General features: G+C 35.2%; 4 protein-coding genes across 4 annotated transcripts; 2 read left to right on the top strand and 2 right to left on the bottom strand.

The window, feature by feature from the left end:
- Positions 1–13,610: 13,610 nt before the first annotated feature.
- LOC112015527 (flavonol sulfotransferase-like) lies at positions 13,611–23,985 on the top strand. The gene is made up of 6 exons (XM_065774877.1): positions 13,611–13,679; positions 15,332–15,620; positions 16,475–16,569; positions 16,708–16,777; positions 20,961–21,267; positions 23,955–23,985. Exons 1-6 carry the CDS (start codon positions 13,611–13,613, stop codon positions 23,983–23,985), a joined length of 861 nt encoding a protein of 286 aa, XP_065630949.1.
- Positions 23,986–33,657: 9,672 nt separating this feature from the next.
- LOC112002889 (wall-associated receptor kinase 1) lies at positions 33,658–35,042 on the bottom strand. The gene has a single exon (XM_065774900.1). It carries the CDS (start codon positions 35,040–35,042, stop codon positions 33,822–33,824), a length of 1,221 nt encoding a protein of 406 aa, XP_065630972.1. The 3' UTR covers positions 33,658–33,821.
- Positions 35,043–37,137: 2,095 nt separating this feature from the next.
- On the top strand, positions 37,138–38,665 carry LOC136068155 (protein kinase STUNTED-like). The gene is made up of 3 exons (XM_065774901.1): positions 37,138–37,443; positions 37,561–37,710; positions 38,107–38,665. Exons 1-3 carry the CDS (start codon positions 37,210–37,212, stop codon positions 38,362–38,364), a joined length of 642 nt encoding a protein of 213 aa, XP_065630973.1. The 5' UTR covers positions 37,138–37,209; the 3' UTR covers positions 38,365–38,665.
- Positions 38,666–38,885: 220 nt separating this feature from the next.
- On the bottom strand, positions 38,886–42,501 carry LOC112013231 (uncharacterized). The gene is made up of 3 exons (XM_024045617.2): positions 42,217–42,501; positions 40,112–40,481; positions 38,886–39,978 (listed from the first exon to the last, which is right to left on the bottom strand). Exons 1-3 carry the CDS (start codon positions 42,286–42,288, stop codon positions 39,104–39,106), a joined length of 1,317 nt encoding a protein of 438 aa, XP_023901385.2. The 5' UTR covers positions 42,289–42,501; the 3' UTR covers positions 38,886–39,103.
- Between the last annotated feature and the right edge of the window lie 29,588 nt (positions 42,502–72,089).

Genomic DNA, 72,089 nt, shown 5'->3' with positions numbered 1-72,089 from the left:
TTTGATTTGATTTTAAGTATCAAGGGCAATTTTGTAATTTCGTAATACTTGGAATAGGCTATGCCAACTGTCCATTAGATCTTCTTTTGGGTTTTATTTAAGTTTGGTTATTTAGTTGGGTTTAGTAGTAAAAGCCTACAGAGTCCAAGTCCAGGTCTTATTAGGGTTTTAAGAAATTCTAGTTCAATTTGGATTATGTATTAGTCTTCTATTTAAAGAGTTGCAATACTTTCTATTAAGTTGATTATTAATGAATGTTTTTAGAATTTAAGAGCTATGAAGCTTTCTTTTATGGTTTGTGTGATGCAACTTTCTCTGAGGTGTGATGCCAAGGAACCCTAGGTGTGATGCTTAGAAAGTCTAGGTGTGATTCCTAGAATTTATCTATTTTTTTAAAATTAAATTTTACTATTCACGGTTACTATTTACATCACTATTCACAACAATCCATATCTTGATTTTTCACCTTTATTTTCATTCCCAAACCCTATTAATCCTTGTCCTCTTTGAAAATCCCATAATCCCTATTATTTTCTATCTTATTCCCCACCAAAACCTAACCCTAATTCTTCAAAACCCAACCTAGAACAGATTTTCCCTAGTGTTCTAAATCAGATTTTGTTGTTCCCCCTTCTCCTACGTCAATATGCTTAGACAAGTTCTAATTGATATAAGTCCTGTTGGAAACTTCTTAAGCAAGGTAGGTGAGTTGGATTTTAGTACTTTTATGATGACTCCATTTGTGCTTAATCTTAATTCAAAAGATATTTAGTGAACTCTTTATATTTATATCCCTAACTAGCATGAACTATTTCACATCTCCAGTTCTTGAAAAAACCTCCTCTTATTCGCGTATCTTTGATGCAATATGCCTTTTCAATTTTAACTTGAAACACATTTAGAGCCAATTAAAAACCATTAATTAAAGGTGAAAATTCTTTCTATTCATGAGCATTTAGTGGCAGAAGACATTAACTTGTCCCGTTTGTCTACTTTATTGCCCCTTTGGTTTACCAGGAATAAAGTGGCTTATCTCCTATTTTCCCATTTTGGTTTGACATGGCGTAACTTAATATTGATGTAATCGAAAATCATGAAAGTTGGATTCATATTGGTTCTATGATAATTACTGAAATATGGTAACATGGTTTTCTTATGTTCATTTTTTTCTTTTCCAATTCTTTAGTGGATGCCAGTTAAGGACTGTGCAGCCCAACCTTTTAACCAAAAACAAGAGCTCTTCAATTATGTTGCCAAAATATGCTTATCAAAGTCAGAAAAGAACTATGTTGTTTCTTCTCCACTGGCTACAACTACAGGCTCTGGCAAAACAAGCTACCTCTACTTCAATAATCAAGATATGAAACACCTTGTCACTTCATAATCAAATGTAGAAAGTCAGATTTTATGTGCACAACACTATGATAGAAATTATTGAAGGGTTAGCTATACTGTATAGAATGTCATACTTATTGTACATTTATTTACTGTGTTATACGTCAAAATGTGGATTTCTTTATGACGATGCATGAAAATTGTCAGTGAGTTGTTGGCTCAAAATCACTATAATGGGCACCTGCAAAACAAGAACACAAGGACCAAGGTACTGGCTAAAAACCCTCTGAAGGTCAAGTTAGTGAATGAGAAATCTCTAAGAATTCTATAGTGAGAGAGCAATGAATTTTCTGCGTACCTGAGAAAAGAGGAGGTTTGGTGCTTATATAGTGGCAAGTAGTGGACTAAGATTCCTCAGAAGTTGGGATCTTTACTTGTAGGGAAGATCTAGTATTAGGGTTTCCAAAATTTTAGGATGTCTTTCCATATGAGGAAGATATGGGTACGTAATAGGATCTTTGTGCGTGATACGCAAGATTTTTCCATAAATGAGTATGAGTGTGGATCAAGTAAGGCTACATGGGAACCTTCAGCTTTCCTCTCCATCAATTTATGGTCTCCATTGCTCAAGGATCTTTCGTTAGTTTGTGGGGGAGACGTGCGCGTCAACTTCATGGTTGTACTGTCCACCTTACCATTTTTCTGAGGACTTTGTCGGTTACTATGAGGCTAACAGCAAGGCCAACAGTTCTAAAGGTGCCAACAGCCTTCATAGAGTATTTTGCTTTTGGGTCTCAATTTCCTTGTCAAAAATACCCTTATCAGCTGCCTCTTACTTCTTGGTTCCGTCGATTGTGGCTGATGGGCCTCAGAGTGATAAAAGTCATTATAAGCATTAATTTAATGTTTTATTGAAAAGTATGTCATTAATGGCATAGATAGCTTTTGGGTTAAATGCTAGGTGACACGTGGCACTTATTGGTTGGCCTTATTTCTCATCAGAAGCATCGTTTCGTATACTGTGCCACTTCACTCTATAAATATTTCTTCCTTCCATAGTCATTTTCTTTACTTTATTTTCACTTTATGAAAGCTCAAGCTCAGAGTTACTCTGTCACCGCATCACTCCGCCGTTTCCAAGCAATCTGTCATTTTGAGCCATCGTCTACTATCTTTGTAAGTTTCTTTTCCTTACCTAATTTTCTTACTCTTTACTTGGTCGTCATTTATTTAGAGACTTGTCGAATAGGTTCTTGGAATACCTTCGTTGCTTGTAGGAGAATAGATGTCAGGTGATAGAGAAGCGACGAGTGAACAATCATCATCGGTCCATAAGGGTGTGGGCTACGACGAGGTCTATTTGTCAAGACACGAGCCCATGGAGAATTACCTGGTCTCTAGAAAAGGAACCGTTTGCTCATTTCCCTGCCAAGGAGGAAAATGAGGAGTATGAAGAGGATGAGGAAGAAGGAGAAGATAGTAGCGGCCACAGGCTCTTCATCCTTCCTCTGATATGGACGGTGAATGACTTTTACCTGAGCATGTCCATAAGGTCTTCAACACACTTCATGACCATCACCAAATCCCCGAGAACATTCCCCTTCGGTTGTTAAGGAAGTTCGAGAGGTGCTACTCAGGAAAGACGGCAGACGTCAACATGTATAATACCATGTTAACCGCGGGACTTAGATTGCCCCTAACGGAGCTGCACCGTCAGCTTTCTAGTTATTTGGGCTTGTCTGTGAGCCAACTTGCCCCCAAAGCATGGAGAATCTTCATCGGTGCTGAGGTGATATAGGGTCTGTTAAGTGGTGGAAACCGTCAATGAGTTTTTTTATTATTATTATAAGCCTCAACATATTTCCTCATTGAAGAGTATTTACCACTTCCTAGCCAGGAAGTCGTCGCTTAGATTAGTGTCTAATATTCCTAACTCCAATAGGAATTGGAAGAATAGGTACTTTTTGTCAAGGGGATGGACTGGGTGTGTAGATCTAAGGAATGGGATAGCATGCCCAACGGGTTTAACAATACTTATGGTATTGTTAGGAAGTCTAGTGAGTCGTCAGTATTTATCTTTCATTACCTCATCCATTTTAATTATGTATCTAACTTTCTGCTTTTTGCCATTTCAACTCAAGTCCTTCCACAGATAATCGACGAGCAGGAGAGTTTCCTTTGACGGGTTTGGGTGATCCCTCTGGAGTAGAGGAAATGGAAGGACCTTATGGCTCTTGATACCCTCCACACTTTCTACAAAGGTCTAGTGCCAACACTCGAAGCCCAACAACTAGACACTTTTTCACACCAACGTAGGTTTCCCTCTCTGTCCATCTATTTTTTGGTCAATTACCTTTATTTTGCTCCTCTTTATCTAATTTCATCGGTCACCTTTTGTAGAGATGGAAGCTGGTCAATAAAGGATGATGGTGAGGAAGTCAGCTACTACACGTAAGCAGCAAGGGGAGACGTCGGTGTTGGCCCCCAAGGTGGCCTCCTCCAAAGTGGCCCCTAAAAGAAAAAGCAATGTGAAGGATGACCATCTATCCAAGAAGGCAACAGGCTCATCTGTTGGAGCTGATTATAAGGATCAAAAATAGAAATCTCCTTCGCCTTTTCGTCATGGGGCTAGAAAGGGTCTGATGACAAGGAAGGGCCCCGTCATCCCCAGCTCTGTCTAGAGGCTGGTCACCCACAAGGACTATGCTGTCGAGATGGTCAACTCGATTATCAAGGAGACAGATATGAACGCGTGTGGTGAGCACACCATAGAGAATCTGGGGGCTTCTAGCCTTTATGAGTTGTTGAGGGTATGTATCCATCAGTCTTACTATTCCATATTTCCTCTCTTCATTTTAATTGTCACTCTTTCATTGTAGGCAGTGGTGTGGATGAGGGTCATTCAAGATAGGTGTGTGGCCAACGAAGGGGTGATCCGTCAGTTTCGTAAGCGGCAAGAGATTGAAAACAAGGATCGAGACCAGTATAAGGAGGTTGTCCATACTCTCAACACAGAGCTGATGGCCAAGCTCGCCCTGCTGGAGAAGGAGACCCGTCATTGCAAGGAGTTAGAGAAAACAAACATCAACTTGATGAAAGAGCTGGCCACCTTTTACAAGTAGATGGAAAAGGGTAAGGTTGGGCTATGGCAGTGTTTTAGACCTTGCAGCCATATTTTGATGAGTATAATGGCTACTATGGTGACTGGTTTAATGACTACTTGAAACAAGTGACAGTTGTTTACCTAGACTTGGACTTGTCCTAGGTGGTCAAAGATGACACAGTCCTGTCAATCCCCGGAGGTGCCAATGTTGCTAGCGGTGAAATTGATGACTCTATCAACACTATTGAGGAGGAGGTGAAAGACCCTGATGCCAAGGTCGTTGTCTAATCTATCCTTGAAAGTTTGGCCACACCTGAGGGTCCGTTTGCTACTGATGGCCCGTCTACTGTGGATTATCCCTTTCCCAATGCTCCTTCATCTTGATTTTATCTTTTTTATGTTTCCTTAACATCTTTCTTTTTGCAAGTTTAATCTTAAGAAAATGGCAAACCGTAGACGCCCCTTCTTTTAGGCCTAATAAAAAAAATTTACCCCTGTTGGGTTTACTTACATCTAATGCTTTCTTATCCATTGCTTTTACTTGGGATTTGCTTCAAAGTAAAACCCTTAAAACAAGCTCGGGCATTCTGTGCTTTGGCAAGATACCTTTGCATTCTTTCATCTCGAGCTTCAAAGTCACCGTTGACTTGGCCCATGACCAGCCTAGAATCTGAGTACAATTCCACCATTTCTCCTCCTAGCTGCCTAACCATGTCTATCCCTGCTAGCAAGGCCTTGTATTCGACTTCATTATTGGTGGCCGAGAACCCTAGTCGTAATGACTTCTCCATTATCAGCTTCTCGGGGGTGATCAACACAACCCCTACTTCTGCCCCTTTTTGGTTGGAAGCTCCATTCGTGTAGACTTTTCAAGACGGGGCAACAGTGGCCGATGAGACCAATGTACCCATGACTGCACTTTCCTCCTTGGGGACACCCTCAGCGAACTCTACTATAAAGTCTGCTAAAACCTATCCTTTTATGGTAGTTCGGGGCATGTACTTAACATCATAGGCTCCCAACTTGGTCCCCCACTTAGCAATCCTGCTAGTGTAATTAGATTTCCTCAGTAGGGCTTGTAAGGGGAGCTGAGTAAGCATTACCACGGTGTGGGCTTGGAAGTAATGAGGAAGTTTCCTGATGGCATGCACAATGGCCAGTACTACTTTTTCTAAGGGAAGATAGCGCATTTCAACCTCCTACAAGGATTTGCTAACATAATAGACAGGCCTCTGAATTCTATCCTCATTCCTGACTAGGACGAAGCTAACAGTTTGCTTGGTGATTGCTAGGTATGCATACAGCACTTCCTCCTTATCGGGTTGGGAAAGTATCGGTGGATTGGACAAGTACCGTTTGAGGTCCTCAAAGGCTGCTACACACTCCTCGGTCCATTGAAAATCGTTCCACTTGTGTAGTAGTTGGAAGAAAGGACAACACCTATCCGCGAACTGAGAGATGAATCAGTTTAAGGCATCTATCATCCCAGTCAACCTCTGCACCTTCTTGGGATTCCAAGGTGCGTGTAAGCTGTTAATAGCCGTGATCTGTTTTGGATTGATTTCGATTCCACGGTTGGTTATCATGTACCCTAGGAAATTACCCGAACTGACCCCAAAAAAACACTTGGATGTGTTGAGTCGTAGTTTATGTTTTCTCAATGTTGAGAAAGTTTCTCCCAGATCAGCCAGATGCTCTTTTACCTTTTTGCTTTTGACTACCATATCATCAATGTATGCTTCCATGTTCCTTCCAATCTGTCCTTCAAACATCTATGTTACCATCCTCTAATAGGTAGATTCTATGTTTTTGAGGCTGAAGGGCATCACCCGATAGATAGTTTCCATTAGGGCGCGAAAGGCAGTTTTCTTCTGGTTGGACGGTGACAGAGGTATCTGATGGTAGTCCTGAAAGGCGTCCAGGAAACTCATCCGAGGATGTCCCATCGTGGCATCCACCAGTTGGTCAATTCTAGGGATAGAAATAGGGTCTTTTGGGTAGGCTTTATTATAGACCAAAAATTTTGTAGCCCAAGCCCACTTAGAGTAATGGGTTGGTTCCTTCAAACTTGGCCCAAATCAATAAAATTTGTAAAAGGTGGGAAAGAACAACGACAATGAACTCTATCTGAGGACAACTATAAGGAAGAATCCAGTTTGTATTCAAAAATAAATGAGTTTCAAGTTTTACACAAAGGCTTCCAAGGAAGCAAAATTCGTATAGAAAATTATGCTGTTCCCTTTCTTCCCCAATGCGCTCCTCTCTATCTCTCTTTATCTTTCTTTTTCGATCTCCTCTTTTCCAGTGCTCCCTCCTCTCTTTATATACCTCTACCTCTATCACATCCTCACCATTCATTCCTACCTAACCTCCTTCCTTTTTTGACATATGTTACCTTTCACATCTGAAGAAGATGGTGGAGGGATCTGTCTGGCTGCGGCTCACACTGTTCAGGTCACTTCCTCATTAATGTGGTTGATAAAGTTGTTGCCCATCATTTAAGGCAGATGCAACAGGCTACGCCAAGCTAGAAGTTTCCTTACTGCCCATTGACCTTCATCGTCTTTAGATCCTAGATCCCACTTAGAACGCCACAGAGTGCCATGACTCATTTCGTCTCTTCCTCCAACGACTTCCTCCCTTGGACCCACGGCTTGCAATATTGCCACGTCATTGCTACGATCTCTCAACTTTATCCTCGGCCCTTGGGCTAAATGTTGTGACCATTCAGCTTCCTCCTTGGTCCTTGGGCTAGATGTTGCAACCATTCAACTTCCTCTTTGGACTTCGGGTACCCACAATTCTCTTGTTCATCTTTGTGAATAACCTGATTGCTAAGTGTCAAGTGAGTTGATGATGCATGCCTAGTCATACAACACATCACCCAAATTCTAAGAGGAAAAAAAAAAAAAAAAAGACAAAGACTTAGTTGACTAGATCAATTTTCAAATCACAAGAACATACTCAATCTCACATATATGTCCGATATAATGCGACATTTACAATTCAATGTCATAACTACAACACATTTTTCTGACAATCACATTGAAATTAATTTTTTTTTTTCATAAATTTAATTAACGAGCCTTACTATGAGTATGGTGAGAGAAGAAGGAGCATTACTCCTAATTCCTAAAGTATTTAATACACCTGTTAGAACTAGCCAACAATTTAGTTTGGGGTCAGAAGTAAGATTAAAAGACAAAGTTCATTAAAAAAAAATTGATCCTCAAATGTTAGTTAATATAAGTAAAAATAAATAAAAAATAAATAAAGATTAAACAAAATTTTTGGTATGATACAAATTTAACATAAAATGCCTTTATGTTTATTGTATAACATAAATATACAAATTAACATAAATTTATTGAAGTATTTTTTATATATTTAATATCACTTAAATAATACTCACTTAAACTTTTATATGTTTTTTTAATATATTCTTTTTGTCTTTTGAGATATAAAATTGTTGATTATTATTTTTATTCAAATTTTGTTAATATTTCCCTTTTCCTTTCAAAATATGATTAATCCAGTGTATCTTTTATGTAAGATTAAAACATATTAAACAAAGCGATAAATGAATAAAGGAGGGCTTAATTTGAGGGCATAAAGTAACTAGAAAAAATGTTTCATATTGTGGACCAAGAACCAACAGAAAACTACAAGAGTCTAGTAGATCAACAACTAACATCTTTTATGTTTTTGAAAGAAATGTCTGCATATAAAATTCCCCCTTCTCATGAGAACTATCAAATTTATCAAAAAAGCGTAAAAAAAATTTCCCAAATAATGAAAGGAAATAGAAAGAGAAAGATATCTAGGGGGACACCAGGTCCATCACTCCATGTGACAAACGTCCAAACAAACTTGACCGGCAAATAGTAAATCATGAAAGAATGATCCACAACTCCACCTTACAAGTTACAATACATGAGTACAATGACAAACGTCTTAAGTCAAACATAAGACAATCGTTGAAGTAAACATTAAGAAAAGTAAGTGAGCCAATATATAATAATAATAATAATAATAATAATAATAATAATAATAGTAATAATAATAACCGAAAAAATTAAGGAAGAAGAAAATAAAAGAGCTGGCTCAAAACTATTATAAAACCATGATATCAAAATTATTGTCTACTCATTGAATTCATAGTGAGATCTAGCTATTATGAATGTGAGAGGAGGGAAGCACCATTTCTGTTACAGAGGAGGGAGAACCATACATGTTTCCTATTTTTTCAAAAATCGTCATGTCACTGTTTCTTAATTACCTGTACTTGTACCCGTGCTGGTATCCATATCTATGCTTCCTAGTCAATTTATAATCTGTTCCTTGTTCATTTTAACTGTTCTGGAACCAATGTGAAAGACTTATTAATTTACTGCATGCTTCTTTTCATTTCATTTTAGTTCTCCAGAGTCCAGAGTAGATGGGCGCCGTACATGGAACAAATGGTCTTTGTATTCTTTGATGTGGCTAACTTTTGCATTGGCGTTTGGCTTGTGGGCATTTACTAATGCGTAATGTATCTCGGGTTCATCATTATACAATGACGAAGCTGTTATTTTTTGGACTCATCAGTTGGTAATAATATTGAATGATATGACCTTGTACATGATACCTATACCAACTATCGCAATGTCAAATATCTTTGGCGTGTGGGTTCCAGTTAGCTTAACTAGTAAAATCTCTGATGGTTGAATAAGAGATACGAGATTCAATCTCTGCCTACAGTAAAAACTTATTACTGTCTTAATCTAATGATAAAGAGCTATCATTAGGAGTGGACGCCATAGGTTGAGACTCACTCTCAAAAAAAAAAAAGTCTTTGGCATGGATAAGAAAAGAAAATTATGGTTTCCAATTAAATTGATCTAAATTAATAAAATTAATTGGTAAAATTAGTGTTGTGAAAGATATAGCCTCTTATTGTTGATACTCGATTTTAGTCAAGGGAGACCAAGCACACATGACGACTATAAGTATCTGTGTTCAAGTTTATCAAATAATTCTTCTTTTTAGCATAGAAAGAGAAAATTAATTACATATAGTTTGTTAGGTTCTGAAGATTTAAGGTTAAATGTTTAAAATCATATTTTGTATGTGTTGGCATATTGAGAACAAAACATGTCTAATTTATGTGTTAGGCAATGCTCAAAGGTGTAGGTTTCAAGCTTCAAGTTCGAGCTGACTACAGAAAAGGGAACTCACAATCTACCAAGCTCGAACTATCGAGAATCGCAGAAAAAGAAATTCTACAGAATTTTAAATTAGGCCCAAGCCCGCGAAAACATTTAGGATTTCATTCTAACTTGTCCACATATAAAAGGGAAATCCTATCTACGTTTTTCAGACTATAGGAAGACTTGTGTGTTAGTCTTTGTGAGATCTAATAAGTTTTGTACCTTCTAACTATACAAGAATCTACTGGAGCAAGATCTACAATCAAGTTGTGGTAGAACATAGTTGCTGCTATAAGATCAACTACTGATGGTGATGTAAAACCTTTGAGTAGGATCTCAAAGTCACAAGCGTGGGTGCTTATGTTGCAGTAAATCCAAGGAGAGAAGGAGTCTGTGGATTTTGAATTTACACGTGGTCGTGTCAGTAAGTGACTACTGGAGGTAGCAATAGATTTGAGGTTAAATCTAATTTTAAAAACTTAGATTCTCTTATAGTGGATTTGCTTTACCTTGAAGATAGCTAGGTCAAATACTCCCTAGGTTTTTACCTTGAAATGGTTCATTTCATTAGTTTTCCTAGGTCATCATATCGTAGTGTTATTTATTTTTTCACTATTATGCATGATATGATATATGCATGATATGGTATATGCTTGTTTAACCTAGATCTGAATAAGAAACCTAATAATCAACTAGGTTAATTAATTAGGTTAAAAAATCTGGTTTAAGGGGTCTAATTTAAGAAACATAGTCCTTACTAGAAATCCTTCTACATTTGAAAATATATAGAAAAAAAATACCATCATGTCTATCCCTAAATGAACATACATTTGAAAATGACTAGTGCATCTATCTAGGATCTAAAAGCTCGATATTGCAAATAACTAGAGCCTGTTTAGACCCCTAATTTTAATTATGGCTTGATTAATATTATGCTTAACACACTTGATGCGGAATATACGTGATTAGCAAATTAATTAATCGAAGCACTCATCAATTGCATGGATGAACAAATAAGTGCAAGCTAAAATGGAAAGGGCAGTGGATAAAAGAATAGCAAACCCAAGATAACACGACGATGTGTTATCAAAGAGGAAACAGAAAAACTTGGCAAAAAACCTCTCTGCAACCCTCCAAGTTGAAATAATACACTAGTGAATAAGTTGGAGTACAAGGATACCAAAAGGACCCTCAAAGTCTAATCTATCCAAAGTACTTGAGCCCTCCAAGCTCCAACTACTAATGGACTTCTTGGAGTCTTGTCTTCCCTAGCTTCTCGGATCCTGCAATACCACCCAATTGCACTGTCAAGCCACACCAGCTTATTTTGGCAAATATCAATGCTTCTCAAGTTCCGAAACACTCTCTACATTATGAATAGGTATGAGTTGTGTCTGGGTACAAATATCCTCTCAATGGTATAACAATGGGAGATGAGAGGAGAAGAGACTTAAGGATTTCTCTTTTGAGAATGTGTAGCTCTCTCTAACAAGGTAGGTGTGTTGTAAAAACATTTCTAGAGTTTTCTTCTAAATGACCTCCTTACAATTTTGTGAAAAATGATGGTATATATAGAATGAGTAAAGGGTATTAAAGTCACATTTAAAATCCCAATTGTCAGTGCATTTCACGAGTCATCTCATAAGTTGGCTAAGTCGTGAGATGAGTTACAAAATTCATTGACTCTTCAGCTTCTAGCATGTGCCCTTCATGTGACTTTTAACTGTCTTGATCAGTTTTTCACCAACTTAATATTAAACCCATTACAATTAAATCCCACAAAATACAAGGAAATAAGTTAATGAACATCTTTGTCATGAGATAAAGCCAACATAAATGTTATGTGAAAAACCATAACTTAACAAGATCTATCCCTAAAATTGTAACGTCATTGATAAAAATGTTTTCCATCTTCCTTTTGGCTACAATTGGCTCTTCTACAATTGTTTTCATGAAAAAGGCTAGTTGTTTTTAGGTACGTAGTTGCAAGGATGGACCTAAATTTCAAGTTACGAGACACCCCCCACCCCCCCCAGCCCCAAAAAAAGTCCAAATGAACAATAAAGAGTCAATTTCGTAGTGGAGGTTGTTTCGGTTTAATTAAATGAATAATATATTTTGATTCCAATTAATACCAATATATTATTTCAGAGTTATCACTACATATATATATACACACACACACATACATACATACATACATACATATATATATATATATATACATATATATAAAATAATTTTGATAAAACTCCCTTATTCAAATGTTAAAACATAAGCCTTCACACGCCTACTTTAGTCTACGTACTGTGGTTAGCATTCCTTTTGATTATGTTTTATCTCTTTTTCATTTATTATCATTATTTTTTTGCTTTCAATTTTATTTTCTACACGTTTTGCTTTCTTTAATTCTTGTTACTTTGCTTCAATTTATTGCCTTGACGGAAGACTCATCAATACTCACTACTTTGTTTCACGTGAGGGCAGCTATCTTTGTATTAAAAATTCATTTGAATTCAATTTTTTGACTTACATATCCTATAAGATTGAGCGGATACTCTGAGTGATAACAACTATTATTTTTTTTGTTGCTCACGATTTCCAATAGTAGGACTCCATAGCTAAACACATCAGTTTTTATTGAAATAACACCATTCATGGCATACTCTAGAGACATATAACCACTGAAATAATAATTGACCAATAAAATTTAGTGTATGAATAAGCACATATACGCATACACACAAATAGAATTAAAATTTGCTAACTTGAAATGCAATGAATCCTTACTATGTTCCAACAATTCTATTTGTTTTTTCTTCTAATCCTTTCAACCCAAATATTCTAGCCAAGCCAAAGTCAGAAATTTTTGGATTCATATTCTCATCAAGCAAAATATTGCTTGCTTTTAAGTCTCGGTGAATTACTCTTAGTCTTGAATATTTGTGAAGATAAAGAAGTTCTTGAGCAATGCCTTCAATGATGTTGAAGCATTTTTTCCAATTTAATAAAGACTTTTTAGTAGAATCTGACTCAAAGTAGAAAATAATTGTAAGCGAATGATAAGTAATAATTGATTGCATATAATAGAAAAACAAATATCCAATAAGAAAATTTTTCCTGTGATGAACTAACACCCTACCAAAGAGGAAGAAGTCTAAGCTTTTGTTGGGCATGTACTCATATATTAGAATTTTTTTCTTCTTGCTCAATGCAAAGCCCTAACAGTCTTACAAGATTTGTGTGTTGGAGTTTGGCAATAAGAATAGCTTCATTCTTGAACTCTACCAATCCCTATCCAAAACTTCTTGAGAGTCTCTTTATTGCCATTTTCTACCCATCATATAATTCACCCTGAAAATATATTTCAATAATAAAATCTCATTTACATTATCTTAAATCAGTTTCCAGCTTCATTATTTAATTTTCTATCAAGATTCTGCCTTGCCCTTGGCCAAAACTCTAATTCTTAAGTTCAAATTTTGTACCAGAAAAATAAATAAAGAGAGCATTGGATCAAGGTGGTTGAAAGCTCACTAAGTGTGTAAAACACTTGTGAATGTTTAGACCCCAAATTCAAAATTTTCAAAGCAATCTTACATTCAAACAATGTATGTGCAGAATACGAAATATAAGCAATACCCAAATATGCAAACTACTCTAAGCCATAATTTAATCACAACACAACAATAATTAAAAGTAAAGAGTAAGGGATAGAGAGAAGCAAACGCAAGATAACACAAGCACATGTTATCGAAGAGGAAATCAAAGAACTCAACGAAAAACCTCACCACCGCCCTCCAAGCGGTAAAATGATCCACTAGAAAATTAGTTGAGATATATAAATAGCAATAAACCTTTCAAGCCTAATCTACCCGATGCACCTAAGTCCTTCAAGCTTCTTCCTCCAACAGAGTTACACCTAACCTTGTTTTCTCTAACTTTCCAGATCCCGCAATTAACCCATTGCATCAACCAGAATGAATTGGTTCTATCTTGACTTGCTTCCCAAGCACCAAGAACCTTCTCATTGCTATGAACATGATGAGGTAAGGATTTGACTTAAGATCCTCTCAAGGGTTTGACTATGGAGAGAGTGAGAGCAGAGGAATTTGGAGAATCAAAAGTATAAAATTGTGGATGAATCAATCTTGTTGTTTTTTAAGGTTTATCTCTCAAAATTCTCTCTGGAAACCCTCTACATTTTGTGGGTATAAAAGTATTTATAGTAAGGTATGAGAAGGAATGTGAAAAGTCATTTTTAGCAAAACAGGGTGCACTAGCGAGTCACTTGCGATTGAGATGATTTGTGAGTTCCAGTCACCAAATAACAGAATGGCTAGACTAAATTTTTGTCATGTAGTGATCTAGCTATCCTGACTCTTCAACTTCCTGCATGCTCCACACGTGTACCATATTCTGGTGAGTCACCACTCTCAAGTCAATCGCGAGATCCAATCGTGAGTTGCCTCTTGACTGCACACACTCCTCTAATTCTTCACTCTCTCACACACAACCCTTACATTATTCCCACCTAAATACAGGATTTCTAAATGCTGAATTACAAGCAAATTTGGCACGGAATAAAACCAACACATAGTTGAATAAATTCAACTTTCCAGCGGTACCTTTAGTTTGAATAATAGTTAGATGGTGTAAATTCTTAGATTTCTACATAAGCTTTGTGTGTGGTTGATAATTTATAATAGTATTAAAATATTTGTCTTGATTTCTTTTTCCATACCATTTCAAGGGAGAAGGCATATTACACAGTGGCAGAACCACTTGAAGAAAACCAGCAATGGAGAATTGGCACACGAGTTGCCAATTTAGCTGCAGACCATAGTTCTTTTACAACCACATGGGGTACCCAAAACACATTACAATGAAAACAAGTTTGAGTCAAAAAACAAAGGTCAACAAATCTAGTACTATCTAGCCAATCAGAGGTTGTTTTCATCTTGAATGTCTGTAGAAGACTCTTGCTATCAGTGAGAAACAAAACATGATGAAAACCTTGATTTCAAACCTTTTTTCCACTATCCATCATACCATCCAATTAAAAAACTTAAAAATCATTTAATTGTTTAATCATATTAAAATTTAATCATACATACAAATTGTGTGACGCTTGAAGAAAATACTAATCACATCTGCACTTGTGAAGAAATTCTTAAAACTATGAATTTCAGATTGGAAGCAACACTAACACAATTATATTGAAGGTATTGAAACAGTATTGATGAAATGCACGAAAGAAAATCAATGAGAAAACAGAGCAAGAAAGGGAGAGAAAGAGAGAGAAAGAGAGAGAGAATTATCAGAGAAAATTCTCCAATTGAGAGAAAGATATTTCTGTTTTTCTTAACATTACAATTGACCATTTGCATTCTATTTATATTACACATTCCACTGATCTTAACTGAATAATAATTACCAAAAAAATAGTTTTTTTTTTTTTTTTTTTTTGAGAAACTTCCAAAAAAATAGTTGAGTATGACAATTGAATAAAATGTGGCACCATTGCCTGTTTTGGCAAGTCAAACACCATGACTTGTGGTCATTTTGGTATAAGGACCACTAGTAGGTTGCTTAATAAAGTGAGATTTTTTTTTTTTGGGGAGAAAGCTTAATAAAGTGAGATTGATCCCTGTTAGTGTGTTGTATTAAGTATTAATGTTGGACGTTGGATCTCTACCAGTATGAAGGTTTTTGGTGCGGTCCATATTCCTTAGAAGGAATATTGTTGATGGCTCAAGATCACTTCAAGCCTCAACCCAACCAAGTGATCTTGAGTAGTACCCCCAAGTCTAGCACAACTTGGCTTGAGGCTCCGAGTTTTGCCATTATAACACGATCAAGTTGCGACGAGTCTACAAACCCATTACTCACCAAAATGGCACATGATTTGGTACCTTTCTTGGAGTTTATAGTTGGCTCAAACGTGCAAACATTGGATCTAGATGTACCACTTGTGGCTGAAGAAATTCGTAATGCTATGAATTTCGGATTGAAACAAACACTAAAACAATAATATCGAAGGAATTGAGACAGAATTGATGAAAAGCAAGAAGGAAAACCAGAAAGCAAATAGAGCAAGGAAAACGAGAGAAAGTGAGAGAAAGAGAGGGAAAATTCTGAGAGAAAATTCTATTTCTATTTTTCATAATTTACAACTGATCATTGGCTCTCTATTTATACTACCCACTCTACTGATCTTAACAGAATAATAATTGGATCCAAGTCACGCCAATCAGTTCCGTAATTCACGGAGAGACTAACTGCTTCCTAACTGATCTTGGCGCCACAGCAACTGAAGTTTGAACTGGTCTAAGCGACACCGTTTTGCTGTTTAGTGAAACTGTACGTTTTAGGATCACACCTTAAGTTCCACTGTTTTGTTCTTCATGCTCTGTCGTTTTGTCCTTTGTTGATTTCAAGCCATTTCTGTCTTCAACATCCCCCCTCAAACGAAAGGGGGAGGAGTCCACCAGGAGTTTGTGTCTAAGAAGAAGAAACAGAGGAGCAGATAAAGGCTTGGTGAAGACATCAGCCAAGTTATCTTTGCCCGAGACAAAACCAACACATAAATCCTTGCGTAAAACCTTCTCCCTTACAAAATGATAATCAACCTCAAGGTGCTTTGTGCGTGAGTGAAACACTGGATTAGCAGAGAGAGCAATGGCAGAGACATTATCACACCACAACACAGGCACATGGGAGAGAAAAACCTTAAGCTCTTTGAACAAAATACGAAGCCAGGATAGTTCAGCGGCAGTGGTAGCTAATGCACGATACTCTGCCTCAGTGGATGATCTGGAGACTGTGCTTTGTTTCTTGGCAGACCAAGAGATGGGACTAGGACCCAAAAACACAAGCAAACCAATAGTGGATCGTCTGTCAGAAGGGTCCCCTGCCCAATTAGCATCAGAGAAGGCAGTGAGTGTCAAAGGACCAGGGGAAAAATGAATGCCATGATTCAAAGTACCCCTAACATAGCGTAAAACACGCTTGGCAGCTTCTAAGTGAGTGGAAGTGGGAGAACTCATAAACTGGCAAAGTTGGTGAACACTGAAGGAGAGGTCTGGACGGGTAAAGGTCAAGTATTGGAGAGCCCCAACCATACTTCTATACACAGAAGGATCAGGTAAAGCAACACCATCATGAGGCACCAATCTGGTAGAGGGACAGCATGGAGTCTTGGTGGGTTTGGAATTCTCCATGTTGAACTTATGAAGCACATCAGAGGCATATTTGGACTGAGTGAGAGAGAGACCAAACTTAGTCCGTGTGATTTGAATGCCCAAAAAATAGTTTAGAGGCCCCAAATCTTTAAGCTCAAATACTTGACTTAGAGCTGAGATGAGATGAGTAATCTGGACTGAGTTGTTACCAGTGACAATAATGTCATCAACATATAACAAAAGGTAAATGATAGTCCCAGATGAGTGAAAAATGAAGAGGGAGCTGTCTGCAACAGAAGCAGTGAAACCAAGATGTAGCAAATGGAATGTGAACCTCTCAAACCAAGCCCTTGGGGCCTGCTTAAGGCCATAAAGGGATTTGTGCAATCTGCAGACATAGGAGGGATGGTTGGGATCCACATACCCTGGAGGTTGCTCCATATATACCTCCTCTCTAAGAAAACCGTGAAGGAAAGCATTTGAGACATCAAGTTGTCGAAGAGACCAATTGCAGCTGACTGCAATAGCTAAAATAAGTCTCACAGTAGCTGGTTTGATGACAGGACTGAATGTTTCTTGAAAATCAATCCCAGCCTGTTGATGAAACCCCTTAGCAACTAACCGAGCCTTGTACCTTGAAATGGTACCATCACTGTGGAGTTTTAACTTATAAACCCACTTGCACCCAACCAAGTTAACTTTAGGAGGAGCAGGTACCAAGGACCAAGTCTGCTGCCTTTGAAGAGCTTGAAACTCAGCATCCATTGCCTCACACCATTTAGGGTATTTGGAAGCAGTCTTAAAGGTAGAAGGTTCAGTGAAGTTGTAATCAAGCACAGCTTTGTAACACAATTTGGAATTAGGTTTGATAATGCCATTCTTGGATCTAGTCTTCATGGGGTGAAGGTTCAAGGTGGAAGGGTGAGCAAGTGTGGTGGCAGGTGGAGGGGAACTAGAAGGTGCAGAACCTGACTGTGATGGACTGGATGAAATAGGAGCAGACTAAGATGGACTAGGAAGCCTGGGAATTGAAGAAGATGGCCTGGAGGGAGGGTTAGGATGTGATATAGCAGGTGGGGAAACAATAGGGCATGGTTGAGATGGAATGGATCCAGGAAAGGAACCTAGAATTGAGGGATGATTGTGTGAATGAAGAAACAGTTGATTTGAAAGCCAGACAGAATCAAATGGAATTGTGGAAGAAGTAGGAGAAGAGGAAGAAGGATTGAGAGTGGAAAAAGGAAATTTGGACTCATTAAAGAGTACATGTCTAGAAGTGTAGAGACGGTTGGTGTTGAAGTCAAGACATAGATAGCCTTTTGAACCACTGGGGTAACCCAGAAAGATGCACTCTACAATCCTAGGGTCAAGTTTGTGGGCTGTATAAGGCCTGAGATTAGGATAACAAGCACAACCAAAGATCTTGAGCTGTGAAAGATCAGGTTAGGAGGAATATAGCTTGAACCAAGGGGAATGAAAACTTAAAACAGGAGTGGGAAGTATATTAATCAATATAACAGCGGTTTGAACAGCATATGACCAATAGGAAGTGGGAAGAGATGCTTGAGAAAGAAGAGTGATAGTGGATTCAATAAGGTGTCTATGTTTCCTCTCAACAAGGCCATTTTGTTGAGGAGTGTAAGGGCAAGAGAGTTGGTGAACTATACCCTGCTGTATGAGATAAGTTTAAAACTCATTTGAGGTATATTCACCCCCTCCATTTGATCTAAAAACCTTGATTTTGGCAGAAAATTGGGTTTCAATCATAGCTTTGAAGTAAGTAAACTTAGTGAAAACTTCAGACTTAGACTTAAGTAAATAAAGCCATGTAAATCTGGTATAATGATCAACAAAGAGAACATAATACCTAAAACCATTTATGGAATTCACAGGGGCAAGACCCCACAAGTTTGAATGAATCAGTTCAAAAGGAGAAGAGGCAGTAAAACGAGATTTAGGAAAAGGTTGATTATGCATTTTACCAAACAAGCAATGAGTACAAGGATTATCAATAGAATTACTTTTATTCAAAGCTGAATTGACATTAGGAAATAACACTTTGAGTACCCGATCATGAGGGTGACCAAGTCTCTTGTGCCAAAGAGTCTTATTAACAAAGGAATGACTAGCAACATTATTGACAACAGAATGACTAGCAACATTGACATTGTTGCAGACCTTAGAAGGTAAAGAAAGCAAAGAAGCTCTTTGAGGATAGATTGGATAGACACCATCTTCACTCTTGCCCTGGTACAGAACCTTCCCCGTGGCCAAAGCCTGAATGGAAAGGGTATTTTCATCAAAATAGCAACAACAATTATTATCATGGCAGAGTTGATGAACAGAGGCAAGATTTGATGCTATGGAAGGGACTCTAAGAACATTATTAAGGCAGATACTTGACTAAGAAAAAGGAATGAGGGCATTACCAATGTGAGTAATGGGAAGATTTTGGCCATTGCCTACAGTGAGGTGGTCTTGACCATTGTATGGTTTTGGGAAGTTGAGGTGATGAAGGCTTGCTGTGACATGATCTATTGCAGCACTGTCTACAAGCCAAGGCTGTTCTTGAAGCAAGCAACCATTCGAAGCAGTGGCCATTGCTGCAAGTTTAGTAGGAGGATGCTTTCCTTGATAAGCATAGTCCATCCTATGATAACAAACAAGGGCTGTGTGGCCAAGTTTTCCACAAATCTGACAAGAAGGTCTCTCAGACCTTGTACCAGTATTTTGTTGAGCTTGCTGAAATTGATTGAATTGAGGATATTAATGTGATCCTCTACCTCCCTTACCACCTCTGTTATTGTAGCTACCTCGGCCTCTTCCTCTATTAAAACTCTGATTATGGCCATTGTTATAAAAATTCTGGTTATGACCATTGTTGTTAGACTTTGAAGTAGTTGCTGCCATGGCAAAAACTGAGTCTTTCATATCTAGACCTTCATTCAAAGATTCCTCCTCAGCACTGAGCATAGTAGAAAGCTCATCAAAACTCAATTGTGTACTCCTAGTCCTTATAGCAGACCTGAACGCATTGTATTCCCTAGGAAGACCTTTAATTGCTATGTGAAGGAGTTCCTCATCATCAATGATCACTCCTACTGCTAGAAGTTTGTCTCTTACAACCTTGATCTTCTGCAAATATGAATCTACAGAATCAACTCCTTTCTTGATGTTGTGTAATTCACACTTAAGATTCATGATGTGTGACCTGGAGATTGAAGAAAATCTATTCTCCAAAACCTTCCAAACCTCCATAGCCGAGGTACAACCCACAGTGAGGGCTAGGATAGATGGAGTCAAGGTTGAGCTTATGAAGGTCAACAATGCCTTCTCCTTAGATTTCCAGATCAAGAAGTCCGGATTCATGATTGTGGTGTAATTACCAGAGAGATCTTTCAGATATTTATCAGGAACAAGCTGAGGATCTTCTAACAACTCAAACAAAGAGTAAGTCTCCAACACCATGGTGATTTGGTGTTTCCAAACAATATAGTTTGTATTGTCCAACTTCACTGTCATCATATTGGACATATTAGAGAGAAGCAGTAGTGGTTGATTCATCACATTCATTGAGGAACTTGAAGATGTAGACGAGGAAGCCATTGTAGAACTTGGAGCTGCCATTGAAGCTTGAGCTGTGACAGATTCTGGCTCTGATACCATGAAGAAATTCGTAATGCTATGAATTTCATATTGAAACAAACACTAAAACAATAATATCGAAGGAATTGAGACAGAATTGATGAAAAGCAAGAAGGAAAACCAGAGAGTAAATAGAGCAAGGAAAACGAGAGAAAGTGAGAGAAAGAGAGGGAAAATTATGAGAGAAAATTCTATTTCTATTTTTCATAATTTACAACTGATCATTGGCTCTCTATTTATACTACCCACTCTACTGATCTTAACAGAATAATAATTGGATCCAAGTCACGCCAATCAGTTCTGTAATTCACGGAGAGACTAACTGCTCCCTAACTGATCTTGGCGCCACAGCAACTGAAGTTTGAACTGGTCTAAGCGACACTGTTTTGCTGTTTAGTGAAACTGTGCGTTTTAGGATCACACCTTAAGTTCCACCGTTTTGTTCTTCATGCTCTGTCATTTTGTCCTTTGTTGATTTCAAGCCATTTCTGTCTTCAACAGTGGCTACGCACATTCCCTACACTTCTTTACCAAAATCCATTATAAATTCTTGTTATAAAATTGTTTACATATGTAGCGATCCAAAGGATGTATTTGTGTCTCAGTGGCACTTTGCTCATAAGTTGAGTGCTACCACCGCAAAAGCCTCGGCCAGGGAAGATCTTCATTTGGAGGATGCATTTGAGTTCTTTTGTGGAGGATTATCTCCATATGGACCATATTGGGATCATTTATTAGGGTATTGGAGAGCAAGTTTGGAATCACCAGAGAAGATACTATTTTTAAAGTGCGAAGATTTGAAGGCCAAATGGCCAAATATCCGGAAAAAAAAAAAAAAACAGAGAGAGAAGCTTAGAGAAGAGGTCGGATCTGTTGTCTACGCCAAGAAGGAGAGAGAGATTGGAAGGGTCACATGGCGTCGACGTCTATGGAGCTTGCTGATCAGCCCGATCTTGCTTCGGCGAGGGACAGAGGGCAGTGGCAGCGAGCAGAGATCAGAGCAGAGGGAGGGTGGGTTGAGAAGTGAGAACTTGAGATGTGGGTTTCAACTTTCAGTCAGACTCTAAGCTTGCTTTGATTTTCTTTTATTTTTTTCACTGCTGGCGTGTCGGAGCACATTGGAGCCATGTCGGAGAAGCAAAAAAAAAAAAAAAAAGACATTGCTCGGACACCGGAGTCTGGCGAATCATACCAGTTCCGGTGTCCGATATGTGTCGGACACCGACACGTCGCCAAAAATGGTGTGTCGGTGCAACCTAGCATATCAACAGTATCTATAAAAAAAAAAAAAAAAAATCAAAATAGAAACAAATTACAAGTCTGCATCATACATCGTAGCCTCCATGCATGTAGACTATACATAGAAGCTATAGAAAATCGATGATCCTGGAAAAGTCCCATTGAAATTATAGTAACAAAAATTAAACAACAAATTTATGATCTACTACCAAAAATAATTACCGTGAAAACATACAGACAAAAAGACAAATAACATCACGAGCAGAAGAAACTGAAAATAGATGATGTACCTGAACCATCTTAGGAGGCCCCTCATCCTTTGCGAGCACCCACTTAGTAAGATATATTGAGAAAAGGAAGCTAATAATACAAATGAAGAAGACAAAAACAATGATTGGAGAAGTTTTTGCTCCAACGTAAAAGATTGCTCCAAGTCCCAAAAGTAGAAGTATTAAAAGAACACGGACATTATATTTATTCCCATGAGAATCCGAAACATCTGCAAAAAGAACTTAATACTATCAACACAAGGGAAAACCAAACCAAAACAATAAAACAAGACAATAGAAAAATGCCATAAAATGAAATGGAAAAAAAAAAAAAAAAATCCTACACATCACATGGTAATTTGGTGTTTCCAAACAATATAGTTTGTATTGTCCAACTTCACTGTCATCATATTGGACATATTAGAGAGAAGCAGTAGTGGTTGATTCATCACATTTACTGAGGAACTTGAAGATGTAGACGAGGAAGCCATTGTAGAACTTGAAGCTGCCATTGAGGTTTGAGCTGTGAAGGATTCTGGCTCTGATACCATGAAGAAATTCTTAAAACTATGAATTTCAGATTGGAAGCAACACTAACACAATTATATTGAAGGTATTGAAACAGTATTGATGAAATGCACGAAAGAAAATCAATGACAAAACAGAGCAAGAAAGGGAGAGAAAGAGAGAGAAAGAGAGAGAGAATTATCAGAGAAAATTCTCCAATTGAGAGAAAGATATTTCTGTTTTTCTTAACATTACAATTGACCATTTGCATTCTATTTATATTACACATTCCACTGATCTTAACTGAATAATAATTGGATCAAAACCACTTGAGTCAGTTCCGCAATTCATGGAGATAATAACTGCCCCTTAACTAACTTTGGCGCCACTGCAACTGAATCTTGAACTGGGTTGAGTGACACCGTTTTGCTGTTTAAGTAAAGCTGTGCGTTTTATACTTCATTCCTTTAACTACCACCGTTTTGCTTTTCATGCTCTGTATGCTCTGTCGTTTTGTCTTTGGTTGATTTCAGCTTCAATTCATTTCTGTCTTCAACAACTTGCACCTCAAAAAGACTAGTCAAGTTGTAATTAGGGCTCTTTGTAATTACTTGTAAATTGAACATCTATCTTGCAAAAACTTGATATGCGACAGCCTACAGCCACATAACACAACTCAAAAAATCTAATCAAATCAAGTCTACATAATTTGGGATATAACAATCTCCCTCACTTAAATTTTTTATGACCTTACCTAGGCCCACATTGTATTGGAATGACCCTAAGCCACATGTTGTTATGAAGTTCACTTAGTTTCTCTGATATCATATGTAACAACTCGAGAAAAATTGTAGTCACGTCTACTTTGACACTCCAAAATGATTAGTTAAGTTACAATTGAGGCTCCAGAAACCCAAGATCCACTTTCTAAAGACCCAATATGCGACTCATCAACACATGGACAATACAAACTTAAACAATTCAATCCAATCAAATCAGCACAATTTGGTGTATCTCAGAGAGAGAGAGAGAGAGAGAGAGAGAAAGAGAACCTTATAAACTGGTCCAAAACCACCTCCTCCTAGTTTATTTTTAGTTGAAAAATTCCTTGTGGCAGCAGAAATGGTTTCAAAGCTGAAGATTTGCAATTCATGGCTATCTTGCCTATCATTATTTCGTACAGTGGACGATATTGCATTACCTCTAAGTTCTTGTAGAAGCATCTTTTGTTTCTTCTTTCTCTCCCCTAATTAACAAATATGCAAAATATAATTTGAAAATTTTGTGTTGCTTTATCATCAATAATATATCTAAAAAATCAATGGTAAGAATATCAACTACCTTCCGCTATGTGTTTTTTCACTTTTGCTTAGAATAATAAGCCCAATAAGGCGATGATGATTCCCCCTACTGCCACAATGAGCCATATCCACCACTTATTTGCTCGCCACCTGTTCGTCCTCACGTCCGTATCGCCAACTACGATTAGTCATATAGAGAAATTATGTTAAATGACTTCTAATGGTAATGTACAATTATACAGTGAAAGAATGACATGTACAACTCAAAATTTAATTTTAAAACAAACAATTATAGTAGATTGTCAAAATAATATAAAATAAAATAGCAAAATAAATTTCAAACTTATAAAAACTCTTAGTTATAAAATTTTAATCCGAGTAGTATTTTTTTAAAAAAATTGAAACTTTGACAATAATGTTTGATTTGAGCAACCGTGTTGATCAACAATTCGCACAAAAGAAAAGTTTCTCCAAAGTGTGAAAGGAAAAAAGGCTCAAAATGATTTATTCATTTTTTTCTCTCTCTCTCTTTGCTTATGCATTACTTGTTTGTTTTTCCTTATTGCCTTTGAGACAGTCTAGTTTTTATGCTAGTTTTTATGCTTTGTGTTTCTTTCATGTTTTTGTTCTAGTTGTTTTCAGTTTTTGCTTTATTTTTTTTCCATTAATAAAATAATAATAAAAAATTGAAAAAGTATAAAAATACAAAAACAGTGTGTTTGTGTACATTGGTACTTGTGTACCTTGGATGGCCATTAAAACAAAGTTTTCTAAACTATGTATCTCTTGTAGCTTGGACAATCATCTCAATGCACATCTAAGCAAGCGAGTGATAAGCCAAAAATGAATTGACCCATTGTGATTAAATTAATTGATTAATTAGCCAAGTTATTAATTAATTAAATTAACATGCAAACACGTGGTAGTACAAACAAATCACAATAAACTAATTATGCATCGGAAAATAAATAACATAGTGATTTGTTTACGAATGGGAAAAACTTGATAACAAAAACCCCACCGGATGATTTTCAGGTCACCACTCCCAAATTCCTCTATTATCACAACAAGCGGTTACAAGTAAAAGGAATTTTAGTACCTTATACCAACCTACAGTTGAACCCTTACCCCAATACCCAATTGGATTTGTTCTGTAGTGGCAATTGCCCCTTTTGATGCACGACTCTCAAGTACGTGACTAACCAATGCGCGGATCTTAGTACACGACTTCAATCACCAATTAGAAAGAGTTATTGGCTGCAAAGTTCTTCATTTTATCCACAATGAAGATCAAGAAGATGCTTGGTCACAAAATCCAAAGATGCACATACATAGCTTCTTCTTCAAAAGAAATGAACTAGGGCAAAACTTTGTCTCCAGTCACAAATTGCTTGAACAGACTTTGCTCAATGCTAGTGCAACTTGTGCACTTTTTGACGGCCCTTAAAACAATCCTTTTATATGTCTATGGTTAGGAGAAAAGAAAGCCCCAACACATAAACACGGATCCCAAGAAAACAGAACAGAAAAATCTGTTTTTCTCAAACCTCGATAGATAGGAGGTGTCGAGCAGTTGCCGAGTAGGTGTCGAGCACACAGGCTTGAGCAACTTTCTAAACCTTGACACATGCTAGCTGTCGAGCTTTAATGAACTTGCATTTCTTCAACTTGTTTCATGGACAGACTTGATGACTTGAATACTTGATCTTGAAACACAATTTTTTGAAGTATTAAAAACACCTAAAACTATCCAATTATAAGTAAAGTGCATTTTGTCAAAGGATTAGCCAATTACATAAAAGAATGACATGTTCTTAATAAGTGAACCACATATGTCCTAACAGTGAGCTTTATGACTCATATTTGTGATGAGTACGATTAAGTAATCCCTTATACTTAACACTCCTATCACTCTTTCTGAGGGGGAAAGACTAAAAAATCCTGAGAGAAAGGCATAAATAATCATCTCACTACTAAAGTCCGTCAATCATGAATATCACCTGTATGCCTCAGCAATGCAAAATTGTGATGTTTAAGCATACATAATTGGGCATTTCTTTTCTCTCTCTCTTATATGCCCATGAATGATACGCTAAAAAGAGAAATATACAAAGAAAAATAAAAAGCAAAAAGAATAAAAATGCTTTTAAATATGATAGCAAGCGTGTTTTTAGGAGATGTGTGAGTTATAGTATATAACTCGAAGGTGATAGTTCTCATCAAGCAGTTATGATTATGTGTGAATTAAAGTGATTTTGTCATGTCTCAAATTATCATAATATGAGTCACTTATGCACTCTTGCGATGTTTTCACATACAACATGCAAATTCTTTGCTACTCTTGATACATTTGCAGGTTCAATGTGATTTGGTCATCATAAGGAATACATGTGTTAATGTGTACTCAATAAACTGTCTTAACTTGTTTATGAAATAAAAAATTAGTTAAACTTGTATAGTGTGTGTGTGTGTCTTGAATCTTTGAATACTTCTCATTTTCTTGTTGAGAGATGATTTTGAGAGCTTAACATATTGACTTGATCTATGGTTAAGTAGCATGCTTGTTGCATTCATCTCTTTGTGTTTTTCCTCTCTTTGAAAAACTGTTTTTTTATCAAGTTTGACAGCTTCTCGATAGATCATCGATAGCTTCCTATCTATCGAGCCTCTTGGACTTATTTTCTCGATAGATCTTATCACAATTCCGATCCATCGAGGCACTTTTGCCATCGACAGATCTTTTCGCAATTCTACTCCATCGAGGCACTTATTAGCTCTTTGTCTGGCCGATAGATCCTCAATAACTTCTTGATCCATCAAGGCACTTTTGCTGCCAACAGATTCTCAATAGCATCTTGATCTATCGAGCTACAATTTCTATATATTTCTTCTGCGCGATATCAGATTCACTTTTTCACTTCTTTCTTGATAGAAAAGCTCTCTCTCCCTCCAAACATCTTTCCCGCACTCCAATCATCTTACCCACTTGCATTTCGGCCTAGATCTTGCATTTATCATCCAGTAAGTGTCCTAAATGCTTCTTTTCTCATGCATTTCACGCATTAGACCTAGGTTTTTTGGTTTTCTTTGAAATTTTTGGGGTTTTTGAAGATTTTGAGATTTTTTGTGAAAGCTTTGGGTTGGGAGTTGTTTATTTGATGCTATATACCCATGCATTGCATTCCATTGGCACTTTCACAATATTTCATGCATTTAGATGTGTGTTTGAATATTGGATATTGTGTGCTAATAAGTTTGGATTAGGTTGAACCCATGATGCAATTTATTTTAGCATGTCATATGTTCATGCATATTTCATGCATATGTACCCTTTATTTTCTATCCTTTTTGCTCTTGCTGTAATGTGTTCTTTTTCTCGACCTCTCTCTATTTCTCAAATAGACTGCGCATGGCACCCAACTGCAAGGGTCGTCATCTTTTTCTGACCCTAGTTCCCCTTTCCACGTTGGGTTCCATGATGGGAAGGCCCAACAGGACTTCCTTGAGAACTTCCAAAAATGCGGCGTTCATCTAGAGCGCCATGTCGTCTTGTCGAATTTCTCCGACACTTCTCTCCTTCTTGTCATTCAGACTAGGGGATGGGAATCTCTCTGTGAGATACCCATGAGGTGCCCTATCAAGTATATTCAAGAGTTTTACTCCAATATACATGGCATCGATACCTCTGTACCACGTTTTGCCATGTCACTTCAAGGTACACGTATCACAGTTACCCTGGACCTTATATCTGAGGTACTACATGTCCTGAGTGTAGCACATCTTGACTATCCCGGCTATGATCGTTTAAGGACCGTGTCCCGAGACGAGTTTCTGTCTTACTTTTATGATACACCTTTCATATGGGGTTGTAAGCTAAACACCCCATGCCCGAGCTTTGCAAAAGGTCTGAAATTCCTTAACATGGTGATGACATTCGTTCACCATCCTTTGCCTCACTATAACTCCATCACTAAGCCTCATGCCCCATTTTTGCTGACCCAGTTAAAGGATCTTACTATTGACATCCCCTCTCATTTCATCTTCCTACTTCACCACCATGGGTGCCATCGACCCAACTTTTGCTCACCTTAGTGGTTTTGCCGCTTCACCTTCTTCTCCAAAGGCATCAACAGATGAGGATGGTGATGATGGTTATGAGTTTAATGATTTAAGACTTATCCCATAATTCATTTATTTGTTATAGTTTTGTCACAGACTGTCAAAGAGGAAGATTGTTGGGATGATTCTGATGTAATTGGCTAATCCTTTGTCAAAAGGCATATTACTTATACTTGGGTAGATCTAGTATAAGTTTAATACTTTAAAGAATAAGAGTTCAAGTTTAGTATTAAAGTCATCCAACTCTGTCCAAGAAACAAGTAAAGAAGCGCTATCCATTAAAACTTAACAGATATCTCGACAAATACATAACCATCAAGGTTTAATGACTGAAGCTCAACATCAACTTAACAGAAGCTGTACCTGACTAGAATTACAAAAATTCAGATTTCCAAATCCGATTTCACACATATCCATGTATAATTGTATAGGGTTTCTTTTCTCACAACCCTAGACAAATATAAGAAATATTTTAAGAGTTGTCTATGATGATGCAAAGTGATTGTTTCATGCATATTGTGACCGAAGACAATCTGCCCTAGTTTATCATATTCGTTGTAGAAACTGCTGCGTCTTTGCACCATGGGTTTTGTAACAAAGAAGCTTCCTGCTTTTCATCGTTGGATGAGCTAAAGACCATTACAGCCAACATCTTCTTCAAGTTGGAGAGTTAAATTAATTAGACCATTACTGGGATCCATGCATCAATTGGTAGGTCACGTACTTAGAGCTATGCATTGAATGGAGAGATTGTCATTACATTACAAGTCCAGTTGTGTATTAGAGTAAGGGTTCAACTATAAGTTATTATTAGGTACAATGATCTCTTTCACTTGTAACTGCTTGTTTTGATATTAGTGAATTCTAAGAAGTAGTGACCTCAAAATTACCAAAGTGGGCTTTTGCCTTAGTAGTTTTCCTCATTCCTAAACAAATCACCTGTGACAAAATTTATTTCCCGCTACCACGCTTAGTGCATAAAATTGAATCTAATTAATTAACTTGACTAATTAATTGATTGAATTACCATAAAGAGCCAACGCATTTTTAGCCTATCATATCTAACTTATAAATTCTAATTTTTAGATAAAAGTAACATGCTTTTTTTAACCAAAGGAATTCGCAAGTCTAAAATCAAAATTATATATATATATATATATATATATGTAAGTTGAGCAATAAGTAACTAGACTTCCCAATTGTTGAATTAAGGAAGTATATTGTCCATGTCACAACATTTCCCTAATAACAATTTTCTTTCACTTATACTTCATTCTTCATTTAATGAAATTTGTAACATTTTTTATAGATTTTTTCTTTGAAAAGATTGAGAATATTAGATTTACCTGTATATGATTGTAAAGAAACGCGCAACAAAAAGGGGAAAGTATCACAGACGAATTGCCGAATTTGGTTGTGGAACTAAATACTAAATAGTACGCTTTCCTCTAATAAATCTGATATTCTCAACTATTTCAAAGAACAAAGCACCTAGAATCTCAACTATTTCAAAGAATGAAGCATTTACATAATAGATGGTCGTATGCCTAAAAATAAACATAAATTACCTACCAGCCAAAAAAAAAAAAAAAAAAAAACAGAAACTACGTCCACCTGATCAAATAAAGGTAGTAGGTTGGGTTTTCAGTTTTCACATACAACTTCGAAGCAGGTTCTTGACCAAATATTTTGTTTTTTTAAAGTCTTTCAATATCAGATTTGTTATATACTTTCCCTCTGTCTAGGGGCTGAGAGAATAGAATCTATATGTCTAGAAAAAAAAAAATGTTTGTAACAGAATCTATGTTGGTTTAATGGCTGCAATCGTGCCTGAAAAATAAAATAAAATGTAGCTCAATAATCAATTTTCTATTATGACTTTTACCTCAAAGCATGTTTTGAGTGTTCATTTGTGTGTGTGATTTTGAACTTGTTTCTGTGTTTTTTTTTGTGTTTGAAAGTAGTTGTGCCTGTTAAAAGTACTGAATGTTGATGTTATGATCCTTAACACTCAAAACTGTTTGTAAGATGGATTTTGGCTCAAGTAGGACATGATATACTATTCACTATTTTCTACATAAAATATTTCTAGAATACTACATAAAATTATTTTCTGTTCAGCATTATTTAAAAATTGTTCACTCTCTTTTCTGCGTAAATTATTCTCTGTTCACTGTTTAAAAAAGTGTTCGCTGTTTTCTCATAAAACACCTAGCGAAATCATGTTTTCTAAATTTAAATGCCAAATTTAAATGCTTTTTCATTTTTGAATTTCACAATAATTGATCTGCATTGATAAAATCTGTTTCTACATTAATAAAATTTGCTCTCTACTCATCATAAGTTAGTACAAATGAGTTAGTACAAATTTAATATTGATGATTTTTTTTTCATTTAAAAGAAGGTCGTTTTTTCTTTTAATAGATAAATTGTATTTTAATATATTAAGAAATAATTATTTTGTATTTTTTTATTTTTTGATAGTTTCTTAATACTAAATAGATGATACACATTTTTTGTTTATATTTTAATCCCCTCAATCAAACTTCTATCTCCATCTTTGAATCCAAAATGGCCGAAACACATTGGAATGACCCCGAAACACATCAGAATGACCTGAAATTATTCCCGAGGTGGAACATGGGGTGTTACTACTGAAACAAAATGGTAATATAATAGCAATTTCTAAGGTTCTACTATTTTTAAGCTTAGTTTCCGTTTACAGCTTATTTAGCTGTTTGCTACACTTTCTACTAAAAGTGTGCTAAATTATATTTGTATTTTGAAAAAATTTGAAAAGGTGAAAAATAATACAGGAAAAAATGAGGTTTTAAAAAGCTGTACACAAAAACTAAAAGGTAAAAGTTGAAATTGATGCCAAACAGGCTATGCAAATGCCAAACAGATTATTAAGAATTAAATCCTTTACTAACCAATATTACACTATGCAAATGGCTCAATTTTGCTAGATAGTCCAGACAAATACAGACAGATGTTCAAAAGTTACTATTGTTTACTAGCATGCGTAAAAGGAGATCTGTTAGATTCCCAAGATTTGAAAGATTCCCAGACAGACGCAAGCAGACTATTACTCATCAGTACTAATTTCCATACCACCAACAGATTAACTTGAGTTCAATTTACCTACTCAAGTTACTTTACCATGGTTCATTTCACCTATAAAAGAGACGGACTATGATGACAGAAGACAAGTTTCTAAGATTCTGAGCTTTTAAGTTTCAAGTTTTAGAAAGCCTTTTGTAATAGCCTTCCATCTCCCTTAGAAAGACTTTTGTACTCTCTCCCCTCTTGTAATCTTGTAACCTTTCTCTTTAGACAGTTTTATTTTCAAGCTTGTATCAAAGACAGTAGTTTGTTTTGAAGTTTATCAAAGACTGAAATTTTTATTCAAGTAAGATTTTACTAGTTTCTATTTTCATATTCCACACTCAATTTTAACCTTATTTTGAATATATCTATTTTGCTATTTACTTCTTTATTATCTATTTTATCATTGTTTATGCTTCCATATTATTGCTATGCTTTTTCCTTGGTAGTCATTGCTATTAGAGCATCCAGATCATAAAACACCTAATGAACATTGAATAATTTATGCAGAAAAAACAGAGAACAATTTTTCAAATAACGCTGAAGAGAAAATACTTTTATGTAGAATGCTAAAAATAGTTTATGCAGAAAACAGTAAAAAATTTTATCAGAAAATAGTGAACAGTTTTAATTAATGCAGAAAATAGATTTTATGAATATAGTAAGCAGATTTGAATATACAGTAAACATGATGTACAAAGAGCAAATTTTATTAATGCAAAAAAACCAATTCGATTATTGTGAAATTTAAACATGAAAAAACATTCAGATTTGGAATTTAAATTTAGAAAACACGATTTTACTAGATGTTTTATGAGAAAACAGCGAACATTTTTTAAATAGTGAACAGAAAATAATTTACACAGACACCAACTATAGTCATACGAACCACATGCAAAAAACAGTTTGAATTAATATAGAAAACAGATTTTATGAATGCAGTAATCAGATTTGAATATATAGTAAACATGATGTGGCACCAACTACGGCATTTGAAGACACGTCACTAGCCTGCTGCTGTAGCACCAATTGTAGTCATACGAACCACATGCGCCAACAGACTGTAGGTGAAGTAGAAAAAATAATGAGTTTATTAGAAAGTGATAAACAACCAATCACAATCCATCATTGTTGGATAATTTTGACAAAGTGTGTATCAAAATAGATTTTATCAATGCAAAAAAAAAAGTTCGATTATTGTGAAATTCGAACATGAAAAAACATACAAATTTGGCTTTTCAATTTCGAAAACACAATTTCACTAGGTGCTTTATGAGAAAACAGCGAACAATGTTTTAAATAGTGAACATAAAATAATTTATATAGAAAAGAGAGTAAACAATTTTTTAAATGCTGAACAGAAAATAATTTTATGCAGAATGCTAGAAATAGTTTATGTAGAAAACAATGAACAATTTTTATGAGAAAACAGTGAATAGTTTTAATTAATGCAAAAAAAAAATTTAATGAATGCAGTAAGTAGATTTGAATATACAGTAAATATGATGTGCAAAGAGCAAATTTTATTAATGTAGAAACAGATTTTATCAATGCAGAAAAATATATTCGATTATTGTGAAATTCAAACATGAAAAAGCATTTAGATTTGGCATTTAAATTTAGAAAACACGGTTTCACTAGGTGTTTTATGAGAAAACAATGAAAAAATTTTTAAACAGTAAACAAAAAATAATTTATGCAGAAAAGAGAGTGAACAATTTCTTAAATAATGCTGAACAGAAAATAATTTTATGCAAAATCGTAGAAATAGTTTATACAGAAAATAGTGAACAATTTTTATAAGAAAACAATGAATAATTTTAATTAACGTAGAAATTAAATTAATATTTTGAAATTAAAATTTCTATATTTTACAATGCTTTTGTTTAAATAAATAAAAATATAAAAAAGTCACTTATTTTTACATTTATGTTTATTTTTTCATTATCCCCAAAAAAAAAAAAAAAAAAATTTACACAGTACTCGAGTTTCCCAAACTCGAGTACTGTGTAAATTTTTTTTTTCCCTGCATTTTATTTATAAAACATACCCGAGTCTGGTATACTACCGTGTTGCATGGAACTCGAGTTTCTGAAACTCGATTTCTAGAAAAAGTGGTACTTTGCTATTTATTTCCGAAACAGTGATTTTTTGCTAAAAATTTCAAAAAAAAGTGGTATTGGGCCATTTTGGCCCTGAAAGTAGAGTATCCAGTAGTATGGCTTAGATGATATATTGAAGACTACCTAAACGGCAAGAGTTTTGTCTCAACTAGTACTTAGCGTGTATTTGGCTCCAAATTAAAAAAGCCAACTTATTTTATTATTTAGCTTATTTTTGCTTCTATTCATAAGCCCCACTGCACTTTTTGATACTATTTATGGGTCCTATTCTATTATTTCAGCTAACTTTTACCTTTATCTACAGTATTTTCAGTAAAATGTTTTCAGTTTCAGCAAAATAAAGTGATTCCAAACAGACCCTTAATGTTTTCAGTAAAAACATTCAAGATTCAAATTTCCCTCTCCAAATTATCAAACTGTCAAAAAATAAGAAATTAAAAAAAAAAGAATGCCACCAAGACATTTTGGTTAGAATGCATGTTCTTTTGGCCATGTGCCAAAATTTTATCTGTTCTACAACATGTGTATAATGTCATACACAAAACGAGCCAATCTACATATTCAAATATAATGTCATACATAAGTTCAATTGCACCTCCAATTCTATCATTTAGTCTAAAATGAGTGTAGCTAAATAATAGATATATCAATAATTTAGTCTCAATTGATGCAAGTATACTATGGTGGACTAACCAACTATCTCCCGCCATCCCATGGTTTCAATACTTGGTTTATCATGCTATCATAACCTGTAGTTGTATTGCTGGAACAATTTGTGCCAACATCAATGTTGAATGATTGTGTAGGTGCATTGAGCAAGTTCTCAATCTCTTCTATATTGACATTAGCATTACCCCAAGGATGTTTTTCCATGATAACCAAGCCCTCCAGTTCCATTGCCACTTCCTTCATAGAAGGTCTATCCTCGCCTCTCAGACTTAAGCAACTTTTTGCAATATTAGCAACTTCCTTTAGCAGCTTCATATTACCTTCATTGACAATGTGATCCTCAAGAATTTGAGATAGGCGATCATCATTTACTGCAAAAACAAAGTACTTCGCTAGATTTCTGTCACTTTCAGGCATATCGAAAGAAAGTGCCATCCTACCAGTCAGAAGCTCTGCCAAAACAACACCAAAGCTATAAACATCACTTTTTTCTGTTAATTGACTAGTATGGAAGTATTCTGGGTCTATGTACCCAAAAGTTCCTTGCACCAATGTGTTTAATTCTGTTTGATCATGAGGAATTATCCTGGAAGCTCCAAAGTCAGACACTTTTGCTATGAAGTTATCATCTAATAATATATTTGCAGTTTTAACATCTCTATGTATGATCGGCACAGAAGTTGCAGAATGCAAATATGCAAGTGCTCCAGCAGTTTCTGCTGCAATTTTCAAACGCTTTTCCCATGAAAGGAAGAATGACCGACCTTTATCATGAATGTGGTCAGAAAGAGTCCCGTTTGTGATGAATTCATAAACTAGTAAGGGTACTTCTGTTTCCAGACAACAACCTAATAGCTTAACCACATTCCGATGGATAATTTGAGTAAGCACAGTTATCTCATTTATGAATTGTTCAACCTGATGCTGACTACCAATTTTGGACTTCTTAATAGCAATCACTTTGTTATCTGGTAATATTCCTCTATAAACTGTACCATAACCTCCTTGTCCTAGGACTCTGCTCTCATTATAGTTGTTGGTGGCCTTTTCAAGCTCTTCTGCACTATAAATTTTGGTTGCCTCCACAGAACCTTGATGATTAGATAGTTTCTGTTGTAATAGTATGCCACCATTTTGTTGAAAGAATTTTTCTTTTAGCTGTATATGCTTTCTTTTTTTCAGTCCCCAATATATCCAAGAACCTCCCACAAGCAAGACTAAAAGGCCAACACCGATACCTACACACATTCAAACATTCAGACATGCATTTTCCCTTGTAGAACTTTTTAACCCTTTTATATTTCTCAGTACCTTTAAGAACTAAATATTTAACATATATATCACATAAAAATGAGCCATTCAATATTTGAATTACAATGTAGTTAATGACTACTGCATCAGAATATATTTGTCATCGATTCTGATTGTAATTCATGCCAACTTACATGAGTATTAAAATAATAACAATTACAATAGAATTGGGGAACCAAAATTTTTAATTGGGGTCCTTTGTTAAAACCTTAACATTCTTTCGTAGTTAAGAAGAAGCCAATTAAAAATGAATTTTGATGTTATCCTTGCTATTAATCTTTCTTTCAGAAAGGTAGTATAGCATGACTAACTTTTATATATTTTTGTTACGAATAGTTATAGGAGTTAAACTTTTTTTCCGAATTTATTTTTGAGATTGTGACTTGTAGAGAGAAAAGAGAGAAATTGATTCGACCTATTTAATGGCATTCCTCCACCGTGGAAAGATTTGAGTAACTACATATATACTAGAATAATGATAAAGATACAAACATTTTTGCAAAAAAATTTATAAATTGCTGATGTGATGAGTAGTTATTGGTAAATGAAAAATTGATTTTAGTTGTGAGCCTAGATTAAAACCACTAAGAACCTGCTCTCAGATAATTAGCGCTGCATATAAATTAAGGTAATTTTATTGAAAAGTCCATTAAAAGAGTAAAAATTCGAGGGGATTTGGTTTGTTTGTTGTTTTTTGTTAATTTGTTTTAGAGTCCGAATTTGCTAAGAATGAGGTGTAAAATTCATGTTTTACATCATTCAATAAGAGATTACCACATCAGTATTTTACTTAAAATTCAATACATCCTACCACATCTAATAACATCTTAATAAACTCCTAATTTTGTTGGATTTATGTATGGGTATTAGAATTTATTGGGTATGGTTGTGTTTATTCTTAAATATGTAATAAGATGATGTGGCATGTTAAGATTGGAGAGGAAAAACATGAGTTTTACACCATATCTTTACAAAATTTAATCTTTTTTTTTTAACCAATTAAGAGTCGAAACTCTAAAGTCTAAACAATAGACCGGGAATAGACGACAAATGCACCGCCATTTTGTTGGGCCAATGATAAACAATAGGTGTAGATTTACAAATAAATAAATACTAGTGGTAGTGGTTCGTTTATAGCATAGTACCTCTAAAAATGAGTTTTTAAATTTTGGTGTTTTTATAGCATTTTTTAATTAAAAAAGGCAAAATCGAGACACAATTTCTTAAATAAAGTACATTATTCTCCAATTAAATTCAAAACACAATATTATCTTTCTAAGAAAAATTAAAATCACTGTAGTATAAATAAGCTTTTTTTTATATTAAATTTTCAAAATAAATTTTGGAAGTTCAAATATATTTTAAAGTATAATTTAGGTGACCAAATTATAATATATGGGTTATTATGCTATTGAGACTTCCAAGTATGGTTTGGAGCTTAAGGGTTTATTTATTTATATTATTTATATAATTGGATAAACTTTTTTAATTTTTTTTTTCTAGATACAATTATAATCTATATAAATTTTTTATTAATGAAAATAAGTTCATTCAAGCATACCCTACCAAAATTTTCAAGGTATACAGGGCCAGGGTTGTGTGAAGCGAGTGACGGATATATTGTTCAAGAAGGAATGGTATATAGGTGGGCTTTAGTTTGGGTCCTAAGTCCTAACTTAACATGGGCTTTTCTTTTGTTAAAGCAGGTTGAGTTTGTGACCTTTGTATACAAATTTGGGATTTCGCTGTATTGGACAGTTTGGGCTTCTTTAAAATATGGGCCCATAATTGTTAAAACATAAGACACTTCCTTGCGTATTGCGGTCCGGACGACCCCAACCTGGTTATATGGTTTAAAATGTTGAAAATGAGATTAGTTGTTTTTTTTTTTTTTTTTTTTATCTGTCCAAGTTCAGGAAGAAAAGATGTACTTCAAAATAGAAAGCTACTAGGAGCAATTTCACATTCTCACAAATTTTGATAAATGTAGAGATTAAAATCTTAAATCCAACTAACAAAGTTATAGGAATAGTTTTCTTAGTTGCTTTTGAGATGTCTATAAGTTCAACATTCTTGCTGATGCAGGTTTAAATTAATTTCTTGAATGCAGTTATCTGATTTTGGGCTTGCTGTATGGGGACCCACAGATTCAACCCATGTGATACATAGTGATGTGGTAGGGACTTTTGGATATATTGCTCCAGAATATTTCATGCGTGGAAGGGTCAGTGATAAGATAGATGTATACTCCTTTGGTGTGGTTCTTCTTGAGCTGTTATCAGGAAGAAAGCCAATTGGTTCTGAGACCCTGAAAGGACAAAAGAGTTTGGTCAAGTGGGTAAGAACTTTATTCTTTACATACTTTTCTATTGCTGATATTTTTTCATCCATACTAGGGTTTTTTTTTTTTTTTCTATTGCTTCTATAGCTGTGTAAACAAATTGCATTCATCTAGGCAAAACCATTACTAGAGAGTGAGGATCTTAAAGCACTGTTGGATCCAAAGTTAAATGGGAACTTCGATGTTGATCAGATGCATAGAATGTTCTTGGCAGCAAGCCTATGTGTTGGCCAGTCAGCTCGGCGTCGTCCAAAAATAAGTCAGGTACTAAAATACAATTATATGGTTGTTAGAATTGATATTGTTTTTAAGGGTCAGAATGAAGTTACATGTAACTATTTCTTAATGTTGCAACCCTCAATACGATTACGTACTAATTTCGTCAAAATGAAGATGAGATGACAATCAGCACCATGTTGTTGACTTCAAATGGCCAATTGAATTTCATTACTTCTACTGTTACTTCAAAGCTTTTGTCCCATTACTTTGGACATTAAGATTATTTTCCCTTAAAAGACTTCCTATAAGGCTGTTTTTCAAATGGGCTTTTAAAGCTAGTAGCAAACATGTTGACCTTCAAGTTCTGTTTCAATTCGTTGAGGTTCTCTTTGATATTGATTGGCATTTAACTAGCTGACACTTTTGTGGTCCCTGGCCCAGATACTAAAGCTATTAACAGGAGAGAAGGATGCGTATAATTGTGTCAGTTCCAATGTTATTGATTTCAAAGAAATAGAAAATCAAGATGATGATGACATTTTTCCAGAATTTTATTGCAACCAACAATACATGGGCTCCACTTTGCTTAAAACAGAAAGCCACAGCGGCTCACTAAGCAGTAGTGATATGTCTATACATAGTGCAGAAAAGACCCGACACTTCATGTTGAAGGACTACTTGAAAGAACGGCAAGACTGATCATCATCATCATCATCAATGATTGATGCCATGCAACTTAGAAGTTCACAAATGGAGGAGAGCTCGGTACCATACATACTGTGTATAGAAAAGAAAGGTCCTATACCAAGCAATTATCACCGCTGGTTGAAGTTTAAGTGTAAAGTGTGAGAATTCTTGTTAATATTGTATTTTATTTGGCAAACTGAACGAGGGGTAGTATCACAGGGAAGATGAGAGGGATTTTGCAGAATGCAGTGTTACGGGATACATGTACAGTTAAATTTATTATCACAAAGCTTTCCCTACATTTTGTTTTTTTGATGAATTCCCCACAATCAAGAGAGAGAGAGTGAGGAAGGCAAACAATTTCAGTTTTTTGTCTTTGAGAATCATTGAAGATTGCAATTAGAACAGTTATTATAATTTAAAACGTGCATTCTTTAATCTGTCAGTTTAAACATTGGTTTGGGTAGTCATTGAGGAGCTGAGCTGATGACAAAATTTTGACATTTTGGATGCACGATCAAATGTACTCATGATTAAAGATTAATGGCTGTAACAGACTCATTCAAATTGAAAATTTGATAACAATTTCCAATCCTCAACAATGGGGCTTACAAATTACAATGTGCTTTTTAGGTGCTCTTCGCAAAACTACTAAGCACCGTACATATTCTCAAAATTTTCTGGCTAGTGCTCACTGCTCAACACAACTTTATGTACAAACCGCTAGTGTCAAAAAAAAAATTTCAAAAAATCAAAATGGAACCGTGTAAGGTAACGCATGTATTTCAGCCTCGGGTAAGTAATGGGCATGTGGCCACGAAATGGGACATCTGCAACTCGAGACATCATTCCCAGCTTTCAATCTTTTAGACCCACTTGTATCCGCCTGCTTCTTCCCAAGGAGCCAATCTTCATCACCAAAATCATCTCCCTGGTAATGAGGCGGAGGCAGAACCCAGTTCTCAAATAAAGTTTTATACGCTGATTCCTTCCTCTGAATCTTTTTTTCTTGTGATGTTAGTTCAATCCTCCTTGGCACTGTGCAGGGCACTTCTTTCTCTGGGTTTGGTGTTCTTTCAATCTTCGTTGGCACAGGGCCGGGCACTACTTTTTCTGGGTTTGGTGTTCTTTCAATCTTCATTGGCACAGGGCTGGCCGTTGTTTCAATCTTCCTTGGCACAACTTTTTCTGGTCTTGGTTTTGTTTCAATCTTCTTTGGTACAGGGCCAGGCACTACTTTTTCTGGATTTGGTGTTGTTTCAATCTTCCTTAGCAAAACTTTTTCTGGTTTTGGTTTTGTTTCAATCTTCATTGGCACAGGGCCGGGCACTACTTTTTCTGGGTTTGGTGTTGTTTCAATCTTCCTTAGCACAGGGCCGGGCACTACCTTTTTTGGCCCGTGAGTAAGCTCCTTGGCAAGTATATTTTTAGTTGAATTGATAGCACAGTCCTTTTCTTGACTCCGTACATCAACAATTCCATTCTTCTGTTGAGCAGGGGTAGATCCATTCTTCTGTTGAGCAGGAGAATCTACCCTTCCAGAAGTAGAGCACAGCTGCTTGTTGCTTCGCGATGCATCAAGTTCTTTGTGCTTTTTCAACGGCAACCGTAATCGAAGAATGGTTCCTGTTTGAATCAAAAAATGAAATGATATTTTAGTATATGCAAAGAGCTAAAGACTTCTTCATTTTTGTGCAGAAGTTAGAGAAATCCAACTAACAGTTGCATCCCCAAATGACAGGTTAAACTTAAAACTCACCATGACTGGAGATGTCACTAGATGGTGAGGTTTCCCTCTTCCTCTTGTTGCTCTTCTGAGTGCTGTCAGACAAGTAGCTAACATTTGGAGAACAGACTGCCTGCCCATGTTCTTCAGTAAGGCCACTTCTTTCCAGTTGCTCAGTCTCATCTTCAATTCGCTTTTGAAGATTGCCACCACATGACTCTGCTTTACTTTGCACCGATTGGTCATACTTCTTATCATTGAGCTTTATTGTTGTTTTGACATCACCAATATCAGGGAGTTGCTCATTCTCTTTCCGTGCTTTCCTTTTTTCCTTCTTTTCCTTCTTCTCCCTCTTCTTCTCTTTCTTAGATTCTGTTTTGTCCTTCTCCGTTTTATTTTGGAGCTATATACAGCACCAGAATAGCAATTTTAAAAACAGAGGGCGAGGAAGTAGGAACACCCAAAAGAGGCAAGCACAGCCAAGCTATTGAAATGGTTACATTTCAGTGCTAAATGAGAAATTCTTCTTTTTTTAATTTTCAAAAACACACAAGCAAGGCACTAAAGAAGTACCCATAGAGTACCATTCTTCAAGGTTACCATTCACATTTGGAAAATGCAACACTTGGTAACAAGAAATCATATTTCTACTACTAGTGAACTCAACCATATTGTCAGGTAGTTGTTGACAAAAGGCATATAATCAAAACCAAAGTCATGCAAACCTCCACTACAAGACATGGTCAGAACCAATACAACATAAACTACACTATTTGGAATCGAATCATTAATCATACAGAAAATGCATTTACAACCCAAATAGTAAGGTCAAAAGATATAAAACCACTCTAAAGTTCAGTTAGTAACACAATATCTCTCAGGTGTACAGTCGACATATAATCTACACATCACATCCAAACCAATACAAAAATACCAGATCATTGTACATGTTAATTGCAGCTGTTCAGTATAATGTTTATCCAAAATCACAGGGTTTTCACAATGATCCCCATCTTCATCACTTGGCTACACAGGGTGGTAACATGTATATGAAGATACATGTGAAATGATTTAATGTGATTGGTTAAAAAATAGACATGTTGACCTCATAACCTGAGAAGGTAGAGATTTGTGTTACAAACTAACTTCAGAGAGATTTTATGTTTTAAGACCCAACCACAATGAGAGTAAAATATATTTTCCTCTTATAAAAACCCTATGACAATAACACCAAACACAAACAGGGATGAATAAATGTTCAAGACCGAAAAATATGCACATCAAGGCACTAATCAAATGGTAATAAGACCAAACAAATAAATGGGTAAGCCAAATGCTAAAGTACACCCTCTTTTCTTAGAAACTAACTCGTCTACCCGATGGATTAAGCCCCTTTCCTCATATTCTCTCAAACTAACTCGCGAACCATCAAGTTTACTTTCCATTGAGAACTCCAATTCCAACCATAATAAACTGCAATCAAATCTCACAATCCACCAAATCACTCCTCCATGCCGCGAATTACATAACAATGGTTGTTCATTCATCCAATGACTTTCTCATTTTCAATCCATACAAGGTAACCTTCATAGGACAACATATTCCTTTCTCTCATTCCCACTTTCACCTTATAACACTCTCTCCTTAACCTTATTTGTATGGATATACATGGGTTCTGGTCTTGTCTCCTCAAATTGAACTTTACAGGATACAACTAAAAATTAAAACTACATAGACACCAAGATTTGTTTGTACAAACTCCAAAGATCAAATCCTCCAAACCCCACTTCTTGTAAGACCAAAAAATCTCAGTTAAATCATAAACCTAAATTCTGTTGTCTGAAGCAAAACCCTAACCCTAAAAGTTCCTAGTATCCAAACCAACAAATACATAACTTAGTTACTGTCATTCTCCAACAAAAAAACCTTACACTTATACCCAAACACTCCTTAAAAAATACTAAATTAAAGAACTATGAGCACAAATCTCATGATTCAAGATCAGATTTCGCAAAATCAAACATTCGTACAAATCTTTAATTTTTTAATTTATTTATTTCTAATTTTTCAAAAACAATCAGAGAGAGAGAGAGCAGTAGTTGAGCATAAACACAAAACCAAGATTTTGCTCAACAAACCTTAATCGATTCGATCAACACCGCCTCGTTCCTCACAAACCCCGGTGGTGGGTAAGGGTAACACCGAGACATCTTATTTGAATTTTTTCGCAACCAACCACAACAATCAGTCCCCAAAAAGATTTGAGCGGTAAATCGATTCGATATTTTTCTCGATCTAAACGTTAATCGTGTTTAGATCGAAGGAGATCTGGAACCCTAAAAGGAAGAGACAGCTTCTCTCTCTCTCTCTAGGCGGCTCACCCAAACAAAAGAAGAAGAAATAGACGATTTACGCGTAATGACCTTTCTAGGGTGAATAGAGGGGTCTTTATATAGAGCCAGATTCAGCGACTTCCGAGTCGGTTCCTATTTCCCATTATGCCCTTGGTGGAAATCTCCTAGTTTTCCACCTTTTTGTGAGTTTGTTGCGGCCCTTTTTGGGTATTTTGATTCTTACGCCTAATTCTACACGCAATGCGACAACGGACCCACGCCCAATGAGTCGCGTTTTTCGCACGATCCAATGGGAATAGAGTGCTTCAATAAGTTGAAAATCAAGTGGGCCGCGGCCCAGCTGTTGTGAGATTTTCCCAAACGAAATAAGCCACACAAAAAAGTGGGACCTTCTATAACACGCGTCACTCATGCTTGCACTCCACCACTCGACCGCCGTGGTTCTTAGACCACATCATTGTTATATTTTGTTTGTGGAAATTTTGTTAATCAATTTTTGTCACCGAATATAATGATTAAGTTGCAATTTCTTACTTGAAGTTTTAGGTAAAAAAAAAAAAAAAAACAGACAAACATGTTCAAAATCTTTCACAAAATTTTCAAATAAATTCTCCATCTTTCTAAAAAGCATTGCAAGGAGAAGTAGGTATATATTGAGCATTATATAAATTTTCATACCTGGAAGAAAGCCTAGAAAGGAGAACCATGGTAGCTAGGTATTAAGCATCAAAACATTCACTTGAAATTTCTAGATAATAATTGTGACAAAGAGAAGAGATGAGAGAGGAAACCTTGGAAATGGCGGCATCCAGTGAACGACGGTGGTGGGCTTGGTGGCAAAGGCAGGGGTTGAGGAATGATAGAGAGAGAGGGGGGGAAAGGGGGAGAGGCAGATGAGAGATAAGAGAAAACAAAATTTTAAAAAGAGATTCAAAAATTTAACCTAAGTTCTAACTAAAACGACGTCATTTTGAACCTATTATTAAAATTATATTAGTTCCAAAACGACATCGTTTTATAACAAATTAAAAAAAAAAATTAAATGGAATGACGTAATTTTGAATCACTAAAATTAACCCTATTTTTTTTTTCTCTTCTCTACTGCACTGGTACTCTCTCTCTCTAGAAATTTCCTTTATTTTAAAACTGAAACATGATTACATGTACATATATGTGTGTGTGTACATACATATACATGGCAGTCAGTTCAGTTACACATTGGAATGCAAAACCCACAACTACTCACTGCACTGACCATCGTCGATACTTGCAAATCATCTCCAACCACCGCGCCATACACCTCTGGTGAAGCTCAAATGGGTGTGGTTCAGATCGATGTAGACCGGTTTTGTCGACTGCGGGCGGAATCTAAACAGGCCTAGTCATTTCATCACAAACTCCAATTTCAAAAAGGTTTGTTTCCTTTGATATTGCTGAAATTATTAATTTATTAGTTTGTATATTTTGGTTTCATAATTTTTTTATTAATCTCACATGTTTTTAAATCTCTTTTTCTTTATCTTTTTCCCATGGGTTTATTCTTCTGAATTTGTGTGCATTATTTCTTTATCTTTTTATCTTTTTCTCCATTAGCCATGGAAATCTATTACCAATCCGGCATTCTTTATCTGAATAACTTTCATATGCAGACTGCCAGTATTTGCAAACCATAGTCAAAGTCAAGTTATCAACACATTGCAGGCCATCCATAATCATCCGTAGACATGTAGAAGATCTGTTTGCAACTGAGACCAAGTTTCTTCTTTGCTGTCCACCTGATTTATTTCAAGTATAAAATAATATGTAATTCTAAATTACTTTTACAACCATCAATTAGTGAAAGAAATAATTATGGGATTAAACTTTCTCAAAGAATTAGAGATCATTTATTTTATGTAGCAATCATATTTGTCTCTCTTCTTAATTCCACACTTTTCCTAAAGAATCCCACGCTTGTGTAAAAAAGGGTTTTTCTTTTCTTTTCTTTTCAAAACCTTTGAAGCAACCCAAGTTTGATAATAAACAGTACAACAAGCAAAAGAGGTAAGTTTTTAGTTAATTAATTGAAATTTATGTGTATTTGTGTTTTCAAAGTTTGTAACTTAGGGCATGTTTGGTAGACTGTAATAGGTGCTGTAATGTAATAGTTATTCTTATGGTTCAGTTATTCTTTAGTTTGGTTATGTTTTTATTACAAGGAATAATCATTCCTTATGAATAACTATTCTTCAAAATGAAGAATAACTATTCATCTTTAAAATGTTGTATTAGCTATTCTTTAGTAAGTGCAATAATTTCAAAACTTAATATATTTTCAAATAAACAAATTTTCCATATACATCTAACAATTATAAAAATAAAAAATCATAAAAAATAATACATATCTCTCTTAAATTTAAAAATAACAATTTTTAAGGAAATATAATTATATAAGTAAGATATTTCCTAAAATAAATATTAAGTTTATTCTAATGTTATAACTCACAACCAAACTAATAAATATGTTTAGTTATTACATTACAACACACTTTATTACTAGTAATAAAGAATATAATTCCTGTTGTAATCTCCATTCAATGTACCAAACGTACCCTTAATGGATTGGTAATTTGCTGACGTGCAGATATTCTTATGCAATATTCTAGGTGAAATCTGCTTTGGTATTTTGTTAAACATAGATAAAATGGAATTTTTTTTAAGTGAAAATTCTACGTCAGTATAAACAATTGATTTAATTTAATAAACGTTTTCTGTTGTTCTAAAACAGGAGTTAGAATGGTACATTTATAGATTTACTAATAGTTTATAGGACTAAAATCCCTTTCACACATTTTCATATTCCCCCCCCCCTCCCTTTTCTATTCAAACTTTTATAAAATAAATTTATTTCTATATTTTTTTTTATATCTTCTTTATTTTTTTTTTATCGCACTATAATACTGCTTGATTTTTTTTTTTTTTGGTAGAATGGGAATCATAGAAAATTTAAGGAAATTTTTATTATTATTATTTTTTATTTGAGAAACACACACACATATGAGAACTTTTTTTTCCCAACAACCAAAATATTGCCATTAATAACTCACTTTTTAACTTATTTGTAGGTTGATTTGATAGATTAAGAAGAGTGGTTTGGTTTTGCTCCACCAAATTATCAAAGACTGTTATCTTCTTCTTTTTTTGGTTGATGGGGTGGTTGAAAAATGGATATTGGTGCTTGAATAGTAATGCACATAGCAAGTCCTGTATGTATGTAAAGAATTTATATAGTTGAATATCAAATATTCATGTAATTTTTTGTATGTTTTATTTTGTGATTCAATGTCTTGACGTCAAAATAAATATCCACACCCGTGGTGAATACTGATTATAATTATATTTTTGGTATATATTATTAAAAAAAAATTGTTGTTGTAAGTAGCCAAACAACATCCCGAAAGTTGCTTTGAATAATGGTGGATGAAATAAGGGAGATTGATTTTTGAGTTAAAGCATTCTCCTCCCTGTTCAGAAATACAAAACATTTGCATTTTGCATCCTAAAACACTACATCTCATCACACCTCTATGCTTTTCAATGAATGAAAAAAATGCATCAATTCTGAATTAAGATAAATAAATAAAAAGTATTAGCCTTAAAAAAAAAAAAATAAATAAAGCCTCTAAGCACGCGCTCATACACGTGCTTAGAAGCTCTTCTATTTTTTTTTAAAGGTTAATAATTTTCATTCATCATAATTCACAGTTGTTCCATTCTTCAATCACAAAAACATTTAGAGGAGTGATGAAATTATGCGTTTTTTGGTGAAATAATTTTTTCATATAAATCTCATCACACATCTAGCTATTTTTGTGATTGAAGAATGAAACAATCGTGGATTATGATGAATGAAAGTGCATGTGGTGAGGCTAGTATATATATATATATGGTGCTAATAAAGAGATTTTATATAAAAGCTTACATTTAAAACTTAATCTCATATAAAAAGTTTTTTTTGAAAGATGGTAATGGCACTAATGGCCATTTTGGCTGCAATTTTTGGCTAAATTTATTCTACTTTCCTTTTATCCAAATTCACCATAACTTTCAAACATTAATTTTGATAGATATATCCAACTTGATGATACGACAAAAAGGACCCAAGAATGCCATACAAGAATATATATACTTACTCTTGAGGGTTCTTTTTACGTTTCTTGTACCTTAGACATGTGTCTTGATGTTATTAGACAACGTTTAATCTAGGCTCTTTCTAAGAAGGAAGTTGGGGCAGACGCTTCCACGGAATGGGCTCCAAGATCCCATTCTGCAGCTGCCAGTTTGTGTGCAAACATTGAGTCCAATGCCCAAGGATAACGCTACAAACTAGGATTATCCTGCCGCTGACTTTTTCTAACTTTCTGCTGTGTAGTAAAGTTTTCTGCACTTTTCTATAGCGTGAGTGACTCTACTCCATCTCTACTACAGAAGGAATCTTTTCTAGCCTCTGCTATGGAACCAATTTTCCTTAGCTTTTTGCTGTGCAGTAAAGTTTTCTGCACTTTTTAGCAACGTGGATGACTTTTCTCCATCTCTACTACAAAAGGAATATTTTTCCAACTTCTGGCGTGGAAATAACTTTCCTTAACTTTCTGCTGTACAATAAAACTTTCTGTTGTGCAATAAAGTTTTCTGCACTTTTCAACAACGTGAATGACTACTCTTCCTTTTCTACTGCAAAAATACTTTTCTACTTCTTGCACATAAACAAATCTAAAACCCAAAGAAAATACCCATCAAGCAAATGTTAATTTACATGGGTTAGCATATTCTCAAATACATATACATACATATATGTGTATATATACTTATATGTATTGACACACACACACACACACACACACACACACACACACACACACACATATATGGCAGATTAATAATTAGTTCGTATTAAAAGAGAAACACATAATTGTAGGGAATTCAACCTGAAATCCCAACCTGTGAGAAACAAAAAAAATAGAGAAAACATACGCCAAAGAAAACAATCACACGCACAAGACAGTATTTATGTGGTTCGGCAATTTGCCTACATCCACGGAGTTGCAGGAATTTCACTATTATCAGGGAAAAATACAAAGTGCGGCTATAGTATTTCTCTCTCTCTCTCTCTGAAACACCACAGTAGTGACAAACCCTAATCACAAAAGTGGTTTTTGTATCCTGCACACAGGATTACAATGGGCTACAAAACGGGCCAAAAATAAACTAGGTTCCACAAAACCCAACAAATCTCCCACTTGGAGACTAGTTCAATCACCAACATCAACCGCTATCCTCCAAAAGCAATCCCTCATCCCTGCAACTCATCCTCCTGTCCTCAAGCTAGAAGACCAATTGAAGCTGCACACAGCTTCAACTTTTCAATAGTGATACCCTTAGTCAATATGTCTGCTGGGTTCTTAGATCCACAAATCTTCTCAAGTATTACTAGTTTATCTTCAACAAGGTAACGGATAAAGTGGTATTTTGTCTGTATGTGCTTCGACTTTGAATGAAAAGCCGAATTTTTGGCAAGAAAGATTACACTCTGACTGTCACTGTGTAGAATGCCCATCTCCTGTTTCTTACCCAATTCATCTAAGAAACCATGTAGCCAAATCATCTCATTTCCAGCTTTAGTTGCTGCAACATACTCAGCTTCTGTAGTAGACAAAGTAACAATCTTTTGTAGATTTGAAGCCCATGATATAGCTGTACCACCTAGAGTAAAAACAAACCCAGTAGTACTCTTTCTGCTATCAATGTCACCAGCAAAATCAGCATCTACATAATCCTGCAGTTTCAAACTTGCACCTGTGAAGCAAAGACATGTATCTGATGAACCCTTAAGATATCTCATAATCCACTTAACTGCCTCCCAATGCTGCTTTCCAGGCCTACTCATGAATCTGCTCACAACTCCCACTGCATGTGTAATGCCTGGCCTTGTACACACCATAACATACATTAAGCTGCCAATAGCTGAGGCATAGGGCATCTTGCTTATATGGTCCTTTTCTTCTTTTGTCTTTGGTGACTGTTCTTTGCTCAGTTTGAAATGGCTACCCAAGTGTGTGCTTACTGGTTTAGCTTCATTCATGTTGAACCTGCTGAGAACTTTCTTCACATACTCTGATTGTGAAAGCTTCAATGTACCATTAGCCTTGTCTCTAATGATTCTCATACCAAGGATTTGCTTTGCAGCTCCCAAATCCTTCATTGCAAACTGTTTTGACAATTGCTTCTTCAGATTATTAATCTCCTCAATGCTAGACTCTGCAATGAGCATATCATCCACATATAACAGTAAAATGATATAAGAATTGTCAAAGAATTTGACATAGCAATAATGATCAGCTTCACATCTCTTGAACCCAATTTTATGCATAAAACTGTCAAATTTCTTGTACCACTGTCTTGGAGCTTGTTTTAAGCCATACAAGCTCTTTCTTAGTTTACAGACTAGATTCTCTTGCCCCTAAACAATGAACCCTTTTGGCTGAATCATGTAAAGGTCTTCCTCCAATCACCATGAAGAAATGCCGTCTTCACATCTAACTGTTCAAGATGTAAATTTTCTGCAGCCACCATTCCCAGCACCAGTCTAATTGTTGACATCTTCACAACTGGAGAAAATATCTCTGTGTAGTCAATGCCCTCCTTCTACTGGAACCCTTTAACAACTAATCTGGCCTTGTAACGTTTGCTACCATCATGCTCATTCTTTATTCTGTATACCCACTTGTTGTGCAAAGCCTTCTTTCCTACTGGCAATTCAATCAGTTCCCATGTCTGATTTCCCAATAAGGAATCCATCTCATCTTTTATGGCTAACTCCCACTTGCTTGAATTCTCATCTTGCAAGGCTTCTTTATAACACTCTGACTCACTACCATCAGTCAACATGAGATAATTTAGAGTGGGTGAATAACGTTGGGGAGGTCTAATGTTTCTAGAAGATTTGCGAACTTCAGTTACAGGTGTACTCTGATCTACCTATGAATTTACATTCTCCTTATCTTCTTCACCCTTTTTTTGGACAGTACTTTCAGTCAATTCATCTAAGTTGACAAACTCAAATTTCTTTTGATCTATCTCTGTAACATCTGACACTACAGTTGACCTATCCTTATACATAACCTGTTCATTAAATATCACATTTCTACTTCTGATGATTTTCTTGTTTTGTTCATCCCAAAACCTATAGCCAAATTTCTCATCACCATAGCCAATGAAAAAACATATTTTAGACTTTGCATCAAGTTTATTATGAGCATCAGAATCAATATGAATATAAGAAACACAACAAAAAACTTTTAAGTGTGAAAACTTTACCTCTTTACCGCTCCAAACCTCCTCAGGAAGTCTGAACTCCATGGGAACTGATGGCTCTCGGTTTATTAGGTAAGCTGCAGTGCTAACAGCATCAGCCGAAAAAGTTTTTGGTAGTCCAACATGCAACCTCATACTCCTAGCACGCTCATTAAGTGTTCTGTTCATGCGCTCAGTCACACCATTCTGCTGTGGTGTTCCGAGAATGGTCTTCTCCATTCTAATTCCCTATGCAGCACTATACTCACTGAACCCTCCATCTATGTACTCTCCTCCATTATCTGACCTTAAACATTTTACTTTCAAACCTGTTTCTGTCTCAACCATGGCCTTCCACTTCTTAAAGGTTTCAAATACATTAGATTTATTTTTCAGAAAATAAACCCATACCTTTCTGCTTGAGTCATCAATGAAAGTGATGTAGTACCTTGAACCTCCAAGGGATGCAGCCGACGAAGGCCCCCACAAATCAGTGTGTACTAACTCCAATTTTTCAGCCTTCAGTGTCCTGCCAATTTTCAAAAAGCTCACATTTTTCTGCTTTCCTAAGATGCAGCTTTCACACATGTCAAAATCAATTGACTTCAATTCTGGTAGTTTTCCTTTTGACAGCAGCATCTTCATCCCTTTCTCACTCATGTGACCAAGCCTGCGGTGCCATAGGCTTGTATCAGTACTTGCATCAACAACTGCAATTGTGTCTTTTAGACTTGAGGTCATATATAGAGTACCAGTCTTCTTTCCACGAGCCAATACTCTAGCTCCCTTTGTAACCTTCCAAGTACCACCAACAAATAGTATTGCATGCCCTTCATCATCAAGTTGTCCAACAGAAATCAGATTCCTCCTCAGGTCAGGAATGTGTCGAACCTTCTCCAGTAACCAAACAGACCCATTGGGCAACAATATCCGGACATCTCCCATACCCACAACATCCAAGGCTGAACCATCAGCCAAATACACCTTACCAAAATCACCTGCAACATAATTCTATATGATTTCTCGGTGTGGAGTGGTATGAAACGAAACTCTTGAATCCAAAACCCAATCATCAAGTGGACTGTCTACTGCAAGAAGCAATGCATCCTGTACCTCTTTTGTTACAGCATTAGTAGAATCATCTTCATTATTCTTCTTAGGACTTTTGCACTGGTTCCTAAAGTGACCTATTTTCTCATAATTCCAGCATTGTACTTGTTGGCCTGGTCTAGACTTACTTTTGTTCTGATTAGAATTTTTGGATTTTGATCTGCCCTGATTTGAATTTCTGTTATTACCTCTGCCTCTTGTCTCAAGGTTTAGGGCAGAACCAGATCCTGAGGTTTCACCTGCATCTCTTCTGCGAATCTCCTCAGCCAGAATTAAATCTCGTATATCATTGTACTTGAGCTTTTCCTTTCCTGTAGAATTGCTTACTGCCATCCTCATTAGGCCTGTTCAACGAAATACCGGCACCGACAAAACCGGTCTGACCGCACCACCCCGCCCCGCTCAGGGATTTGCCGAAGGTTACCGGCACGATGGTCGGCGGTTGATCTTCAGTGCCGACGTCGGACCGGTGCGGCCATCGGCGCCGAGATGTGCACACCGACGAAGACCGAACCGACCCGAGCATGGTTTATATATATGTAAATATGTATAAGTATTAAGAAGAAGAAGAAGAAGAAGAGGCTTCGGCAAAAAAAAATAAAAAAATAAAAAAAAAAAAGAGGAAGAAGAGGCCTAACGTTCATCCATGGACAGGGACAGGGTTGTTCTTATCAAAAAAAATTTTGAATTCTTATCCAACAGGCCTAACGTCCTTGTCAAAAAGAAATTTTGAATTAGAAAAAAGGACGGTAACTTGTGTCAGGTGGAAGTCTGAGACTCTTGAGTGGTCTTGTCACTATCTTTCACTTGCATTTTTTGAAAAAAAAAAAATATTAAAAAAATGCGGTATGGCTTAGTTACAGTCATGCCACTTCGTTTTTTGAGAGAAAAAAAAATGCCGCATGGTTAGTCATTCTCTTGCCACTTGTGTTTCTTTTAAAAAAAAAAAAGTCATTCCTATCACTATTTAAGTTAGTCACAGAGTTACTGTGCAAGATATATTTTTTTTCTTTTGATCTCAGCCACAGATGCCTTTTCTTTTCAGTTGTTTCCAACGCAGATTTCTCCTCTTTACACTCATTTATCCTCTTCACTCTCTAAAATTTTGCTCGTCTCTCATGTTTCACACTTTCGCCTCTTAGCCTCAGAAGTCAAAACTCAGTTTTCTGGGTTTTGTTTTGGTTTTAGATCTCTCTTTTTCTCTGTGTGTGATAGATAGGTGGACACCGACCTCCGCACCGACTAGAACCGCCACTGATATTGGCGGAGAACCGTTCCTCAGGCGCGGCGGCGACTTGAATTTTTAGGAAACCGAATGTTCCGGTGCGGTGTAGAAACGGCCACAAAAACCGGCCGCACCGCACCGCACCGTGTACAGCCCTAATCCTCATTGCCTCCCAACTATTTGGCAAAGAAGCCAAAATGATCAGAGCACGAATCTCATCATCAAAATCAACTTCTACAGACGACAATTGATTTGTGATAGTGTTAAATTCGTTCAGATGTTGTGCTACTGATGCATTCTCTGCCATTTTAAAATTAAATAGTTTCTTCATCAGATGCACCTTGTTGTTTGCCGACGGCTTTTCATACATTCCAGACAAATCCTTCATCAAATCTACTGTGGTCTTCTCCTTCACAACATTGTGTGCAACAGACTTAGACAAAGTTAACTTGATAACTCCCAGTACTTGTCTGTCAAGAAGAGCCCATTCCTCAGCCTTCATCGCCTTAGGTTTTGTCCCTAAAAGAGGCAGATGCAATTTCCTCCCATAGAGATAATCTTCAATCTGCATCCTCTAATACGCAAAGTCTATGCCATCGAACTTTTCTATTCCAGACGCCTTTCCTGCTTCCTCTGCCATTGCTCCCACTCAAACCTAATCCTAGGCTCTGATACCAGTTGTAGGGAATTCAACCCGAAATCCCAACCTGTGAGAAACAAAAAAAATAGAGAAAACACACGCCAAAGAAAGCAATCACACGCACAAGACAGTATTTACGTGGTTCGGCAATTTGCCTATGTCCACGGAGTTGCAGGGATTTCACTATTATCAGGAAAAAATACAAAGTGCAGCTACAGTGTTTCTCTCTCTCTCTCTCTCTCTCTCTCTCTCTTTGAAACACCACAGTAGTGACAAACCCTAATCACAAAAGTGGCTTTTATATCCTGTGCACAAGATTACAATGGGCTACAAAACGGGCCAAAAATAAATTAGGCTCCACAAAACCCAACAATAATAACAAAGAAATAAGAAAACTTCAACAAAAAGGTTTAGCTAGCATAATAGCTAACACAGTAAATATGATAAAAAATGTGCTACAACAGAATAACTAGTACAACAAGTAAAGATACCACTATAGAATAATAAATACAACAGATATAATAAAAGATGCCACAATAGAACAACTAATAAAGCAAATATAAGTTTTAATGAGCGAAAATCAAATGTATTTGCTACCAACATCAAGTGTGGAATTTTTTCGTGGAAAAAGTGGACCAAGAAGGTACTTGAACTCCAACTTGAATAACCTTGTCATAGGCTTCTGCCATCAAAGTTATGCATTTTGGAGAATAGACCCAAATGGCTACTAGTTGTTACTTTTGGGGGACTTCAAAGAGTGGGTTTGCTAAAGAGGGACAGAAAAGATAGTATATTGATACATGCCCCTATTTTTGTCGTGTTTTCTCTCTTCTCTTTACCACTTTCTTTCTTTCTTTCTTTCTCTCCATTCTTTTTACTCTTAGTTTCTTTTTGCTATCTTCCCATGGGTTGTTCCTATTGCTATCTTGCAGTGGGTTGCTCCTCCCTTTTCTCATCTATGGCTACCTCCCCTTTTTATAATGAGCTAATTTAATGAGATTTCTCCTTTTTACCCCTAGAGTTTCACCAACTGTTTTTGGTTCGTTGTGGGCATTCCTTCAAGACTGCCCACCAACCCATTGGTTGCTTGGCCACTACCATTGCTCAGTACACGTTTGCTGCACCACTACTTGTTTCATAACAAAATTCCTCTTTGTTTGGTTTTGCTATGAGTCTCTACCTTTCAATTCCAAATGGATAAGAATTTGGGTTTTTTTCTCACTTACCTCTATGGCATGCATTAGATGTTCCTAGCCATTTACTAACTCTTTTGGGTAAGATACCATCCTAGTAGGGTATATTCCCAAAAGAAACCATGAGTGGAAACCAAATATAGATCTCTTTTCCCCCACCACTAAACTACACCTTCTAAATTCTTTGACCGTGGGCCCACCTCCCTTATATTAGCTAGCTACAGGTTGGTGGTGCTCTGGCCCTTATGCTCCACTATCTTATGTTTTTGTCTTCTTTCATTCCCACATTGTTTCTGCTATAGCAAACTGGTTTTGTTTCGTCTTGCTACATGTCTCTTCTACCCGTGTTTGTCCTTTGTGGAAGAGGACATGGGCTTTTGGGCTTGCCTTGTTTTCTTTTGTCTTTCTCTGATTTTTTTTTCTTTCTCATCCAAGCATTTTCTACTATTGTCTTTGTCTTATTTCTTTATGCGTTTCCTGCTATGTTTGTCATTTCCTTTGGTTTGACTTTTCTTTTATTCATGTAGTTTCCACTGCTAACACTTTCTACTATTCCTTGTTTCTTTCCATCGTGTTTTTTCATATTAGTTTTCAATCCTATCCTTTTATACAAAAGGATTTGAGCCTTTGTGGGCCAAATAGTGTTTATTGGATCAACCCAATTGGCCTTATTCTGCCAAAGCCATTTTGCTGAAGAACTGTATTTTGTAGCAGATTTGTATTCTGTACTAGATTTGTATTCTGCGGCAGATTTGTATTTTGTACTAGATTTGTATTCTGCAGCAGATTTGTATTTTGCTACAAATATGTATTCTGCTACAGATCACTTTCCTTTCATTTCTTTCTGAGACACTTTTTTTTTTTTTTTTTTTTTTTCTGTCTTCTTTGGGCCTTGCTTGCTCTTCGATTTTCTTTGTGAGCCTTTAGGCCTTGATTTTCGTTGGGATTTTCTCCATATTGGCTTTTGAGTCTTGATTTTTATTGAGCTTTCTTTCTCATGAGCTTTTGGGTACGAATTTGTAAAAATGAACATAACACTTCCCAACTACAATATTAACTACTAGTGATGATTTATGAGTGAGGACATGTGCCCGCCCATCTAGATGGTACCTCTCAATGTAGAAACAACGATAATATATCTTTGGGTTCATAAACACAATATTTATTGCTTGTGCAGTTATTGAGCTCTTTAACATCACATTCGTTAATGTCTGCATTTGTAAAATAAAACCAACTTTAAGTTAATTGGAAGTACTATAATCAAAAGCAATGACAAGCTAATGGAGTGAGCACTCCATTTGTTTCACTGTAAAATGTTTTTANGGGTTTTTTTTTTTTTTTTTTTTTTGTAGTTAGGGGGAGAGTTTTTGTTTGTTGGAGCTTGTGGAGTTTAGATTGTATCTAGGTGCTTCATTGTGTATGTATTATTTTTGGCTATTGATGTATTGTTTTTGAGCTATTCATGTTAGGGGGAGATACATTGTTATCTATATTTATTGTTTCACTGCTCATTGATTTATTTTTATGAGTTTTTCACGATATACGTTTTTGTTTTGTGTTTTGTGAAGTCAAGAATTTATTTTTGTTTTACTTGTATTTTCCACACATGTGTTTATGCGTTTGTTGAGTATTTCAGGAAATATATAGCTTGATTCAGTAGTGCTGCTGTCTACACTTGCAACTGATGGATAGTAGTTAGGTTGGATTATTTTGTAATGGGCATTATTTATGTAAAGGGCTTTTACTTGTAACTTTGAGCATTGTGTTTGTGTTTGTGTTTTGTCACGGATTGCCAAAGGGGGAGTTTGTTAGGTTCTAGATACTTAGGAACTAATGTATTAGAACTCTAATTTGTATTGTTGGCAAACCATGATCAAAACATGTTTTTAGTCTTGTTTTAGACTTGCTTAAAGTATGTGTTTTATGTAAAGTTGGAATCGAATTGCTACAGAATTCATTGTGCAATTCGGTCTGGCTAGATCGATCGAGAATTAGACTCGACTGATCAAAAGTCAGGCAAAATGTTTTTTTCTACAGAATTTCTGACTCAGCCCTAAGCTCATATGACGTGTAGGGTTCTATGTTTTGCCCTAGGTATAAAAGGAAAACCCTAGCCACGTTTTAGAGGTTGCTCTATTTGCTGTGTGTGAATCTCTTGTGAGATTTGAGAGGTGGTTGCTTTCACACATGCTTAGGATTATTAAGAAGGAGATTTCATTTAGAGCTTGATGATCATTCAGTTGCTGCACTAAAGAGCTTAAAGATACACAAGTGGGAGTGCTGTACTTGCTTAAGAATCCAAGAAAGAAAGAGTCTGTGATCTCAGAGTTTGCACGTGGTCGTGTCAGTAAGTTTTCTACATGAGGTAGCAATAGGATGTTAGTGGTCTAAGTCACTATTGTAAAACTTTGATTCTTTCATAGTGGATTCAGTTTATCTTGAGGATAGCTTTAAATCCTCCCCAGGTTTTTTACTAGTTTGGTTTTCCTAGGTTATCATATTTTTGTGTTCTTTATTTTCCACACTTTACATTGATATGATTATATGGTTGTGTTAACCTGGATTTGTTTAATTTGACTAAGTAATCACTTGGCTAATTAACTAGGTTAATCCAATTGTATTTTAAGGGGTTTAAAAACGTACAAATACTTTTTAATTGTGTAACATAAAATTTTTCAAGAAAAAACCGTCAAAATTAGTGTATCCTAGACACTAGATATGCGAGGGAGAGCTATTTTGTGTTTTTTTTCAAATTTTCTTTGGTAAAACTTTTCACAAAATTTTACAAAAATTTTATGCTCAACAAAAAATATTTGAAAAAACTGGGGACATGGAGAAATAATTTCGTATTGTTTTCCAGAGGCATTCCCAAGTCGTTGTAAGTTTGTAACAGTCAATGGAGTTAGACATCAAGATGTCCATCTTGCAATGAATGGAAACATTTTGTAGCAATGAGGTTTCCAGTCTTTGGTTGAGGTGTTACGATTGATAGAAAATATTTTCAGGTAACAACCTTCATTTATACAAGAGGGAGGGATATGGAATTTTTACATCTCCATAGCTTTCGGGGCAGAAGAAAATTTTGTCGATTCCATTAATATCACACCAACCCAGGTGATTAGCTTAAGCATTCCTATGGAATTGGAAACCCATAGATAGGAGAAATTATTATTTATACTAGGAAGATTGTTGATGTGGTCCTCTCTGACCAATGAGATGATGTCATCTATGCAAATGTATGTGTGAGCTTCCTAATTAGCACAATGAATAAAAAATAAAAATTACTAGATTATGTCACATTTGCATAAATAATAGCATTTTATTAGTTGAGAGGTCAAGGAGGACCATGTCAGTAGTCTGACCTAATAATTTTTGAATAGTGCTTGACTTTTTAAAGGCAAACAGGGAATAAGACCTGTTCAGTTCAATGCATGCCCCATGAGTCTTACCAAAAAAACAGCAAAATCCATAACAAATCAACAAAATCCATACCAAAATGAACAGATTGCTATCCAAAAAATAACCCAAACCCATCAAAATTTTGAAATCCAAAATTTGGGGAAATAACAAATCATAAATCAAACCTTGAGGTTGGGTGCGGCAGCGCTAGCTCCATAAACAACCTATGTGGCGACGTATGTGGCAAGGTGGAGCTCTGGTGAGAAGAAGAGGAGATGGATTTGGGGTTTAGGCGTTTAGTTCTTCAAGTGTAAGAGATTGTCATGTATTCGTGTTTGAAGATTATAGGTTTAATTGAGTTATGATTGTGTGTGTTAGAGTGGATTGATTTTCCATTAAAATTATGACGTGCCTTTTATTCATTGGTGGCGTAAAACAAGTCTTTTACACCAGCTCCTGATTGAAGTTAAGCTCCTAAGATTAATGTTTTTGTGTATTGAAACTTCGTAAAGATGATGGACTATTTAAAAGCATAAGCAAAGATAAGGCATGTCAAATACACGAGTCTTGAATTGCATGTTTGTGGTGGAACTGTGTTTACACTTTACATCCTTGACTTTGAAAATTACTGGATGGAAAATGTCAAATTTAGAGGATAGATAAGAAATGGAAATAATTTTCTAAATAAACAGTTTGTAAAATTATTTATGACGGTAGTATTACTCTTACTAGAATATGATTAATAATACATTAAATTCTTTAATGGTTTAAGAATAATCTTTTTTTTTTTTTTAGAGTTTTAACCTATGGTATCCGCTTCTGATAGTAGCTCTTTTATCATCAGACCAAAACACCAATTGGTTTTTAGTTTAAGCAGGGATCGAATCCCAAATCTTTTATTCAACATTCAGAGATTTTACTAGTTGAGCTAACTAGAACCCACTACCTAATCATTTCTTCTAGACTACCAAATTTGCTATAGTTTTTATCATAACTTGATAATATATGTAATTGTGGTTGGTGAATTCTTATTTTCACATGGATGATCTACTTTAACTCCACAACTCACAATAGCACATGTTATGGTTGAAATAACAATTGTGATACAAAAATTGTCTCCAAACCCTTTGAAAACAATATAATCAATTGCTCAATGGGGGATAATTGCACAAGGGAATTGTTACATTACATCCCAAATAATTAAAACTTATAATCACGGCTCTAATCATAACAAAGCTTACAAATTGCAAGCTGTGGTTGAATTTATTATTAAAACTAATAGTCATGTACTCTTCGTATCCGTTTGGATAGCTTATTTTTTGTCAGCTTATTTTACTATTCAGTTTATTTTTGCTACTATTCATAGGTCTCACTGCACTTTTTAGTACTATTCATGTGTCTTACTATACTATTTTAGCTAACTTTTACTTTTATCTACAATACCTTCAGCAAAAAAATTCCCAGTTTCAACAAAATAAATGGATCCCAACGACATCTTTCTCAAGTAACTCAAATGAACGCCTAACATCTTTCTCCAATATATATATATATATATATATGAAAGCCTAACAACCTGCTTAGTGTTTGTGATCTCCAAGGACAAGGTTAGCTCTTTTTTAGGCTTTTACTTCAGCAAAAGTATTATGAGTTGAACCTTCCCAAAATTATAATATTAATCACATAATTAATTCAATTAATTACGAATTGTAGGTTTGTATAATTTACGTTTTGATAGTCCTCAACACATGTTTTGAATATATATAATTCCAAAGTGACCGTGCGATGGTGATTGAAAATCCAATATCCCTAATTTTTTGAGAACAAGCATTCTTTATTTTACCTGGAAGAAATTATAACAGGACGCGCCCCCATCAAAGTTGATGGGAAGTTACAACATTTTCTATGCATAATAATCAAAATTTTATTTATTTATATATGAAGGTGATCAAAGTTATAGGTATATCTAAATCGTTCAAATAAATCTATAAAACATGAGGATATATAAATTTTAAATTTTTGCATGGATTATTATTAGTGAATTAAAGTGGATATTTAAGGATTTAAAAAAGAAGAAGTGATTGATACTTATATATGTACGATAAATATATTACACAATCAGCAAAATAAACTCTAATTTTTAAAATAATAATAATAATAAAATAAACTCTATTTTATCATAAAGTGTTGAATTTAGAATTGTCACTTTGGTCTAAATTACAACAAAACTCATCATAATGTATTGAACAAATCTGGTCTATCTTCCTTTTTTTTTTTCTTTTTTCTATTTCATAAGGTATCGATATTTTCCTAATGCTATTCTAAAATGTTATATATATATATATATATATTTGGAGCGGCCTAAGAGCCTTTAATCCAAAGAACGCATCATCTTCTGCTTAATTTTAACAGGAAGAGGCCTTCTTAAGACGAGAGGCATAGAGCAAATATGATACTGGTCCAGTTATTTCCATAGCTATTCTAAGTGTTCGTTTGGTTTGTTCACATTTGCATCTGCGTTTTCTCTCCTGCGTTTTTTTTTTTTTTTTTTTTTTTTTTTTTTTTTTTTTTTAAATCTAGCGCCTCTTGCCATGTTCATGGTACATGAACAGTGCATTTAGGCTTATCTACAGTAACCTTTGTGTGAACAATAATTCAGAAATTATTTTTTTATCGTTTTCAGTTTTTAGTAAAATAAGCAATATTCAAATGCACACTAAGACAATTTTTCCACGATATAGTAGATATTTTCTTTCATTATGTTTGTACTCAAAGTGACTCGTTAGGTACAAAGTAATAGACCAATAAAAGAACTGATATCTCCAAATAACCCAATAATACCATATTCCTATGATTAATTTGGAAAAGGACAACTACCTCATTGATGAATTGCTCATATTTACTTTAATTCACCACTTTGGATTTCACAATCCTATTATTTGATAAAAATCTTTTATAAAAATACCAAAACCTCCCCGACCAATGATTGAAGTTTTATAATAATTTTTTATTATTATTAGTAAATGTTAGGTTTTAGACCCCTTAAACAATAATAGGATTACCCTAGTTTGTTAGTCAAGTGATTAACTTAGTCAAATTATACAATTCTAGGTTAACACAATCATATAATCATATCAAGTATAGCAGCAAAAAAATAAATAACACAAAGATATGATCACCTAGGAAAACCAAACTGATAAAAAACTTAGGGAGGATTTAACCTAGCTATCCTCAAGGTAAACATGAATCCACTATATGAAAGAATTGAAGTTCATACAATAAGACTTACAAGCATCCAGCTCGACTTCCTATTGCTACCCATCAGTAGAACTTACTGACACGACCACGTACAAACTTCGAATCCACAGACTCCTTCTTTCTTGGATTCACCACCAAATACAAGCACCCACGCTTGTTTTTCTTTAAACTTCAATGGCAGCAGCTGTGTTGATCATCAAGATGTAGATAACATCTTCTCCTTGAAAATCCTAAACTTTGTGTAAAGGAAAACTTCTCAAGGATCTCACAAGAGATTCACACAAAACTACAAATATGAGCAACTAGAGCAACAATAAAATGTGGCTAGGGTTTGCCTTATATACTTAGGGCAAAAACATAAAACCCTAAACGTTTTAGGAGTTAGGGTAATATATTCAACAACAAAAAATTAACATTAAACTTTCATTTTGCTTAAAAGAACATTTCTTTAAGTTTGATTAGCTTTCTTTGCTTGATTATCAAGTATATCCAAGAGCTATAGACAAGCATGATTATTAAACTTGCGCCAAACACCTACAATTAATTGAAAGAAATAGAATTGTAATAACGGACTATTTGTTTTCATACTATTTTTGTAGCGAGTAGGTGAATTCAGAACTCTCTCCCACAAGGACAATCAACTTGTAGAGTTATTTTATTTCACTAGAACTTTTCAATGAAATTTTTATGACGCTGAATTGATGAAGTCTAAATTTTCCAAAACTTGGAAAACGCCAAAATGGAGACTAAAGAAAAAGCTTTAACAAGTTCAAAAATTTCCTTTCTTTTTTCCATACCAACCATGACCATTTTTTTTTTTTTTTCAGAACCCCAAAAAATAAAAATAAAGAAAAGAAAAATCTCCTATTCTCTTGTAATCAAGAGTAGAATATCATTCTATATATGATCCTACATTAATTAAAACTCAATTTTATGAAAGATGGTAGGGGCACAATTTTGTCAAACATTTTAATTAATTATGTTTGATATTACCACTTTACAAGTATAAATGCTGGTAAAATGTGGAGGGAGGGCTAGAGTTTAAGTTTTCAAAATGGAGTTTCACTCACATACCCTTAGATTAAGTTAGAGTAGAAAGAATCCAAAAGTAAAAACAATGAATGTATACTTACCAATTGAAACGTTAACTGCTAGTTATAATTTATAAGTGAGGACACATGCGTCGCGGTCCTAATGGAATCCCTCATAATGATAATGTATTGGTTCATTAGCACAATATTGATTGCCTGTGCAATTACATTGAGATCTTTAACATTGTATTTGTTAATACGTTCAACTATAAAAATAATAATAATAAAATAAAAATTTTAAGTAACTTTCAAAAATTACTATAATTAAAAGCAACGACAAGTTAAGGAAATGAAGAATCCATTTGTTTCACTATAGAATGTTTTCCGTCAAAACATTTTTATATTTTTGGTATAGACATAAAATTTTTCAAATATAAACCGTTAAAATCGGTGCCTTCCAGCCACCAGATGAGAGAAGAGAGTCACTGTGTTTTTGTAAAATGTTTTACCAATTTTTTTAGTGCTTAGACTGTTAGACACGTTGTTGGGATTGAGGTCAATTGATCTTGTGCTATTTCCACCACATATGTTTTGGACAACTATCGTAGTCTCGTTACCAATTGCCCAATCAAGAACCATGTGAAGGGTTTCATACTTCCATTGTTTCGTAGACTGATAAGATAATCTGAGGAGAAATTGAACTTGTCTTCTCAGATTATAAAGGCAAAACTGCAAGGATTGAAATCCTAGACTTCTGTGCGGTTATCGTTAAAGCTATACGCTTTAAAATCAATATCTGTCAAATTTTGAGGAATATCCATTTGGCAACACCCAATCCCAGAGCTAGTCCCACAGACTACATTTCGTATGTTATTAAATCTGGACAGGCAGTTGTTGGAGAAGGGTTTATAGTTCAGATTACCATTTAGGTATGCAGAAGTTGTTGGGTGCAAGGTTTTACTTTTCAACTTAAGTGTCACACGACAGACTCACAGCCAATGCCACGAGCTTGTTTTAAGTGACAGAAACTGGGAACCAAGAGTTTTGGTTTCTTGGCTTACCTGACTGACTCGTAACAGTCAATGCCGTTAACATTATGATGTCAATATCGCCTTGGATTGAAATATTGTAACAACGGCATTTCCAGTCATTGGTTGAGTTTGGCCGAACGGGGTGTCACAATTGATAGAAAAATCTCTAGCAGTATCTTTCAGGTAACAACCTTCAATTTATGCCAGACGGATAATGGAAATGCTTTTGCTGCATTTGTCATTTTTACTGATAATAATATCACACCAACCTATAGGCTATAGCCTCACTATTTTCCAGAAGAGTGCGTATTTATGGGTTTTAAGAGTAATGACTTGGTGGTATGAGCTTCATAAAAACGCTGGACTTTTTAAAGGCATACGTAAAGAGAAGACCCGTTAAATATACGCGAGTCTTGATGCGCATATTTATGACTGGTTTTGTATTTACACTTCAAATCTAACGTAAGTCTTGATGTGCATATTTACGACTGGTTTTGTCTTTAAACTTCACAATCTAATTGATCTAAGGACCATGGTAGACGGTGGACCATAAAGTAGACCTTGACTCAATTAATACCCATAAAAGAAAAAAAAAAAAAAATTAAGTGGAACTTGACTTGGCAAAAGTTCTAAATTATTATTAGAAAAAGTTAACAAATGTTCCAAAAATATTGGTTTAGAAATATTTTTAGAAACTTTTTATAAGAAAATAAAAAGTAATTAATTATTTTTACAATTTTTTATATTTTCAATAAAAGTATAGTATTAAAATTTTCTTAAATTGACCTATTAACAAAAAAGAAATTGATCTATTAATGATGTTTGAGTTTGGAGAATATTGTTTCATAAAGTGAAAATTCAACATACAGCATTTTCGATCGGTCGAAGCTTTGGCTCGATCAATCGAAATGGTAAAGAAAAAATCCTAGGGTTTCTGGATGATTCGATCGCTATTCGATTCCTGTTCAATCGATCGAAAAGAGTATTCAATCGATTGAAAGGACCTCTCGATCGATCAAAACTCGAAAACTGAATTTTCTGCATAATTTTTCTGGTGAATGTTTGGAAAGGTTGAAGAGGTTTCAAGCCTTGTTAACGGTTTTATGAAACATTTTAACTCTCCATACGTGCTTTTTGAAGAAATATAACCCTATGGGTATAAATAGAGGCTTGTGTTCACTTGAAAAATAACAAGAACACAAAAAAATCCTGTGGTCATTCTTCAGAATTGCTATTTGTGGAACTCAACATCTTGGTTGTGTCGTAGGGACAAATTTACGATAACCCTTTAGCAACAAAAGTGTGGGGGGCAAATATTGTCTAAGGAAAACGATATAGTGCCTCCAAGTTATCTATTTTCTGTTTGTCTTTTGTGTTAACCTTGTTCTTTTATTATTAATTTGTGTAATATCCCCAACAATCTTAGAAAATATTTCTTACGATGGAGGGAACAAGTGATGTTTCAACATAAAGATGTTGAATCATGAGTTGGTGAAATTGGATCGCTTTGATGGAACCAATTTCTCTCGATGGAAAGATAAGATGAAATTCCTATTTACTACACTGAAACTTTTCTATGTCTTGCCGTCTTGGGCTTGAATTTGATGCCTTTTCCTACAGCGAGTGATGAAGATACTGATGAGATTAAGGCATAAAGAAAGAAACAGGAGGAAGATGAATTGATATGCAGAGGGCACATTCTCAATACTCTTTCGGATTGTCTCTATGATCTCTACACATCAATGAAGTCATCGAAGGAGATTTGGAATGCTTTGAAGGCAAAGTACAAAACTGAGAAAGTAGGTACGAATAAGTTTATTATTCAAAAGTATTTTGATTATAAAATGCTTAATAATATCTCAGTTTTATATCAAGTGTATGAGTTACAAATTTTGGTCAATAAACTCTGTGATTTGTCAATTAATATTCCTGAATCATTCCAAGTGGCTGAAATCATTGCGAAACTCCCACCAAGTTAGAATAATTTTAGGAAGAAGCTATTGCATATGTCGAAAGATCTCACTTTAGAAAAATTCATACAACATCTTCGAATTGAAGAGAAAACTCGGGTTAGAAATGTGACTAACACCGATTCTAAAGTGAATGTGAACAATGTTCAAAGTGGGAGTTCGAGTAATAAGCACTTGAAAGTGAACAAAAGTGGGAGTGGTTTCAAGAAGAACAACTCCAAGAATCCCAACAAGGACAAGAAGAACCGGGCATGTTTCCATTGTGGAAAGAAATGTCATTACATTCGCAAATGTAAACTCTTAAAGAACACGAAAAAGGATGAAGAAGGCAATGTCATTGAAACAAATGTCATTGAGGACATTGTTACTATGGTAAGTGGCATACATATTGACATGATCACTGAAATTCATATGGCAGTGATTGCAAATCCTTTTGATTGGTGGTTTGATTCGGGTGCAACAGTGCATGTGTACAACAACAAAGAGCAATTCAAGAGTTATGATGAGTCTTCCATAAAACAACAAGTGCTGATGGGCAATCACAATAAAGCAAAGGTTCTTGGAAAGGGTACCGTTGAAGTAAAGATGAGTTCCGGCAAGATAATGATCTTGACCAATGTTTTTCATCTACTCGATATCAAGAAGAATCTCGTGTCTGCTAGTTTGTTATGTAAGAGTGGTGTAAAAGTTGTACTTGAATCGGACAAGTTAATCTTGTCCAAAAATGGGATATTTGTAGTAAAGGGATATGCTACTAATGGCACGTACAAACTAAGTATTATTAATAAAGAAGTTTTTGGTTGTGCTTATATTGTTGATTCTTCATATTTGTGGCATGTTAGATGAGGACATTTAAATTTCAAATACTTAAAGTTTATGTCGAAGCATGGTATGATTTCATATAAGCATGATGATGAAAAGAAATGTGAGATTTGTATTCAAGCAAAGATGACAAAGAAACCTTTTTCTAAGTCAGATAGAAATTCTATTATGCTTGAATTTATACATTCTGATGTATGTGAATTGAATGGTGTATTAACTAGAGGAGGTAAAAGATACTTCATTACATTCATTGATGATTTCTTTAGATTTACATATGTGTATTTAATGAGAAATAAAGATAAATCCTTTGACGAGTTCAAATGCTATAAAAATGAAGTAGAAAATCAAAAGGATAGGAAAATAAAGATCCTAGGAAGTGATAAAGGCTTTTGAAACATTTTAACTCTCCATACGTGCCTTTTGATGAAATATAACTTTATGGGTATAAATAGAGGCTTATGTTCACTTGAAAAATAACAAGAAACACAAGAAATCTTGTGGTCATTCTCCAAAATTGCAATCTGTAAAACCCAACATTTTGGTTGTATCTTGGGGACAAATTTGCGATAACCCTTTAGCAACAATAGTGTGGGGGGCAAATATTGTCTAAGGAAAACAATATAGTGCCTCCAAGTTATCTATTTTTTGTTTGTCTTTTGTGTTAACTTTGTTCTTCCATTATTAATTTGTGTAATATCCCCAACACAAACTGATGGTCACATGCACGTTATACGCAGTTCGCTATAATAACATCTATAGGTTACTCGAGTTAAAGCCTAACAATAACCTACTTAGTTAGTGTTTGTAACACTTGAGTAACAAGACTTTTTTTTTTTTTTTAAATAAAGTTTTTAACTTCAATATTTTGAATTAATTTAAAATTTTCTAAAGGATTGGCCTAATGATTCCTAAAAGTTCATGAGATTTATGAGTTCCTCGAACCAACATCTTGAAGCTACCTCCAAAAGAATCCTCCCAATGAAAATATGTTCTAATATTTCTAATTTAAATTCTAATAGGTAACTTCAAGGGATTTCACCCAATATTATTAGGTTTATTATTAGGTTTATGTGGGACGGGGGACTACACCAAGGCTAGCCCAAGGCCTAGGCAAGTTAGGCCTAGGTCTAGGCCTAAGGCCACATCAAAAAACAAAATTTTCCTTAGGGAAAAAGGCCCCACTTTCAATGGTTAAAGGCCCATTTTTTATTAAATTATATATATTATAAAGGTTGTACATTTTTATTTATTAGTGATAAGGATACTACAAATTTTACTATTGACTTAAAAATTGTCATGTTATTAATCACAAAAAAAATGATATAAACATTCATTAGTTAAATTGATGAAGTTCATCAATGAGAGACAGTATGACAATGTCACATTATATTTTAAACATTTTATAGTGCTTTTAATTAGCGCATTTTTCTTTTCCTTTCTTTTAAGAAATCAAAATATGATACCAATAGAACCCTAACTCAATTGAAACCCTAAAATATTTCAAAAAGATGTTGCAAATGTGTTAAATCATCAATTATAAATTAATCTCCCCTAATAGTTTGAGACTTTAATTTTTGTAAACTACTATCCTGCAAAGCCACACACCAAATAATATCTATGTCACTCTCTCAAAATCAAAATATAAAATTAAAAATTAGATTACAACTTTATTTAACTATGCATAATGCTAACGTGGCAAATAAAATAATCAAAATAATATTTAATAAATATTAAATTAAACTAATTTTTATTTTTATTTCGCAATTTTAAAAATGAAAAATAAAATTGCAATCCCAGATTTTCTTGATAGCCAAACACAAAAACACTTTCTTGATTTTCTATCTTTAAATCATTGAATTCACAAATACATTCAACAACATCTCACCTTTATACAATTGAGAAGATCATAAATAACCAATAAGAACATGAAATTTTAGAACACAAAAAGATTTAGCAACTTTTTCCCAGTAACCAAACGAAACAAAAAAGAAAAAGAAAAGAAAAGAAAAGAAAAAAGAACAAACCCAGAATGAGTGAGGTTGGTGTCTTTGTGTTGAGTCCAATCTGTTAGAACATATGTGAATCATGTTAGGAACATATGTCATTTAGAATTGCCTAATCCTTTGTCAAAACGCAATTTACTTGTATTTGGGTAGATCTAAGATGTTTTTAATACTTCATGGAACAAGAATTCAAGTCCAAGTGTTAAAGCCATGCAAATTTGTCCAAGAAACAAGTGGAGAAGTGCTGGATTTTAAAGCTCGACAGATAGCATCTATCGAGGTTTAAAAGGGATCTTCAGCCCGATGCTCGACAGCTGCTCGATAGATAACCTATCTATCGAGATTTACAAAAATTAGTTTTTCAGATATGATTTCACACAAATCTGTGTATATTTTTTTAGTCTTTCTTTTCTCACAACCCTAAACATATATAAGGATTATTTTAAGGGCTGTCAAAACTGATGCAACTTAATGCAAAAGTTTTTCACAAGCATATTGTGACCGGAGACATATGCCCTAGTTCATCTTTCTCTTGGAGAAGCTGCTGTGTTTGTATGCCATAGGATTTTGATGAACTGAAGAACTTTGCAGCCAACATCCTTCTCAAGTTGGTATTTAGTCACATACTTGGATCCGTGCGTTGATTGGTTAGTCACATACTGGGAGCCGTGCATTGAAAATGAGAGATTATCACTATAAAACAAGTCTAATTGGGTATTGGGGTAAGGGTTCAACTGTAGGTTGGTATATGATACTAGGATTCATTTACTTGTAACCGCTTGTTGTGATAATAGTGGATTCTCGGGAGTGGTAACCTTAAAATCACCCGGTGGGGTTTTTGCCTTGGAGGTTTTCCCCATTCGTAAACAAATCACCATGTCAACTTTATTTTCCGTTGTATATTAACTTAGTTGGTGATTTGTTTGTGCTACCACGCGTATTGCATGCTAATTGAATTAATTAATTAACTTGGCTAATTAATTGGTTAATTCATCACAAAGGGTCAATACATTCTGGGCCTATCAAGTGGTATCAGAGCAGACACACTCTGATTAGGGTTAATCTTTGCTGTGTGATCCATTAACCCCTATTGTTATGGATAGAGGATAATCGTTGATTATACCTCCTTTATTTGATGGTACTAACTATGCATACTAAAAAGTACGCATGAAAGCTTTCTTGCAGTCATTAGATGAAAAAGTGTGGCAAGCTATGGAGATAAGCTAGACCAAGCCAAAGGAAGCGCTGGCCAATTGGGATGATGCTAAGATCAAGGCGGCTAACTTCAATAGCAGGGCATTGAATGCTTTACTTAGTGTGGTCATAAATAAGGAGTTCAAGAAGATATCCTCTACCGAAACTTTGAAGGAAGCATGGACCATCCTCTAGACAACCTATGAAGGAACCAAGGTTGTCAAGGATTCGAAACTTCAGAGGCTTACTACAATCTTCGAAGAGATCAAGATGGAGGAGGATGAGTCGTTCAATGAGTTCTATGCCAAGCTCAAAGACATAGTGAACTCAGCCTTTAATCTTAAGGAAACCATTCCCGAACCCAAGATTATTAGAAAAGTGTTTAGATCTCTACCCAAGAGATTTCATGCCAAGATCACCGCAATTGAAGAATCAAAGGATATTGAGAAAATTCTTTTGACAAAGCTGGTTGCCAATCTGCAGACCTATGAGTTGGGCTTGACAAGGATTGGGAAATCGAGTAAGGGAAAGAACATGGCACTAAAGGCCAAGAGCAGTGACACAGATGAGTCTTTAGACGATGAAGATTCTAATATAAAATCCAACATTACAAAGCAATTCAAAAAGTTTACGAAGAATGCTAATGCTAAAGGATTTGACAAAGACCGCAAGCAGTCCAATTCGTCTCAATTCAAGTGCCAAGACAAAGAGAAGAAGGATGCTAGGGATGGCGGTCAATACACTGTTCCCTCTAGACCAAAGTGCTTTTGGTGTCAAGGCTTCGGACATATGAAACATGAGTGCCCAACTTATCTCAAGACCATTGGGAAAAGTAAGGCCCTTGCTGCTACCTGGAGTGACACTGAGCTTGAGGATGATTTAGACAATGAGGATGATGGAATCCTAAATGCCTTCATTGCCACTGTAAATCCTATTGAGGGGATTGTTGAAGAAGTGGATGAAGAAGAGGACTTGGTGGAGTCTAAGTTTGGAAAGATGGATGAGCAAGATGACAACCACACAGCCTATGCAAAATTATACAAAGTCTCGGAAAAGCATGAGAAGTTGTATAGGTTGGCCACCAAGAAGCTCAGTGATGTGGAGCTTAAACAAGAAGAAATCTCCACGAAGTTTAATGAAGCTAATCAGGCCATTGGAGCACCAAGATTTGAGAATAATTTCTTGACTGAGAAGACTAAGAAGCTTGAAGCGGAGCTGTTTCAAGTCAGAGCTCAACTGGAGAGGACTTCAAGTGCAAAGCTTGACAAGATGCTCAGCTTTTAGAAATCTACTTTTGATCGAACCGGTTTAGGGTATGATTTCTCTTCTCTTAGTATTGCTTCTACTAGTAATACTGTTTTTCACCCACTAATAATGTTGAATCTGAGAACAATGATGTCAAAATTACTTTAGCTAGTGAGAACATAGACAATGGTAAATCTATCTTAGGAGTACCCCCTAAGCTTGATAAGAAAGAGACTAAAAACCCTAGGGCTAAGAAAGACAATACTCAAAAGTTTAAACAGAAGAAGCAGCATCTCTGCCATCACTGTGGAGCAACTGGACATACTCGACCAAATTGCTATAAGTGGTTAGCCACTCAACAAATTCTTCCCCTTCATCGTCGGATCAAGGGTTCGTCAAATGAAAATGTTCTTCCAAGGTGTGGAAGGAAAAAGGCTCAAATGATTTAGTCACTTTTCTCTTCTTTTTGAGTATGCATTATTTGTGTGTTTTGCTTTCTTGTTTTGAGTCAGTCTAGTTTAATGCTTTGCTTTGTTTAACATGTTTTTGTTTATTTGTTTTTAGTTTTGCTTTTTTAAAAAAAAAAAAAATCAGAAAAATACAAAAACAGTGTGTTTTGTGTACATTGGTACTTGTATACCTTGGATGGCCATTGAAATAAAGTTCTTTAAATTTTGTATCTTTTGTAGCTTAGATGAACATCTCTATGTATAACTAAGCAAGTGAGCTCTGTGGCTCGTGTTTGTGGTGAGTAAGAATAAGTAATCTCTTGTACTTAACACTCGTATCACTCTTTTTAACGGGAAGGACTAGAAAATCTTAAGAGAAAGACATAAATAACCATTTCATCACTGCTATCCGCCAATCATGAAATGATATCTGTATGCTCCGATATAGTAAAAGTGCAATGTCAAATGTGATTAAGATAAGAGCAATAGAGCACAAAATATGTAGTGTTACAAGTATGATTTCATTCACTTGTAACCCTATCTTTATATAGATGTGCTAATTTCATTCAGTAGGATGTTAGCACAATGAAGACGAAAGTCACTGGAATTTTTTTTTAATAGATTAGACAACATTGTTATTTATTGTATTCTTATGCACATATCTAGCTTAATATTTGAATCAATACATATTAGTCCATTTTTGCATTTATACCAACAAATTTGGGTAGAAAACACTTTCGAAATTAACAATTACACACTTAATTAATTAATTTCTTTGAACCTATCCAACGAATAATTATTAAATTAAAAATCATTGGGATAAAAAGTACATTGTTTAAGTTTCTCTTAGGAAAAGACATCTTAACACCATATATTAAAAGCTGAACTATACCCATCAACTTAGTAAGACAATTTAGCAAGCCTAGTAGTAAGCCATATTTGACTATATATGCTGGCATTTCATTTTCTTCATGATTCCATCAATCAATTTACATTGTCTTAAAATCAAAGTAGACTATACAAATCCAACGTAAATAAGGGGACACGGCAAATTTATAAAAATCCATCTAGACATATATAAGTAAACTGAAAGTCTATTTCTCCATCTGACAATTTATATTGTTTTAAAGTCATATATTGCCGAGAGTAAAGAATCAATCATCACAACGATATATATCTAGTTTATCTGAAGCCTTAAAATCTATATATTGGATTGTTTCTAAGAAAATCATCGATCATCTCGTGTTACTATCAACGTAAATAAGGGAACGTAGACTTCAAAGTCATCCGAGAACCGAGATTATAATTCGTGTCACTATGACTTTATGAATTGTGTTAAAAGCAAATTAAATAGCCAAGGCACAAGGGATCAACTGTCTTAGGATCAATTACTCATTATATAGCGAAAGGGAAGAGGTGAAAAATATGATATATATACGTCTTTACTGTCTTAGGTTCAATTATTCAAAACAAAAAAAAAAAAAAAATTGAATCATTTCAGTAAATATTTTATTTGCAGAATTACTAATGATTTCAAATCCTTTTTACCACCACACCAACAGACTCCAACTCAAAACCCCTTTTACACCGCCAAAAAGTAAAACCCATAATCCATTGAAAATGTTATAAATTATAGAATTTTAGTCGAATTCAAGGTGACTAATTTTCCTGAACATGAGAGAAAGAGACTGCTTTTTTGTTATAATTCTGCTCGATTCCCTCTTCCATTCAATGTAGATAAATAAGACTGTAATAATC

The sequence above is a fragment of the Quercus suber genome, unplaced genomic scaffold (genome assembly GCF_002906115.3).
Source record: "Quercus suber isolate HL8 unplaced genomic scaffold, Cork oak 2.0 scaffold_101, whole genome shotgun sequence".
NCBI lineage: Eukaryota > Viridiplantae > Streptophyta > Magnoliopsida > Fagales > Fagaceae > Quercus > Quercus suber.
The sequence above is the reverse complement of the archived record's forward strand: the minus strand, read 5'-3'. Positions and strand labels throughout refer to the sequence as shown.

Excerpts from the sequence above, each read along its gene's own strand:
- LOC136068155 (XM_065774901.1), top strand. The coding sequence starts at position 37,210 with ATGCAGTTATCTGATTTTGGGCTTGCTGTATGGGGACCCACAGATTCA. Across the intron at positions 37,444-37,560 it reads AAAAGAGTTTGGTCAAGTGG|GCAAAACCATTACTAGAGAG; the intron begins GTAAGAACTTTA and ends GCATTCATCTAG. Across the intron at positions 37,711-38,106 it reads GTCGTCCAAAAATAAGTCAG|ATACTAAAGCTATTAACAGG; the intron begins GTACTAAAATAC and ends TCCCTGGCCCAG.
- LOC112015527 (XM_065774877.1), top strand. The coding sequence starts at position 13,611 with ATGAATTGGTTCTATCTTGACTTGCTTCCCAAGCACCAAGAACCTTCT. Across the intron at positions 15,621-16,474 it reads ACTTGTGGCTGAAGAAATTC|ACCAAGAGATGGGACTAGGA; the intron begins GTAATGCTATGA and ends GTTTCTTGGCAG. Across the intron at positions 16,778-20,960 it reads TCTATACACAGAAGGATCAG|TGGCTACGCACATTCCCTAC; the intron begins GTAAAGCAACAC and ends TGTCTTCAACAG.
- LOC112013231 (XM_024045617.2), bottom strand. The coding sequence starts at position 42,288 with ATGTCTCGGTGTTACCCTTACCCACCACCGGGGTTTGTGAGGAACGAG. Across the intron at positions 40,482-42,216 it reads TGTTGATCGAATCGATTAAG|CTCCAAAATAAAACGGAGAA; the intron begins GTTTGTTGAGCA and ends TGCTGTATATAG. Across the intron at positions 39,979-40,111 it reads TAGTGACATCTCCAGTCATG|GAACCATTCTTCGATTACGG; the intron begins GTGAGTTTTAAG and ends TGATTCAAACAG.
- LOC112002889 (XM_065774900.1), bottom strand. The coding sequence starts at position 35,042 with ATGTGTGTAGGTATCGGTGTTGGCCTTTTAGTCTTGCTTGTGGGAGGT.